The sequence below is a fragment of the Hordeum vulgare genome, chromosome 1H (genome assembly GCF_904849725.1).
Source record: "Hordeum vulgare subsp. vulgare chromosome 1H, MorexV3_pseudomolecules_assembly, whole genome shotgun sequence".
Taxonomy (NCBI): Eukaryota; Viridiplantae; Streptophyta; class Magnoliopsida; order Poales; family Poaceae; genus Hordeum; species Hordeum vulgare.
Genome location: NC_058518.1, coordinates 106329841 through 106401929, shown reverse-complemented (window position 1 = coordinate 106401929; position 72089 = coordinate 106329841). Strand labels below are relative to the sequence as shown.

At 46.0% G+C, this 72089-nt stretch overlaps 3 protein-coding genes across 3 annotated transcripts; 1 reads left to right on the top strand and 2 right to left on the bottom strand.

Moving 5' to 3' along the window:
- Positions 1-24714: 24714 nt before the first annotated feature.
- LOC123426454 (zinc transporter 6) lies at positions 24715-27838 on the top strand. Its single transcript, XM_045110300.1, has 2 exons — positions 24715-25776; positions 27367-27838. The coding sequence occupies exons 1-2, from the start codon at positions 24883-24885 to the stop codon at positions 27679-27681; spliced, it is 1209 nt and encodes a 402-aa protein (XP_044966235.1). The 5' UTR covers positions 24715-24882; the 3' UTR covers positions 27682-27838.
- A 2484-nt stretch (positions 27839-30322) lies between these two features.
- On the bottom strand, positions 30323-31529 carry LOC123426444 (RING-H2 finger protein ATL63-like). Its single transcript, XM_045110292.1, has one exon. It carries the CDS (start codon positions 31024-31026, stop codon positions 30445-30447), a length of 582 nt encoding a protein of 193 aa, XP_044966227.1. The 5' UTR covers positions 31027-31529; the 3' UTR covers positions 30323-30444.
- An 87-nt stretch (positions 31530-31616) lies between these two features.
- Positions 31617-41468, bottom strand: LOC123426438 (6-phosphofructo-2-kinase/fructose-2,6-bisphosphatase). The gene is made up of 23 exons (XM_045110280.1): positions 41203-41468; positions 41053-41116; positions 40421-40719; positions 39612-39827; positions 38677-38889; positions 37551-37643; positions 36687-36785; positions 36554-36583; positions 35964-36017; positions 34850-34903; positions 34700-34777; positions 34389-34480; positions 34247-34304; positions 34057-34131; positions 33763-33810; positions 33458-33555; positions 33154-33229; positions 32941-33003; positions 32771-32862; positions 32419-32487; positions 32232-32295; positions 32097-32162; positions 31617-31994 (listed from the first exon to the last, which is right to left on the bottom strand). The coding sequence occupies exons 1-23, from the start codon at positions 41443-41445 to the stop codon at positions 31917-31919; spliced, it is 2322 nt and encodes a 773-aa protein (XP_044966215.1). The 5' UTR covers positions 41446-41468; the 3' UTR covers positions 31617-31916.
- Between the last annotated feature and the right edge of the window lie 30621 nt (positions 41469-72089).

The window sequence follows — 72089 nt, the reverse complement described above, 5'->3', positions numbered from 1 at the left end:
GTAGGTGACAGTGCTGAAGGCGACTATGCTAAAGACAGCAAAGAGAGAGAGGAGGACTCGAAAGAGAGTGAGGAGGAGGTCTCGTCTCCATCCCGTGTTGAGCCCGGATCTAAGCAACGCCATGATCCAGCAGTTGCGCCAAGTAAAACTTTGGCATCGAGTAGTGGAAGCACCAAGCGGGTCAGGGGAGCGTCCAGCAAGTCGGCGGAAAAGTCCGCGAAGCAACCAAAGCCTCGGAAGGCTCTGCCTCGAATGAGGATCCCCGTACCAGCTGCCTCGACGTAAGTGTTCATATTTTTCGTTTGATCCGAGTGAACTTTCCTTGTTGATGTTGACCAAATGGAATTTGTTTGTCAGAGCTACAACTTCTATGACGTCGGTGCCAGAAGGAGATGAGGACCACATGGACGTGGATACCATCGACATGGCTACCTCCTAACAAAGTGCGATCAGGTTTTCACTCCGCTCTGTATTTTTTTGTGTATAATCCTCCGATTGGAAGTTTTGATATTATTGTTTGCCAGCTACAGATGTCATCCATTCGGACGACAATGATCAGCAACGGTTGGCTGCTGAGTTGGCTCAGATCATGTCCGAGACGCCTGTGATGAATGCTCCTCCTGTCAGTTCAGTCATTATTACCACAACATCGACTGGACCATAGTTGGAAGCTCCAGTTGCATCTGTCGTGGCTCCGACTCCTCTGATGCCTGCATGCACAATGCGCCAAGTCCCGGAGGACCAAACTGGTGCCGCTAAGGAGGCCATGAGACAGATGGACCTGATGATGCAGCAGGCTAAAGGGACCTACGAAGCCATCAAGTCGGTGTACGACAGCAGCTCAGTGCTTTGAGCCAACATCCGAGTAAGTGCACGGTAAGTTCATTTCCACTTGAATCTTGACCTTGCACCCACTGGGAGTTTAATAGTGTCGCACGATTTTTTGTTTCTGGTCTAGTGGGGTCATGTTGAGTGAACCCACTGGGTGTAGTCCCCGAGACCGCTGTCGAGTGCTTGCATCAGCAGGGTTCTGATCGAAAGAAATACTTTCCTCTTTGTTTTTTAACTTGGCCGGGATAGACCTGGTCGAATGTTATAGAATCCAGTGGGGTCATGCTGAGTAAACCCACTGGGCGTAGTCCCCAAGACCACTCTTGAGTGCTTGTATCGGCAGGGGTCTGATCAGTAGACACATTTTTTTCTTTATCTGACTTGGCCAGGACAGATCTGGTCGAGTGTTTTTGTATCCAGTGGGGGCACTCTAAGTGCACCCACTGGGTGTGGTCCCCAAGACTATTGTCGATGGTTTACGAAGGGCAATAGTCTTAAGAATTCGAATGTATGGTCCTTTTTGAATCGGCCAGGACGGACCAGGTCGAGTGTTATAGAATCCAGTGGGGTCATGCTAAGTGAACCCACTGGGTCTAGTCCCCGAGACCGTTGTCGAGTGCTTGCATCGGCAGGGGTCTGATCAGAAGACACACTTTTCTATAACGTAGCAAGAAGAGCAAGAACACGGAGCCACGAGGGCCTCACAAGCCTGCCAGGCGCGGCCAGGGGGCGCGCCTCCTGGGCTTGTGGGCTCCTGGCTCCGTCCCTCCAGGTAATTCTTGCGCCAGTATTTTTTATATATTCCACAAAAAAACCTTGTAAGTTTCCAGGTCATTCCGAGAACTTTTATTTCTTGCAAAAACAACACCATGGCAATTCTGCTAAAAACAGCATCACTCCGGGTTAGTTCCATTCAAATCATGCAAATTAGAGTCCAAAACAAGGGCAAAAGAGTTTGGAAAAGTAGATACGATGGAGACGTATCACTCGGCCAGGACAGACTTGGTCGAGTATTTTGTCTTCGAGTATGTTGAGTATCACTTGAACCATGCTTTTCCACTCGGAAGTGAAAGAATATTAGCATCGACTGACCTTTTTCTTTGATGTTTTCAGAAAACCTGCGAGATTGGAACCGAATACACCAACTTAGAGGCGGAGATGAATCAGCTCCACGTGAATCTGGAGGTTGCCACCAACGACTTGAACGCCTTGAATAAGGTTGTTGAGGATAAGGATAAGGCTCTTGCAGAGGCCAAGGAGAAACTACTGGCAGTCAGCAAGTTAGAGGAGGAGAATGCCAAACTCAAGAGGGAGCAAAGTGACTCGGCCAAACAGCTCGAGCGGATGGCCAAAAGGGGAAACGCTCAGGAGAAGTATGTTGGGGACTTTGCAGTCAAGATGCTTGGCACACTCACTGGTATGTGATTCTCGTCGAGTGAATTTCTTCGTACATTACTGACTGTCTCAGGGGTGACTTTGCAATTTTTCTTTCACACAGAATTATGCCAAGACTTGGCGAAGGAAACTTAAGAGGTGAAGCCACATCTGGACCCTATCAATGCGCCTATCTCGGATGTTGTGTCCTTGAATATGTTCCACCTCAACTCTCGCCTCCTGAAGGTGCATGGTTATGCCGCAAGACTGAGAACTATTGTGGGTAAGATCGACAAAGAGTTGTGGCCTGAAGACGCTCTCCAGATTGATCTGGAAGCGATGATGGCCTGTTTGGATCAAAACCCCACCAGGGTGCAGGCATGGAAGAAATCAACTACTCGTTGTGGAGCCGACGTAGCTCTTTCGTTGGTCAGAGTCCATTGCAAGGAAGCCCGAGAAGACAAACTGAAAACACTCCAGGTGGCCAATACAAAGAAGCTCGCTTTGAGGACTTTATGGAGACCTTCATCGACACGGCTACTCGCCTCACTGACAGGATTGACCTTGACACCTTTGTTGAGCCAGCAAGTCCGGGTGAGCCATGAAGAGGAATCTCAACAGCCGTAAAAACTTTTATTCACCTCGGTATGCCGAGTGATCATGTATCCGTTAAAACTTCGTTCGGGTGTTCAACCCGAGTACCTTCGTTCGCACAGATAACCTTGATCTATGCTGAATATATTTAAGTTTATCCATATTTTACTGGATTTGTTTGATTTTTGAATGTTCTTGATATATTAGAAGTCCCACACTTCAGCAAAGTCTGGTTCGCAGTTAAGTGTCTGAGTGAAAAGATTTCTCTTCACTAGGCTGGGGGTCAACTTAGGCAAAGACTAATTCGCTGCTAAGTCCTCAAGTGAAGGGGTTGCTCGTCACTCGGAATATATTTTGTACTTAGGCTAACCGTGTTAGCGCTAAGCCCCTCAGAGTCGATTTGTACTTAGGCTGAGCGTGTTAGCGGCTAAGCCCCCCGAGTGAGAGGATTGCTCGTCACTCGAAGTATGTTTAGTACTTAGGCGAAAACTGGTTCGCAGCTAAGCCCCCGAGTGAGAGGGTTGCTCGTCACTCGGAGTCGCTTTGCACTTAGGCTAAGCGAGTTAGCGGCTAGGCCCCTGAGTGAGAGGATTGCTCGTCATTCGGGGTATGTTTAGTACTTAGGAGAAAACTGGTTCGCAGCCAAGTCCCCAAGTGAGAGGATTGCTCGTCACTCGGAGTCGATTTGTACTTAGGCTAAGTGAGTTAGCGGCTAAGCCCCCCGATTGAGAGGATTTGTCGTCACTCGGAGTATGTTCAGTACTTAGGCGAGAACTGGTTCGCAGCCAAGTCCCCGAGTGAGAGGATTGCTCGTCACTCGGACTCTATTTGTACTTAGACTAAGCGTGTTAGTGGCTAAGCCCCTGAGTGAACGGGTTGCTCGTCACTCGGAGTCTGTTTAGTACTTAGGCAAAAACTGGTTCACGGCTAAGCCCCCTGAGTGAGAGGGTTGCTCGCCACTCGGAGCCGGTTTGTACTTAGGCTAAGCGTGTTAGCGGCTAAGCCCCCGATTGAGAAGATTGCTCATCACTCGGAGTAGGTTTAGTACTTAGGTGAAAACTGGTTCGCACCTAAGCCCCCGAGTCAGGGGATTGCTCATCACTCGGAGTACGTTTAGTACTTAGACAAAAACTTGTTCGCAGCTAAGCCCCCGAGTGAGAGGGTTGCTCGTCACTCGAAGTCGATTTGTACTTAGGCTAAGCGTGTTAGGGGCTAAGCACCCGAGTGAGAGGATTGCTCATCACTCGGAGTATGTTTAGTACTTAGGCGAAAACTGGTTCGCAGCTAAGTCCCCCTAGTGAGAGGGTTGCTCGTCACTCGGAGTAGGTTTCTCGACCGGAGTCGACAGAAATTGTAGGAATCATGACTTTGAAAAATATATTGTTCAGAACAAACTCTCTTTGTTACATCAGACCAATCGGCAATCAAGCATAAAAACGTTTGAGTAAATCTGCATTCCACGCGCGCGGCTCGTCGATCCTCTTCTGGAGATTGTAGAGATGGTAGGCTCCCCTGTTCAACACCTTGGTGACGACGAAAGGTCCTTCCCATGTAGGGTTTAGCTTGTGAGGTCGTTGTTGATCCACTCGGATTACGAGATCACCTTCGTGGAAAGCCCGACTCCTAACATGCCTTGAATGAAAGCGCCGCAGATCCTGTTGGTATTTCGTCGACCGAATCAAGGCCATCTCGCGCTCTTCCTCTAGGAGATCCACTCCATCTTGTCGGGCATGCTCGGCTTCAGCTTCTGAGTAGAGATCCACTCGAGGAGAATTATGGAGCAAGTCGCTCGGTAGAACAGCTTCAGCTCCATACACCAAGAAGAATGGTGTGCGTCCAGTCGACCGGTTTGGGGTTGTCCTCAAGCCCCACAGAACAAAAGGCAGTTTGGTTACCCAAGCTCCCATGGCATCCTCCAAGTCTCACATGAGTCGAGGCTTCAATCCTTGGAGGAAAAGTCCATTCGCTCGCTCAGCTTAACCATTGGTTTGGGGATGAGCAACAGATGCATAATCCACTCAAGTGCCTTGATCAAAGCAAAAAACGCCTGAACTCATCCGAGTCGATGTTGGATCCGTTGTCCGTGATGATGTTGTGTGGAACTTCATATCAGAATGTTATTTCTTTCATGAACTTGATGATAGTGCCTGAGTCCATCTTCTTGATAGGTTTGGCTTCAATCCATTTGGTAAACTTGTCGACTACAATGAGCAAATGTGTAAACCCACTCTGACCTGTTCGGAAAGGACCGACCATATCTAAGCCCCAGATAGCGAACGTCCAGATGGGAGGGATAGTCTTCAAAGCATATGCAGGCTAGTGAGACAAGTTGGAGTAGAACTGGTAGCCTTCACAATGATCAACGGTATCTCTGGCCATCTCATCGGCGCACGGCCAGAAGATCCCAGCTCGGTATGCTTTGGCAATGATGGTCCGAGAGGAGGCACGATGGACACAGGTCCCCGAGTGGATTTCCTCCAGAATCAGTTGTCCCTCCTCAGGGGAGATGCACTGTTGAGCCAATAACACTCTCTCAGTAGAGTTGATCACCCATCACTGTAAAGGCCTTTGATCTACGGACAATCTGTCAAGCTTCATCTTCGTCTTCTGGCAATTCTCGCCTCAAAATGTATGCAACGTACGGCACTGTCTAGTCGGGCGTGATTACCAGAATTTCCATGATTAAATCTATGACTGTCGGAACATCGACCTCATTCGGATTGGAAGTTCTTATAGGTTGTGAGGGCTCTTCAGTGAAAGGATCTTCCTGCACTGAAGGGGTGTGTAAGTGTTCCAGAAACACATTGTTGGGCACAGGCTTCCGAGTGGAGCCGATCTTAGCCAACTCATCAGCTGCTTGGTTTTTTAGTCGGGGTACATGATAGAGTTCCTAGCCCTCAAACTTCTTCTCTAGCTTCCTTACCGCATGGAAATATCCAGTCATGGCGGGGTTTCTAACATCCCATTCCTTCATCACCTGATTGAGCACCAAATCTGAGTCGTCGTATACCATCAGGCGCTCGACGCCGAGTGAGATGGCCATACGCAACCCGTAGAGGAGTGCTTCATACTCAGCCTCGCTGTTGGAGGAATCGAAGTGAATTTGGGGAACATAATTGAGCTTGTCGCCTTTTGGGGATATCAGTACCACGCCAGCACCAGAACATTTAGCATTTTGGAGCCGTCGAAGAACATGGTCCAATGCGCCAAGTGAATCTGGGCTGGTTGTTGCTGTTCTACCCACTCGGCCATGAAATCGGCAAGAGCTTGGGACTTGATAGCTTTCTTAGCTTCGAACTTGGTGTCACAATATAATAGCTCCATAGCCCACTTTGCCACTCGACCAGTTGTGTCCCGATTGTGAAGGATTTCGGACAACGGAGCATCGCTGACGACTGATACCGAGTGGTCTTGAAAGTAATGCGCCACCTTCTTCGCTGATAAATATATTCCGTAAAGGAGATTCTGGTAATGGGGATACCTTTGCTTGGAAGGGGTCAATACTTCAGAAATGTAATAGACTGGGTGTTGAACTTTGTAAGTTTTGCCCCCCTCTTCTCGCTCGACAATCAGGACTATCTTGATGACTTGATTCATAGATGCGATGTATAACAGGAGAGGTTCTTTGTTGTGCGGAGCAGCAAACACCGGCTGGGTGTAAAGCAGTGTTTTGAGCTCGACAAATGCAGCTTTTGCCTCGGGAGTCCACTTGAATGTGTCAGACTTCTTCATAAGTCGGCATAGAGGTAGAGCTTTCTCTCCGAGGCAAGATATAAACCTTCTTAGTGCTGCCAAGCACCCGGTAAGCTTCTGGACGTCGTGCACACGCTCGGGGCTTTTCATTCGGATGTCGGAAACGAGAAAACCGAGTAACTTGCCGCCAGGAACGCCGAAAGTGCACTTAGCTGGATTCAGCTTGATATTGTACCTCCTCAGGTTGGCAAATGTTTAGCCAAGTCAGTCAGCAGGTCGGAACCTTTTCTAGACTTGACAACGATATCTTCCATGTAGGCTTCAACATTCCGACTGATTTGATTGAGCAGCCACTTCTGGATCATACGCATGAATGTAGCGCTAGCATTCTTCAAACCAAAAGGCATGGTGATGTAACAAAAACACCCGAAAGGGGTGATGAAGGCCGTTTTTATTTCGTCTGGACCAAACACACGGATCTAATGGTAGCCAGAATAAGCATCCACAAAAGATAAATGCTCACATCCCGTGGTCGAGTCAACAATCTGATCGATGCGAGGGAGCGGGAAGTGATCCTTCAGGCAGGCCCGATTATTATGTTTGAAATCTATACACATGTGGAGTGACTTGTCCTTCTTGGGGACCATGACAACATTCGCGAGCCACTCGGAGTGGTAGACCTCACGAATGAACTTCGCCTCCAAGAGGCAAGCCACCTCCTTGTCGATTGCTTTTCATTTTTCCGTTGCCGGATGACGTAAGTGCTCCTTGATAGGTTTAGCCTTTGGGTCGACTCTCAGTCGGTGCTCAGCCAGCTCCTGAGGTACACCAAGCTTGTATGCGGGCTTCCATGCGAAGATGTCCCAGATCTCACGAAGGAACTGGATGAGCTCGGCTTCCTATTTAGCATCGAGCGTTGTTGATATGTTGGTCGGGGCAGCATTGGGGTCCGTCGGGTGGCTGCTCACTTTCTTCACGTCTCCCGTCGACTGAAAAGAGGACTCAGAAGTGGACTTCTTAGAGCGCATCAGGTCGGCAGGGTCGTCGGTCTTCCTGTACTCATCCAGCTCGACCATTGCCCTCTGTTGATCAACGATTTTGGAGCCCTGCTGCAGGCACTCCTCTCCTCTCTGTCGATCTCCAATGACTGTGATAACTCTCTTTGGCCGAGGCATCTTCATCTTCAAGTACACGTAACAAGGTCGGGCCATGAAACGTGCAAAGGCAGGGCGCCCAAGGATAGCATGGTAAGCACTCTGAAAGTCCACCACTTCAAACGTGAGCTTCTCCTTGCGAAAAATTTTGTTTGAGCCGAAAACGATGTCCAACGTGATCTAGCCAAGTGACTTGGCCTTATTTCCAGGAATGACTCCATGGAACTGCATGTTGCTCCCACTGAGTCAGGACATCGGAATGCCCATTCCCTTGAGAGTATCCGCGTATAAGATGTTCAGGCCACTCCCTCCATCCATCAGCACCTTGCGAAGCCAAACGCCTCCATCAACCGTGTCAACCACCAGAGCCTGCCGACTAGGAGTGGCCACATGGGCGAGGGTGATCTGACTGATCAAACGTGATAGCAGTCTGTCACCACTTGAGGTATGTGGGGGTGGAGGGTGCCGCCATGTTGACTTCTCGGTTGACAACTTTCACTCGACTCTTGCTCTCTACGTCAGCAAAAATCATCAATGTGGCTTGGATCTCTGAGAAACCATCCTTCCCCTCTTCATCTTCCTTTTCTGGATCTTTTTCACTCGACTGATCATCCTTGAATGACTACATCAGCAATGTGCACTGTCGAGTGGTGTGTTTTGGCAATATCACATTGCCCTCGTCGTCTGTCTTCGTGTGGATTGCACACGGTAGGTCCAGGACATCAGGTCCCGACTGCTTCTTTGATCTTTGAGGGAAACTACCCCTTGGCCTTCCCCTTGAACTTTCCTGCCGCCAGAGCGGTTGCCTTTGCTTGAGCAGTGCCTTCAACCTTCCGCTTCTACTTCCGATTGGAATTATTGCCGCCGGCATCATTGTCAACTGCTTTTCCTTTAACGCTACGGAGGCGGTCTTCCTCTTTGTCGTTTGCGTAACGGGCTGCTATCTCCATCATCTTGCTCAGGGACATGTCGCCTGTCCAACCGAGTTTCAGATACAACTCCCTGTACCTGACACCTGCCTTGAATGCGTAGACTGCGTGATGCTCAGATACATTTTCCACCGTGTGGTGGAGGTAGTCCAGCTCTGGATGTAATCGCACAAAGTCTCACTCGGCTTCTGTATGCAGTGCTGCAACTCAGACAAACTGGCGGGGCGCTTGCAGGTGCCCTCGAAGGTTTTGATAAACACTCAGGCGAAATCTTCCCAACAGTACATGCTTGCGGGAGCCAACTTATTCAGCCATGCACGGGCTGAACCATCTAACATCAAGGGCAAAAGCTTCATTGCGACATTGTCGTTGCTGCCTCCAATCTGCACTTCGACTCGGTAATCGTCCAGACATGTTTCAGGCTTAGACTCTCCAGTGAACTTGCTTATTCCAGCCGCCAACCTGAAGTTGTGGGGAATATCAGCGGAGCGAATTGCTTGGCTGAAACACTCGGGGCCGGAAATGACAGTGCTACTTCCACTCGGACGATCTTTGTCGTAGCCGTATCTGTGGGCTCGGCCTCTATAAACTCGCTTTTGGGTGAGATAATCCCTTGCGTTGTGCTTGGATCGCGTTCATCACCGTCCGAGCGCCTTTCATCGTAGTGTCGGGGAACGTACGATCCACTCCGCACAGGAGAGCGCGTTCGGTGGCGATTGTCACAATGGTACCGGGGGGAGCGGATTCCGCCCCTAGTCTCTATACCAATCCTCTCGATGATCTTCGCCTCTGCGATGCTGAGGGGATCCTGGACTGTAGACTGGTCGAACTGTTTCTGCTCGGGGAGAATTGCTATGCAATCTGTTCAATGACTGGGAGACAACCGAATTTTGTTGTTGCGCCGCTTGCAGCAAAGCACGAATCTGCCCCAAACCTCTACCTGTCACCGAGTTTGTTGGCTGGATCGAATCTGCTATCTTTGTGGCTGCAGCTACATTTGGGACGGGCGTGCGGAATACCTCAACATTATTCTGAGGTCTGTCTGGAAAAGATGTTGCTGACGCCGACTGGAAGTCGGAGGGCGCTGGCGGATGTGATCACCCGACGCTCCTCCAGCCTTGCGCTTGCCGCAACTGAATCTGGGCGGGCTCTCCTGTGAGCCAGCCATGAAAACTTGTGCCACAGGATTGCAGCTCTCGCACTCGGAAGGAACGTCAGATTGGTTTGACGCCGAGTCAGAGGTGCCGCGAAGAGAAGCAGCGGGCTCGATGGCTGCAATGTGTGGTGATGACGCTTGACGAGCTATCGCGTGGCGCATCCAGCACTGAAGCCGCGAGTGACCGAATCGCTTGTGGCGACGAACAGCGGGGAGTGCGATCGACAGCAGAGTTGATAGTTGATGAAGAAGAACTCCATAGGAACATGCACGGAAGTGCGTCTCGCCATGTATCGGGAGCTACTCGACATCCAGAGGCACCTCCTGAAGCCATGCCGAATCATCAACGACGAAGACGAGTGCGCCAAAACAGATCTCCTGACCCAAGCACAGATCGTCGCCGGAAGACATGGTGAAAACGAGGAAATGCAAACTTCCCGGAAGTCGCCTAGACGCCGACCCCAAGGTGGGCGCCAACTGTCGTGAGTATAAGCCTGACAGTAGATGTGTAGGGTACGAAAGGAGAGGGCAAAATCCTAGCTATGGCAAGCTTGTATGAGTTCAGGCCCCTCTGCGTGGAGGTAAGAGCCCTACGTCTCGGTGCTCTTGGAGCTTAGTGTCGAGTGGAAATATGAATGTTACAAGGGTGTGAACCCTTGTGCCAGAGGGGAGAGGTGTCTTATATAGAATGTGCTGCCCCTCATCAATGCCCGGCAACCAAGGGTTCGATAAGTGGGGTTTAAAGGCATACGTTGCTAATAACGTACGTAATAAATGGTGTTTACTACACCAGCAGAACGCTTGCCTTTCGGCCTCCCTGGAGTGGCTTCTGATCTTCTGCGTCGACTGGCTTCGGGTCTCTCCGAGTGGAAGTTAACCGTCGAGTGAATGAGGAATCCTCCGAGTGATTCTATACCGAGTGGATTAGATGTTGTTGTCATCCAGCCGAAATGTTCCTTGTAGTCCTCAAGCCAATAATAAGGTGCCCTTGGGTAGGACATATAGGTCAGGCTTATGACCCTACCCTAGGTCTATATCCCCGTCACCCGGTTCGCCGCCAAGTACGTTGGCACGACGGGCGAGACGACCTTCAGAGGAGTAGAAGGTCCTTCAACCTCGGTCTTCTTCTTGTTGGCCTTCTCCTTCTCCTCGGTGGCCAGCTCAGTATTCCTGCATGGACAGAAACTCATCAGAGCCACGCGTCGCCTCTGGGCCGAACGGCTCAATGGGTCCTGCATCGTTTCGTCCCTAACAGGCGGAACATGCATGCCGCGGGCCCAGGGGCTACTATCGGCGCAGTGGGAACCAGGGTACCATGGTCCATCTGCCTCCGGCCTAGGAGGCGACATTTGGGCCGGCCCGTGAAATATGACCCTGTCGAGGTCCATCTACCACTCTCAACGAAGCCGCCTCGTGAGGGGAAAGCCTCCCGAGGCCCCTCGCTGCCAGACCAAGCCCTACCAAGGCCACCACGCACCAGATCGCCTCGCGAGGCTGCCTCATGAAGTAGGTCATACGACGCCAGCCGCGGGGCTCTACGCCCATCACGTGGATGAGGTCCCACTATCACAATAAGGATGGCGGGGCATGACCAAGCCCAGTTTCCATTCTGGTGATAAGCGAGCAACGGCATGTGCCTTCCCCAAAGCAAGTCCCCAAGCATTTCCTCTTTGGTTCAAGGAGATTAGCATGGATCGACACGCCAGGATGAAGGTCATCACCAAGCCCACAAGTATGTCACGAAGACCACTTTGTTAGGCAAAGACCGTCTTTAGTCATGATTAGCATGTGCTCATGCCCCCCTTTGAATGGACGCCTTGTGGCCACTCTTTCCAGCTCATACTTTGGGGGAAGAGGACCGAGGCACTACAAAGGGGGGCGGACCACTTCCATGTACAAGGATTGAGCCATTCTCTCCCCCCACAACCCTACCTTGAGCACAACTCTTCATTACAGAGCAATCCAACATAGGTAGGAGTAGGTTTTTACACTACACGGTGGCCCGAACCTAGGTATCTCGCATGTCCTTGTAGTTCCTGTTGAGAAGGAGTGAGATCACTGCCGGTCTCGCCGTGTTTACTATCATGCTACAAGTTTCCAGGCCAAGTCCCACAGTGTTCGAATCCTAGTTCTTGTGAGAGTTCCTCAGATGCAGATCCCGAACTCCGACACACGTGCCACAAGAAAAGACCATTCTTGTTATAAATTTATGATTTACTTCCTCTGTAAATAAATACTTGCTTCTTTCCAAAATAAATGCCTTAGGCTTAGTATAAATTTGTACTAGAACTAGTATAAAGTTGAGACACTTATTTTGGGAAGGAGGAAGTATAAGATAAGACTTGGGAGCACTACATAGGAACCTTTTTTTTTGAAAGCGTACAACCTAAAGCATACGATTACTTGCATTCGTCTGAGTAGGAAAACAGTACATACATACATATAAGTTCGAATGAACGCAAGGATACAACGGTGTCATCGTTGCCACCTAGTTACATGAAAGACTCTCACTAAATGAAAATTACAGAATAGTCCCACGAATCAATTGTCTTCCTCACGACCTCCCAACGTCCAAATCCTCTGTTGAAGCCAACTCCATAGAAGAAAAACAATGATGGCAAGGTCGAACCGTGGAGCTAGAACAGCCCCTAGCCATAAGGCGTTGATGAGCCGCAACATCCACGGGCCCATGAAGCTAGATCTAAATCTGAATCTTCCACCAATCGGAGGCAAAATCCCTTGTGGACTTGCTCCCTGAGCTTCTTCCATCCTGGAACTCACCGACGCACCAAGAGGCAGCCAAATCCATCTTCCTCTAGCCACATACCTCGCCATGTAGCTTGCCGCGACCACCGCACACAGCCAAAGTGTCGGACGACCACCACGCCAAAAGCTCCACGTGCTCCTCATTAGCGCCCAAACGATCACCTCCGCAGCGGGGCTGAAGCAGGGAGAACTTATTAGAGCATTTCCAACAGACGGGTGCAGGTGCGGCGCGCAAAAACAGAATTACAGCGTGCAAGGGTTTTTTTTTGCTCGAGTAGGCAATTGCTTTAACGGACGTTGCAAATTTTAGTGCATCGTTATAGCGCTTCAGCAGGCGCACTAAAAGTACAGCACGCCGGTCATATTTCAACTATAATTCATCATTGATAAAAACTACCCCTCGTCGTTAGTTCATAGATAAAAATATAGTTCATAAATAATAAAAACGATAAAAACTACTCCTTTTCGTCTTCTTCCGACTCACTAGTGTCCGACTCCTTCATTGTGATGAAGGCGTCAGCCCACCGTTCATCGTCGGGGTCCCAAGTTGACGCTTCTTTGAGCTCGATGTTGAAGAGCGCGGCCTACTTCCGCATACGCCTGTCCTCGTGATAGGCAGCTCGCTCTGCCCTCCTTTGGACGAAGAATGCATGCTCGTCGAGGATATCGTGCGGGAAATGTTGGCGCCACGTCGTTGATACGTCTCCAACGTATCTATAATTTTTTATTGTTCCATGTTGTTATATTATCATTCTTGGATGTTTTGCAATCATTTTATAGCAACTTTATGTCATTTTTTGAGACTAACCTACTAATATAGTGTCGAGTGTCAGTTGTTGTTTTTTTTTTTGCTTGTTTTTTACTTTGCAGAAAACCAATATTAAACGGAGTCCAAATGTCACGAAACTTTTTGGAGATTTTTTCTATCCAGAAGACATCCAGAGGACCAAGGAAGCCAACTAAAGGAGGCCAGGCTGCCCACTAGGCACCAGGGCGCGCCTGCCCCCTTGGCGCGACCTAGTACCTAGTGAGCACCTCGAGGCCCATCTTGGCGTAATTCCAACGCCAAACATTCCTATAAATAGAGAAACCTCTAGAAATAACCCTAGATCATAAGTTCCGCCGTCACAATCCTCTATAGCCACGAAAACCAATCGAGAGCCTGTTCTGGTACCCTACCAGAGGGGGAGATCATCTCTGGTAGCCATCTTCATCATCCTAGCGGAGGCCATGACGAGGAGGGAGTAGTCCACCCTCTAGGCTAAGGCTTTGTACCAGTAGCTATATGGTTAATCTCTCTCTCATGCTCTTGAGATGTCATGATTTTGATATATCACGGGCCTTTTAATATAGTTGGATTATATGGTGTTTGTCACATGCTATTGTTGTGATGAATTGAATCTTTCATTTTAAGATCTTGTTTTTTGGATTAAATATTCAGGTTTGAGAGCACATGTTGTATGTCTTGCATGCGGATACCCGTAGTGACATTGGAGTATTCAAGTGATTCACTTGATATATGTTGTGGCGTCAACTTGCGGATTCTGGTGACCTTGGGGATCTATGCATAGGGGTTGATTGCATGTTTTCATACTATGTTCTCCAATAGAAATCTTGGGGTGCTCCTTGAAATTCTTTGTGTTGGATTGAATATGAAGAATCTGAAATTGTTTGATGCATGTCGTATAATTAGCCCATAGATACTCGAGGTTACATTAGAGTATCTAGGTGACATTAGGGTTGATTGATATGTATCAATGGTGTTATTTTAGTACGAACTCTTGGATAGATCGATCAGAAAGGATAACTTGTTATTTTAGTACGAACTCTTTTAAAGATTGATCAGAAAAAATAACTTTTAGGTGGTTTCGTACCCTACAAACAATTTCTTCTTATACTCTCCACTAGATAGGAACTTTGGAGTGATTCTTCATCGTATGTTCAGGGATTGTTATGTGGTCCAATTATATTAGAATTGTTGAGAGATTGCACAAGTGAAAGTACGGACCCTAGGCCTCCTTTTCAAGCATTGGAAACCCGTTTGAGCTCACTTTTGTTACTCGTTGCCTTTCTATTTTTTATTGTTACTATTACAAAAATCAATATCTACTATCATTACTACACTTGTGTTACCATCTCTCTTTGAACTAGTGCACCTATACAAATTACCATTTTATTTGGTATTTTTGGGACACAAGAGACTTTTTATTATTTGGTTGGAGGGTTGTTTGAGATATACCATCTTCATCCTAGGCCTCCCACGGATTGATAAACCTTAGGTCATCCACTTGTGGGAAATTTGCTACTATCCTACAAAACTCTGCGCTTGGAGGCCCAACACGAGTCTACAAGAACAAGTTGTGTAGTAGACATCAAGCTCTTTTCTTGCGTCGTTGCCACGGAGGTGGGTGCTTGAAGGTATATCTTTAGATCTTGCAATTGAATCTTTTAGTTTCTTGTTTTATAACTAGTTTGAATTATAAAAAGAAAATTACAAAAAATGGAATTGAGGTGGTCTTATATTGTTCATCTTTATCATGTCTTCCTTGAAAACGATGAAAAGGAAAATTATGCTTAATTGCTAGAGGAAGAATTGATGAAAATGCTTAATGTGAATTACTTGAATGATGAGCATGATATTAATATTGTTAGTATGAATTATCCGAATATCCATGATGCTAATGATATGCAAATTCACAATCTTGGGGATGCTATGTTGGAGGAAGATGATATTTTTAGTCCCCCAAGTTTTGATGAGCAAATTTATTATGATGAAAGCATGCCTCCTATTTATTATGATTATATTTACGAAAGTGGGTTTTTAAGTGTGTTAACTCTGGGTACTAATGATCCCACTATTTTGGAGGTTGTTGAATCATTTCATAATGATAAAAGTGGATTTGGAGAGGTCATGACTTTTTAGTGATGAGTCCACTATTTTGGAAGAGGTTTCAATTGCCTATGACAACAAAGTTCCTATCTATGATGATTATTGCGATGAAATGTTTGCTATAAAGAGTAATAAACACCATGAAACTTGTTATCATGATTTAATTTTCACATGGATTATATCAATCAAGTATCTCATGATAGTTATTTTGTTGAGTTTGCTCCCACTACTATGATTGATAAGAATTTTGCTTGTGTGGGTAGTAACAAAAATTATATGCTTGTGCATCATGAAAATAATGATATATGTGATAGTTATATTGTTTAATTCCTTCATGATTCTACTGAAAATTATTATAAGGGAGGAACATATGCTTGTAGGAACTAATGTCAAGTTTCCTCCCTTGTAGGAACTTGTTTTGCCTTTCAATGCTAGTTGATTCTTGTTCCCATAAATTATTTTCTCACAAAATCCCTATGCATAGGAAGTGGGTTAGACTTAAAGGTGTTTTTCATATGCTTCATGATGCTCCCATTGTGTTTCAAATCATTACTTTTATGCGAGCATCATTGAAATCATCATGCCTAGCTAAAAGGCATTAAAGATAAGTGCTGGTTGGGAGACAACCCAACACTTTTACTTTCTATTTTTGTGCGTTAACATGATTAAGCTAATGTATTGATCATGTTTTATAGCTTTTATTCCAATAAAGTGCCAAGTAAAGCCTTTGGGATAGTGTGGATACTTGTTTGTTTGATTCTGTGCAAAAACATAAACATTTGCGTCCAGTGCAGAATTTATCTAATTTTACTAGAGCGTAAAAAAATCTGAAATTTTTACACAGTTTTGGTATAAAAAATTTATGTGTTTTCCTAATGTTTAAGATTTTTTAGAGCAAGGGAAGTAAGGATTGCATGCAGGCCTTCACAAACTGTTCTGTTTTTGACAGATTCTGTTTTTCATGCATGGTTTGCTTGTTTTAGTGTTTCCATAGCTTGTATTGAGTGATATAAATTGTGGGAATGATATAATACAGTAGACATCATGTGATAAAAATTATGAATCTTTTCTTGGCATTACCTAAGGGAATTATCTATATTTATCATACTAACCCATCTCATGAAGTTCCGTTAAGTTTTGTGTGATTGAAGTTTGCAAGTTTTGGGTGAGATACCTATATGAGGAGAATACGGAGCAGAAAGAACCTAAGCTTGGGGGTTACCAAGGCAACACCAAGGTAATATCCAAGGAAGACTCAAGCGTATAAGCTTGGGGATGCCCCGGAAGGCATCCCCTCTTTCCTCTCCAACATTATCAATACATCTTACTTGGAGCTATATTTTTAGTTGTCACATGATATGTGTTTTGCTTGGAGCGTCATTTTATTTTGTTTTTCTATGCTAGATTTTATTTTTAGTCTTGTTTTTCAATAAAAAGTTTCAATAATTGCCATGAGAATGCTTGAATTGCATCTGTGATGTGTGCTGTACAAAAATAGAAAGTTTTTCTTTAGTATTTGAATTATAATATTTTACTGGAATGTGGAAAGTTGCTCAAAAATTTACATAGTCATTTCATACAAAAAATTTATGACTTAATAAAAAAATTCAGAATTTTTAGATATACATAAGTGCACATTTTAAATATATTTCTATAGACTGATCTGTTTGGACAAATTGTTGTCATAGTTTTGTTATCTACTTATCCTATAGTTTTCATAGCCTATATTTGTACATATAAATTGTGGAAATGATAGTATACAGTACCTAATGTTTGAAAATTATTATGCAACTTGTCTTGGCAGTACATAAAGAGTTGATTTAATTTTATGTGTACTAACCTATCTCATGAGTTCTTTTCAAGTTTTGTGTCGATGAAGTTTTTGAGACTTAGGTGAAACCATGATATGAGAGGAATTAAGTGTGGAAATGTGCCCTAGAGGCAATAATAAAGTGGTTATTATTATATTCACAGTTCATGATAATTGTCTATTATTCATGCTATAAGTGTGTTAACCGGAAACCGTAATACATGTGTGAATACATATATTACAATGTGTACCTAGTGAGCCTCTAGTTGGCTAGCTCGTTGATCAATGGATGATCATGATTTCCTGATCATGGACATTAGATGTCATTGATAACGCTATCACATCATTAGGAGAATGATGTGATGGACAATACCCAATCCTAAGCATAGCACTAGATCGTGTTGTTCGTATGCTAAAGCTTTTCTAATGTCAAGTATCTTTTCCTTAGACCGTGAGATTGTGCAACTCCCGGATACCGTAGGAGTGCTTTGGGTGTATCAAATGTCACAACGTAACTGGGTGACCATAAAGGTGCACTACGGGTATCTCCGAAAGTGTCTGTTGGGTTGGCACGAATCGAGGCCGGGATTTGTCACTCCGTGTGAACGGAGAGGTATCTCTGGGCCCACTCGATAGAACATCATCATAATGAGTTCAGTGTGACTAAGGAGTTAGACACATGATGATGTGCTATGGAACGAGTAAAGAGACTTCCCGGTAACGAGATTGAACAAGGTATGGGGATACCGACGATCGAATCTCGGGCAAGTATCATACCGATAGACAAAGGGAATTGCATACGGGGTTGATTGAATCCTTGACATCGTGGTTCATCCGATGAGATCATCGTGGAACATGTGGGAACCAACATGGATATCCAGACCCCGATGTTGGTTATTGATCGGAGAGTGTCTCGATCATGTCTACATGCTTCCCGAACCCGTAGGGTCTACACACTTAAGGTTCGATGACGCTAGGGTTATATGGGAATAGTGTACGAGGTTACCGAAGGTTGTTCGGAGTCCTGGATGAGATCTCGGATGTCATGAGGAGCTCCGGAATGGTCCGGAGGTGAAGATTGATATATAGGATGAGGGGTTTTGGACGCCCGAGATGTTTCGGGCGTCACCGGTAACGTACCGGGACCACCGAAAGGGTTCTGGGGGTCCACCGGGAGGGGCCATGAGCCCCAAATGCTAGCATGGGCCAAAATGTGGAAGGGAACCAGTCCAGAGTGGGCTGGTGCGCCTCCCACCAAGGCCCAACGCGCGGCAAGGGAGGAAGGGGCAAACCCTAGCGCAGGAGGGGGCCCAAGGCCAATCTGGGGTGCCACCCCTCCTCTCCCTTGCCCTGGCCGCTGCCCCTGCCCTAGATGGGGCTGCCGCACCCCTTGGGGGTGGGAACCCTAAGGGTTGGCGCCCCCTCCCTCTCCCCTATATATATTGGAGGGTTTGGCCTTTTGAGACACAAAAATCTCTCTCTCGATGCAACCCTGCTCCTCCTCTTCCTCCTCTTCCGCCGTGCTTGGGGAAGTCGTGTCAAAATACCTCGTAGCTCCACCGTCACCACGCCGTCGCGCTGCCGGAGCTCTCCCTCAACCTCTCCCTCTTACTTGCTGGATCAAGGCGTGGGAGGCGTCCCCGGGCTATACGTGTGTTGAACGCGAAGGTGTCGTGATTCGACACATAGGTCGGAACCGACCGCGATCTGAATCACTGTGATTACGACTCCATCGACCGCGTTCTAGTAATGCTTCCGCTTAGCGATCTTCAAAGGTATGAAGATGCTCTACAACATCTCTCGTTGCTGGTTTCTCCATAGATAGATCCTTGTATGGCGTAGGAATTTTTTTGGAATTACTACTATCCCCAACATTAAGGAGACACAAAATCTCAACCTTGGGTATTCCCAAGTCACGCCAAGTAAATATTTCAAGAAGTATCAAGCATCTAAGCTTAGGGATGCTACGCATCCCACCTTTCTTCATCAACAACTATCGGTTAGCCTATGTTGAGCCTAAATTTTTATTTGTCCACATGATATGTGCTATTCTTGGAGTGTCTTTTGATTTTATTTGCTGCTTGAAATAAAATATCAGATCTGAAAATCTTTATTGAGAGAGAGTCCTCAAATATCTACTTAATTCTTTGACTACTCATTGATCTTCACTTATATCTTTTGAGAGTAGTTTGATTGAATTGATCTAGTACTTCACTTATATATTTTTGAGAATGGTGGTGCTGTTATTTTGAAGAAATGTGCTCTCATGCTTCACTTAAATTATTTTGATAGTTAGTAGAAACTTTGAGGAAATCCTCTCTTTCTTCACTTATATTATTTTGAGAGTTGAAAATTTTAAAGAAACTTGTGCTCTCGTTCTTCACTTATATTTGTTTGTGAGCTTGTTATTAGCAATGGCAATTTACTTTGAATGAAATTGGTCCCAAAGTGATAGATATCTAGGGGAGATATAATAAAAACTTTCATGAAAATCATTGGATGTTAAACTTGGTTATTTGCAATAGTTTTCCGATATGAAGATAGTGATATGTGAGTTGTGTTGATGAGTAATTATGCTTTAGTAAGAATATTGGTGTTAAGATTTGTCATTCTCTATGCATGCACACGAAGTCAATAATTATGCTATGAAACTACATCCTACTTGTGTTGCATTATTCGGTGTTAGTTATGTTTAATGTTCGCTTATGATGGTTTTCGTTCTTTGGTTGGGCGCGTCTCAATCTATTTGGTAGCCTTCACTTGTACTAAGCGGGAATGCTACTTGTGCATCCAAATCCTAATCCCAAAGTTGTGCCAAATGAGTCCACCATACCTACCTATATGCGGTATTTCAGTGTTGTTTTAAGTAAATTTGTATGTGCCAACTCTAATATTCAAAATAAACTTCTGTTTATGTGCCTGTATCGCTCATGAAGCGGCGAGGGGTGGCTGGTATCTTCCATGTTAAATAAGTTATTCTCAAGATGAGTGTTTATTCACTTGTGTTGCATGGGAGTATGGAGGTAATAGGGATGCCCAGTCCCAAAATGCAAAGAAAATTATTTTACGTTGTCAAATAGTAAATTCCTTGGAAAGTGTCGTTATGGAGGTACCCGTGGATGCGTCTAGCCGTGGAGTGTGAAAGAATGGTGGAAAAAGGAATAAACTTTATTTTTAGTTTGGGAACCGTCTATGATTTTGTTTAGCATGAAAGATATTGAAAGCTCTTAGTCGTTTTCCTTGACAGGAAAAGCATGCCTCCCAAAATAATTGTATCTCTCAATTTAAGCTTTGAGCTCTCGCACCTCTACAAATCTCTGCTTCCCTCTGCAAAGGGCCTATATATTTGCTTGTATGCATATTTTTTCAGTCTCCATCTTCTCTTATATAGCACCAACTACGGAACACTATTATCATGCTTGAGCATTGGATGTAGCTAATATTTGGGTGGTGAATGGATCAATGATTGAGCATGATGGATGAGGGATAGTGTTCTTTAGCATTGATATTTTGAAAGACTTGGTTGCTTGTTGATATGCTTGAATATTAAAGTTTTCATGTCAAATTATAGACTATTGTGTTGAATCATCTACATGTCCATATGTCCATGCTATAAAGAAAAGAATGTGATGAACATGTTAGGAAGCATTCCACTTCAAAAATTCTGTTTTTATCATTTACCTACTCGAGGATGGGAAGGAATTAAGCTTGGGGATGTTGATACGTCTCCAACGTATCTATAACTTTTTATCATTCCATGTTGTTATATTTATCATTCTTGGATGTTTTACAATTATTTTATAGCAACTTTCTATCATTTTTTGGGACTAACCTATTGACATAGTGCCTAGTTCTAGTTGTTGTTTTTTCCTTGTTTTTTACTTCATAGAAAATCAATATCAAACGGATTCCAAATTTCATGAAACTTTTTGGAGATTTTTTTCTGCCCAGAAGACATCCAGAGGACCAAGGAAGCCAACCAGAGGAGGTCAAGGCTGCCCACTGGGCACTAGGGCGCGCCTGCCCCCCCCCCCCCTGGCACGACCTGGTACCTACTGAGCACCTCGCGTCCCATCTTGGTGTGATTGCAACGCCAACAATTACTATAAATGGAGAAACCTCCATAAATAACCCTAGATCATAAGTTCCACCGCCGTAAGCCTCTGTGGCCATGAAAAACCAATCGGGAGCCCGTTCCGGCACCCTGTCGGAGGGGGATATCATCTCCAGTGGCCATCTTCATCATCCCGACGGAGGCCATGACAAGGAGGGAGTAGTCCACCCTCGGGGTTGAGGGTTTGTACCAGTAGCTATGTGTTTAATCTCTCTTTCTCCGGTGTTCTTGAGATGTCATGATCTTGATATATCATGGGCCTTGTTAATATAGTTGGATCATATGGTATTTATCCGATGCTATTGTTGTGATGAATTGAATCTTTCACTTTAAGATCTCATTATATTGGATTGAATATTCGGGTTTGAGAGCACATGATGTATGTCTTGCATGCAGACACCTGTATTGACATTAGGGTATTCAAGTGATTCACTTGATATATGTTATGGCATCAATTTGCGGATTCCCGTGACCTTGGGGATCTATACATCGGGGTTGATTACACGTTTTCATACTATGTTCTCTGATAGAAATCTTGGGGTGCTCCTTGAAGTTCTTTGTGTTGGATTGAATATGAAGAATCTGAAATTGTTTGATGCATGTCGTATAATTAGCCCACTGATACTTGAGGTGACATTAGAGTATCTAGGTGACATTAGGGTTGATTGATTTGTATCAATGGTATTATTTTTAGTACGAATTGTTGGATAGATCGAATAAAAAGGATAGCTTGTTATTTTAGTACAAACTCTTGGAAAGATTGATCGGAAAGAATAACTTTGCGGTGGTTTTGTACCCTACAAACAATTTCTTCTTATGTTCTCCACTAGATAGGAACTTTGAAGTGATTCTTCATCGCATGTTGAATGATTATTATGTGATCCAACTTATATTAGCATTGTTGAGAGATTGCACTAACGAAAGTACGGACCCTAGGCCTCATTTTCAAGCATTGGAATACCGTTTGTGCTCACTTCTTTTACTCATTACCTTGCTATTTTTATTGTTACTATTGCAAAAATCAATATCTACTATCATTACTACACTTGTATCACCATCTCTTCGCCGAACTAATGCACCTTACCATTGTATTTGGTGTGTTAGGGATACAAGAGACTTTTTATTATTTGGTTGCAGGGTTGTTTGAGAGAGACCATCTTCATCCTATGCGTCCCACGAATTGATAAACATTAGGTCATCAACTTGAGGAAAATTTGCTACTGTCCTACAAAACTTTGCGCTTGGAGGCCCAACACGAGTCTACAAGAACAAGTTGTGTAGTAGACATCAGCCGCCATGGCATGCTCGTCCATCTCAGCGATGCCGACGCGGCGCTCCCGCCTCCGGTTCTGGCAACGATCCTCTTCGGTGACAAGCCACGAGGGAGGCGCAAGCGGCTGCACCCACTCCCGCGTCGCACCTTGGGGAAATCCATCCCCCTACAAGGCAGCAAGGCGCCACACTGTCGCGTCGTACGCGCGGGCAGCGTCTTCGGGTTTGTCGAACGTGCTGAGGCCGAGGCACATCTCGCTCAAGCGTATCTCAACGGAGAAGGTGTCGGAGGGGCGCGCGCGGACGCCGTGGTAGCCCGAGCTTCCCCGACGGCATGATGGCACGACGACGGCAAGGCGAGAAGGAAGAGCGGCGGAGAGGGCGCGTGGCGAGGCACAACAATGGAGAGGGCGCGTGGAGTGGCGTTGTATTTATAGCACGCGCGTCGACACATGCCAAAACTACCGCGCGCGTCCCTTTTTTTGTGCGCCGTGCACATGCTCACGCGCTAAAATCAGTATTTTTCACGTGCATGCTTTATTTGGCGCGTCTTTTGGAGATGCTCTTGGTCCTGTTTGAAACCATAATAGATTATGATAATCTATATTATGAAGATAGATTATATAATCAGGTTTGTCAAAATAATCTAGGTTGACATGTTTGAAGATCAGATTATATAAATTGTAATCACGATTTTTACGTTGCATAATGACATGTTTGTCCTGCGCGCTCAAGAGAAAAAAGGAGGAGGGTGGCGGTGGCAGAAATTAGTAATTATCTCCAACTTTACAAGGATAATGGGTCACTATCAATCCATAATCTGATTTATGTCGGGTAGATTAGATTGTGAGTTTTTAATAATCTGTCAATCCAGTTTTATAATCTACAACATAATCATTCATAAGCCCTTTTTGGAACCAAAATAGATTATGATAATCTAGATTACGAAGGTATATTATATAATCAGGTTTATAAAAATAATCTAGATGAGCATGTTTGGAGGCTAGATTATATAACATATAATCCTGTTTTTTACATTGCATAATGACATGTCTGTCGTGTGTGTGAGAAAAAAGGAGGAGGGTGACGGTGGCAGAAATTAATAATTACCTTCAACTTTACAAGTATAATGGGTCATTAGCAATCTATAAACTGGTTTTATGTGGGGTGGAGTAGATTGTAAGTTTTTAATAATCTGTTCATCTAGTTTTTATAATCTAGTATTACCTTCGTCCTAAAATTATTGTCTAAGATTTATCTAGATACAAATGTATCAAATACTAAAACATGACTAGATACATCCATATTTAAAGGAATTTAAGACAACAATTTTGGGACGGGGTACAACATAATCTATTATGTTTGAATACAGTGTAGATTATAAAAACTGGATTATCATAATTTAACTGGTTTTAAATATGGGAAAACCTTTCCCTCAGCCGGCTGATCCGTGCTAGACATCGGTCGGACGCGCTGTCGTTCGATCGAGTCGATCGAATGGCTGCCTGGGCTATCTCTTTGTCCCACGTCCTCCCTATGTGACACAAAGACGAATGCAAAAAATTCTGCAACAAGCAAATTGTTTCTGAAACTCGACCGTTGTTTTAGGAATTAACGAGTGCAAAATTTATTCCTCGTAACAAAGCGAAAGTTTCTGCAACTCGGCCATCGTTTCAGGAATGAAAGTTTCTCCAACTCGGCCGTTGTTTCAGGAATTATAGAATGCCCGGCTGGCCGTTGTTTCAGGAATTATAGGATGCCCGGCTGGAGCGGATCGGAAGGTTGCGCGCGTAGATCGGGACAACTGCGCGTACATTGGACGGACCTCCAGGTGGCGGATGTTTACTAAACATCCACCGGTAGATGCGTAGCAGCCCCCTTTAAATATAACCTATTTGAAGACATTATAGATTATATATAAAACTAAATTATCATAATCTGAGAGGTTTGAAAGGGACTATCTTTTTTACTACCGATGATGTGCAAAGATTGCCCTAAGGCTGGTCTTTCGTGACAAAGATGGTGCAACGACAATACATGAGCAAGGCCCACTGACCAGTCAGCGTCCGTCTACGAAACCGTTCTTTACTCTCTCATAAATAAGTTTCCACAAACAAAACCTCATCGCGCACGGCCTCCCCGCGGGCCCACCTCGCGTTGAAACCTCGCTCGTTTCTCTTAACCACTCATCAAGTCTCACAAGTCCTCGCTTCCGTCTCCTACCGCCCGCCGACGGAACCCCGTCGCCGTCGCTGGCGTGCGCGGGCGCGATACTTCGCCGAGCACCTCGCGCGCCGCCATGTCCGGCAGGGGGTGCCTCCCGGCGGGCGAGCTCGCCGCGCTGTCCAGGGTCTGCCGCGACGGGGCCGCAGCGGCGCGGCTCAAGACGGGCTCCCTGCTCGCAATCCTCATAGCCAGCGCCGTCGGCGTCTGCCTCCCCGTCGCGCTCACCAGGGCCTTCCGCGGACGGGACGGGTACGCGCGGGGCCTGCTCCTCGTCAAGTGCTACGCGGCCGGGGTCATCCTCTCCACTTCCCTCGTCCACGTCCTCCCGGACGCCTACGCGGCGCTCGCCGACTGCGCCGTCGCGTCGCGCAGACCCTGGAGGGACTTCCCCTTCGCGGGGCTCCTCTGCCTCGTCGGCGCGCTGCTCGCGCTCCTCGTCGACCTCTCCGCCTCGTCGCACCTCGAAGCGCACGGCCTCCACCAGCAGCCGCAGCAGCAGGAGGGCCAGCCCTACGCCCCAATCCCCACCACCAAGAAGGCCCCCGTCTTCGAGCTCACCGGAGAAATGAGCCCTAGGAAACGCGCTTTCCTGGACGAGAGTGACCGCGACGACCCGGCGCCGCGCGACGACAAGAATGGCGGCGACCCGGACCGGGACGACGTGGCGCTCTTCGGGCCAAAGAAAGGCGGCCGGTTGCCCCGCAGCGATGAGCCCCTGGCCCCTATTGTCGGCTGCCATGGCGCTGGGCATGAGGTGGTGGAGGTCGGGGAGGGGGAGGAGGAGGAGGCGAGGAAGAAGCAGAAGATGGTGTCCAAGGTGCTGGAGATTGGGATAGTGTTCCACTCGGTCATCATCGGGGTGACCTTGGGGATGTCGCAGGACGTCTGTGCCATCCGGCCGCTCGTCGTCGCGCTCTCCTTCCACCAGGTCTTCGAGGGGATGGGCCTCGGCGGCTGCATCGCACAGGTCAGAGTCCAACATATGCCGCTCAATTTGGTGTGATGTTTCTGTGCAATTGGAGAATTCATCATCGAATTGTTATGCTATTAAGAGAAATTCGTCATTGAAAAGTTAATGTAGTTAGTACTCCCTCTCCTCACTATTATAAGACGTTCTAGCTTTTTTTTTCTGATTCTGATGTATTTAGACGCGCATTAGTGTGTTTATTATTCACTCGCTTCGGTCCATATGTAGTACTCCCTCCGTCCCGAAATAAGTGTCTCAACCTTAAGAGTACAATTTTGTATTAAAGCTAGTATAAAGTTAAGACAGTTATTTTGGGACGGAGGGAGTACATATTGAAATATCTAAAACATCTTATATTTATGAACGGAGGAAGTACTGTTTTGTTAATATTGTGACTTTCAGTGTGAGTTTTGTGCTGCATATTTGCAATGGTGTGAATTAGGAAGTTGGCAGCTGATTTAAAAAAAAAAATCATGTCAGTGTTGTCTTTCCTGTTGACTGATTTTCTTAAGAAAGACGAGCCTATCATGGATCTGTGGTCATACTTTATAGATTGAGTATAATAACCTATGTTGATGTCTAATACAGTATTAAGCTAATGCTTTGCACATACAAACGAGAAATGACAAGGGTTTGTTCCGTCGTATGTTGATTTAGAAGTTTGTTTTTCTCTGTCTTTGGGTAAGCCTGTCATGCCATTGTTTTAGTTCAGAGATGGAATGTTTAGCATATACTCCGAACCACTTTGTCAGCAAAGTAATACTTATATTTGAATATGATTTGTTAAGCTCCTCATGTTACCCTGAACCCTCTAGGTAACTTTGGAGGTGATTATTTGTGGAAGAATCCCTGTTGTACAGCGAGCCCTTTTTTTTCTCACAGTTACATTTACCTTAGCAGTCTTGAGGCCTCAACTTTTTGTGTCATCTATACTCTTGGAGGCCTAACTGTTATTTTAGACATTTCTTCCCATTGAAGTCTGTTCGTCCATGTCCACTCCATTTTGTCTTTCCACATTTGCACTAGATGAGGCTGATGTGTTACACACACAGGAGAAGGGGCAGAAAAATAGCACTTGGTAGGTCTTTAAAGTACTTTTTAATTTGGTGGCATCGCGCTGGAGAGCAATTCCACAAAACACTTTGACATGCTAAGGAAAAAAAATCTGAAAATAAATAAAGGAAAGAGGTTTCAAGACGTGCCCAAATGGTAGAACGGCCAATCGATTGAAACTGCAATCTCCATTTTTAGCAAAGGCACCAGTGCATTTCTTGTTCTTTTCTCTGAGGTCTGAGCCGGCAAAGCATTGCCATAATATACCAAACAGAGTCACCACCTGCAGCATTCATTTTGTATATATGTGTGTTAAATAGTCATAACTTTAGATGGCACTACCCCCGTGGAACAATTTCCAGCTGTAGACCTTACCACTTTCTGTATATGTGTATTCAATTATAATCATCCATACTTGCCATATGACGGTCTGCTTTAGAAGTTCACCTCTGAAATTGTAACAGCATATAAACACCAGCTAGAGGGGTTTTGTGGGGTTCATTGATGACTGAACGTGTGCTTGTCCATTTCTCACAGGCTGGTTTCGGAATGGCAACAGTGGGTTACATGTGCATAATGTTCTCAGTGACAACACCATTGGGAATACTTCTTGGGATGGCTGTCTTCCATATGACTGGTTATGACGATAGCAGTCCAAACGCCCTAATAATTGAAGGCCTTCTTGGTTCACTCTCTGCCGGAATCCTTGTCTACATGGCGCTAGTCGACCTCATTTCTCTTGACTTCTTCCACAACAAGATGATGTCGTCATCTCTGAAACTGAAGAAGGCCTCTTATATTGCATTGGTGCTTGGATCTGCTTCTATGTCGATATTAGCTCTCTGGGCATAGGTCATAGCAAAATGTGTAGAGGGATCATTCTCAGATTCCAACATCTGGCATAGGTTTTGTGAAGTTCATTGATGACTGAACATGTACTTCCCCTATGTATATCTGAAATGACACGTTATGGGGAATTGGAAATGGAAATTGACCAATGCTTCCATTACTTTGCTGCTTACTCCCTCCGTTCCAAAATATAAGACCTTTTAGAGATTACATTAAAAGACTACATACAAAGCAAAATGAGTGAATCTCTACTCTAAAATATGTCTATATACATCCGTATGTAGTTCATAATGCAACCTCTAAAAGGTCTTATATTTAGGAACGGAGGGAGTATTACTTATGCCTGTTATACACTAATGTGGATAACCAACACCCTGATTTACCTTTCAGTTGATACCGTACGCTGTAATAGACTGAACTTTTCTTAAAGATGAAACCGACTACGCTGTTTATGTTGTTGCCAAATTTGGAATTCATGTTCAGAAGGAAGGCTCATCCTTGTGTGTAGAGTTAGTAAGTTCCTTGTATGGCTGCAAGCCTGCAATTGCAAATTTTGCCGCACTTAATTAAGAATGTTCATCATCAAGTCTCTGCCCAACAATTGCTCTCTGGGCTACAGGCTGACATTTTACCACCAGTAAGTATGCCCACCATGATTTATTTATTTTGAACTATCCCACCATTGTTCGTTTTGTTCTGCATTTAGTTTCAAGAGAAAAATACTAATAGTTCCCCTAGCGCCATATTACCATCTACAGGCAAGGTGATAATTTACCATTACCTGTGACAGCGGTTCCGGACAAGGTGGTGGATGCTTTGCTTTAACGTGGCAAGTATGCTGCCCTTCATACTTTACAATTATATCTGTGTAATTTTTTTTATACTCTATATTCCATTAGATCTTGGAGCCATTGATTTTAGTTTCTCAAACCTGTCCGAATTCAGATTACATGATAAATTGTTCAACCTAGGTCAATTGTTTGCAAACTTGAAAGCTCCTCTCCATTATGCTGGCTTCGAGATCCATTGCCTAGCCATGTAAGTTGTTAAATTGCATTGCAGGAATTCTAAGCTGTTGTAAGTGTCCAAGCCGCGATGAGAAATGATCATTAAATTGATTGCTAATGCTCCTTAGTTTAAGATTCAGATACATAAAGGGAAACCTGGTTGATGAAGTTTCCCTTGGAAAGGTTGAGATGGCTGAGGCATCGGACACAGGAAGTAAAGGCTAACTCATGATCAAAATAGGCAAGTGGTAGCATCCTGGTAGCTACTCCTGATAATTAGTTAGTACTCCCACCGTTCCAAAATAAGTGTCTTAAGCTTAGTATAAATTTATACTAGAGCTAGTACAAAGTTGAGACAGTTATTTTGGGATAGAGGGAGTACTACTTAGTACCGGTAGTAACAGTAGTACTACCTCCGTCACGGTTTAGAAGGCACGGTTAAGTTTGCGTGCATTTCCACAACACACAAGGTTTAAGGCGCATTACATTTACTCCTAGCAGCTAATTAGTACTCCGTTGTACTACTTCTATATGCATGCTTAGTGTGAATGCTATTTTTCAACTTATTTTACAGCCAATCAATAACCACCTAGGTTCTAGAGAATTTACATGCACGCCTTCTGAACCGTGATGGAGGGAGTAGAACATGTTTGCTTGGGGCTCTTCTGATAATTAAGTGCAACCTCTTTATGCTTACTGCTTTGGGACCTCATGTAAGGAAAGGTAGTTTGGGTGATGATAAGGAGTAGTAAGTTGCTAACATCAAGAGAAAAGGACAGCACATTCAGTGAATAGCGGTTCGGTTTAGAAAGTAGAAACTGCTCATAGATAATAAGCCTTTTCTTGTACTTCTTTTTTCATGTAAAAAGTAGCGAATGCCAGATTTGTGGAACTGAAGAATTGAAGGTTTGGAGCAATGAAGGTTATAAAAGGGGGAAAAGGGAGATTTTCAGAGAAAAAATAATAATCGAAAGGTAGTTGTGGAAGCATAAGGAAGCAGCTCCCTTCATATGGACATATACTGGCCGTGTTGGGCCTGCTTCTGCAACTGCAGAGTTATCAGGCACTCAAATTGAGAAGGAAAAAAAATCATATAATTCTGTGTACCACTCATAGCCAATTGATGTAATCTTCAAGCTGGGCTAGGCAAATCGATCTGAAGATTTAGTTGCTCTTAACTCTGTTATTAACATAGTATAAGAAAGAGAAAAAACATAAAGAGTTGAGGGCTACAATCTTAGACGTACGTTCCATGCAGTAAAGGTTTTCAGTCCAGGGATGTTTGGATTTTTCACATCTTAATTGGGTGCTTTTGTAGGTAGATGGTGCGTTGTGTTGCGTTTATCTTAATATATCAGAGGTTTTCTTTAATTTTTTTACATTTTAACTGAACTTTTCACAATTGTTTTCACATAATGAAGTTCGAGAAGCCAGTAAGTTTATTCAGGAATGAACCAGGAACACTGCATTTTCTTCAGGATCATCTGAGTGTGGTTCCGCGCACGCGGTTTTACTGGGAGATTTTATTCGATTTGTACTGTTTCTATAATTTACAGCATGTAATCCTCAGAGCTTAGATGGAATAAACAATACTTCCTTTATATCTAAATAATTATAGTTGGATAAAACTAGACTAATGATCTTCAATTATAATTATTTAGGTAGAGGGAGTAACTTTAACAAGACAAAACAGAAAGACCAGAAACACCGTGCCAGCCGCCTATAGTTTACCCATGTAGACTGTACTCGGCGGCTCTAGCTAGCTCAGCGTGGCCACTCGGTCCACCGGCGCCTCCCCATCCTCATCCGTCCTCACCGCCGACCTGCAGACCGGGCACGTGGAGCTCAGCCGGAGCCACGCGTCGATGCACCCGACGTGGAACGCATGGCTGCACGCCGGGAGCATCCTCCCCAGCTCGCCGTCCTCCAGCTCCCCGAGGCACACCGCACAATGCTCGGCGATGGCGGCCGCTGCCACCTTGGCAGAAGTAGACTCCCACACGAGCACCGGCAGCGCGCCGAGCTCCTTGGCGCCCAGCCCCGCGGGCTCCGGCGCGCACGCGGCGTCGACGGTGATCACCTCGAGCTCGTAGCCGTCCGGCGGCCGCTGCACCGCCAGCGCCAAAGCCAGCGCGTGAGCGTTGCTCCCCGCGGTGGCGGTGGAGGTGGCGGCGGCACGTCGCTGCAGGAAGCACCGGGCGTAGAGGTGGAGCGCGGCGACGAAGGCGATCGCCGCGGAGAGCGCGGTCACCGCGGCCAGGAGGACGTTGGCATTGTAGGGAGGCGCAAACGGCGACATGGCTGGAAGCTGGTGCGCACGGTGCAGTGTGCAATCATGCATATGGCAGTCCAGTGACCAGCGACTGAAACATGTATATATACGTATATGTGATGAAGGCAGCGGGTAACGAGCGTCTCGATTTCTTCCCACAGATTGCAGATTTTGTTTTATTATTGTGTTAGTGCCTCTCAATCTTTAACGAACTCGTGTCTGCCCTGCGTTTCGTTGCCAGCATACCCCACATGTCATCGACGTACCAGCTACGACGTCAAATGCCGCCTTTTGCTCGCCACATAAACTATGGCTTGCCTACATACCTTTTTGCACAAAAACTATTGGCAACTTGTGGCGACCGGCCAGCCAGGCATACGTCCGTCGGTCCGGCCCCTACAGCCTTCGTAGATGCCGCATGAAATCGTGGGAGGTTTTGGCACACTGCTGCGCGCCGTGCCACCGAGTTTCTGGAGCAAGAAACAGAAATCGTGTCCTCACATGGATACGGGAAGAACAGCACAGGAGGTCCACAGCTCGGTGGGGGCAGGTCTCATGATGATGGCCCGAGAGTCCAAGTGAGCAGTGATCGTGCATTTCCTTCGCTGACATCAGCCACAGGGAAACCAAAGGAGGACAAGGAACAATCCTTTGACTTGTTACTTCCAAGATGAATCTGCATTTTCCTTATCATTACCAGCAGTTACATCTTCTGGTACAGTGATTTTTTTACAGTTCCTTATTAGCAGTTTATGTTTCTTTACAATGACCAATAGGTGTTTTCGGTCGAATATTTTACACCGGAGGGGTTAGTTTTTACTTTCACGCCGTCCGGAGAGGAGAGATGAATAGCTGGTTACTGTACTGAGTTAACTGTATATATGCTGTCTGTATGGTTGTATCTGCAACAGCGAACCCGGAGCTTGCTGTTGTGCTGAGCCTACCTGTACCTCAGATTCTCAGTCCATGAGCTTGTACCTCTTCTCCTCGACGCCGGTGACGCCCATTTGTATCTCGATTATGGTATGGAGTGGCATCTAGGGTACATTAGAAATGTGTTCAATTGGTTTAGCAATGCTTCCGCAAGTTTTCAAATACAGCATTGATGCAACAAGAGAAGATCGAAAATGCCATGTTACCTCCATGTCTGGAACTTCCCTTAAAGGCCTGTCGGCAAAATACGAGTACAACGCTCGCAGTACGGCCTATAAAATACAGACATTTTAAGATCGGTGCTCCTGCGCAAGAGAGTTTCATCACCAGTAGCAATTTACCTGGTGGGATATAACGACCACTGGTGCTCGCTGCCGTTCGAGCTCGATGATAACAGGTTCCAACCTGAGGATTGTCGCATGTTGGTTAAGGTGGAGGTAATAACAGAACTAATTTTCCCCAGCTTTATGCATTGTAAAGTCTAGTAATGCTACACGGCATTCAGAATAATTCAGCAGATTTTTTAACCTCTGAATCACATCAAGGTAAGACTCTCCACGCGGGTATCGATAACGCAGCTTGTCCTTCTTGCGTGACCTGGTTGCAAGTTGCAGCACCCATTAGAAAACCATCATAAACATGTTAAGGCCAAAATATTGTGGAAGAAATAATGCAATATACAGGTCCACTCAATTTAGCAACTCAGATATGTCTGAATGTCTAATGTAACTTCTACATTCTAGCATGGCATGATTAATAGGGAAAACAATGTAGCTTTCCAGCATGGTAATTAACAAAATGGCATGGCATTGTACATAAACTACCAATAAGATATTCCAGAACACTTGTTGAAAAATTACAGAGAAATGTTACTACATACTCATATTCCTCAGGCATAATTTTCTTTATCTCTTCATACGTCATCCCATCACATACACCAGAGTTGATCTCATCAAGAGCACGCCATTGTATCTATAAGGTTGAACCTATGTCAGTATATATAGGTAGCAACAGGTCTGTAAGAGAACTCACAAACTTTCAAGGAACTACCTTTGGGAATCCAACAATTGGAGTTGCTGTCAAAATTGTTCTCTGTAGAGTGCTAGTCCAAATCTAAACAACAGAACAACCAAAAAATAAAGCATCTTGCTCTGTTAGCTCACTTGATAGGATCACAGACATCATCTATTTCTTAAGTAAAATACTGACAACAGTAAGTTGCCCTTGTAAAATACTGTAACTAAATTTAAGGGGATTACTTACAGTTGCAGTTTTCTCATTTTTGAGGCGCTTTTCAATAAAGTTGGCTAGTTTCTTTGAGTAAAGCTCTCCATCTTCACTGCATAATTATCAGGCAGGTTGAAGTGGTCTTCGTTAGGCGAATACAATAGGCTAATTCCCATAAGAAAATGATTCTGTCCGTGCTTTCTTGACAAATAAAATAATAAAAAATTCTAACGCAAAATTTCCATATATGCTACCACTTGCCCGTTACTTCAATAACTAAAAAATGGTGACTTGAGCATATAAAAGTATCATGTGAAGGTATCAGATTAGAGAAGCAAACCTTAGCACCGTGTCACCACCAACTCTTCCTCTAACATTGTGTAAACTCTCACCATGCCTGGTAAGCAAAATAGGCCGAGGCGCAAGATGAGAATTCACCTGCAGTTGCATATTAAGGATGGATATGTCACAAATTAAAGTGCACTAATGACACTTCGGTGTTAACCCAATAACAAACACTCCTCCAAATAAACTTTGAAGCAACCACAAAATATGAGCATTTCCATAACGGGAAGATATTATACTTGCTTCCAAAACGGCAGTTGACTATTTATAGTGTAAGAAACTAAGCATAGAAGTACATACCAAGAAAAAGACAATACGCCCAGGGAGATAGCCACTGATATTGTTGACCTGGTACAAGGTGGCAAAAGGTTAGAAATTCAAAGAAACAGGTACCAAACAAATTTAGAATGCCAGATTTCAAAAGTTAAAAGCCCACGACGACAAAACTCAACCAAAATGCTCGGTTTTGTGTAAAGGAACTAGTTTTCCCAGTTATAAAGAGGACCCAGCCCTAGAACACTTCAAGGTATAACTGGAAACCTAGCCACCCTTTTTACAGGAATAGGAGATAGCCAGTAGTATCATCTTTGTTACCTGTAACTGGCCACCCTCCCCTTTTACCATATCAATCATTTTGATATATGAGCCTTCCTGCACTGGCTCGTAGACCTGCAAGAGGAATACTGCTTGATTCAATACAAAATAGTAGTTCAGAGAGCTCAAGAACTTTACTTGACAGCACATGCAGTACTAGAACAGAATATCACTCGCAGAGCATTGAGACCTTTTCATAATTTGTCAAACGTTCAAGGAAGTCCTGCAATCCAGCTTCATAATCCGGCCTACAAAATTTTACACAGAAATAAGGTTATGCATATTATATTTGTAGTACAGGACGAATTTTTGAGGGATTGTCGGTTTCTAACTGGTCAGCATAATCAGGGCTTTGCTGGATTTTCAGGCGTACATTCCTTTCGATTATGTTTCGATCATTACATATTGTCTCCAGAAATATTATCTGCAGAAAGTGCATCCAGTTAGCAAGCATTGTCCAAGATGACAAACGACATAAATGTACCCAATGCACAAAAGCACATTAATTAGACTTGACCCACAAACTGTCAGTGGTGTGATTATATGTTAACATTCATCCACATGAATCAACTTTAGCTCAAGATAATCACGGAAGAAAGGTGAAAGAACCGAGTCTACTGTAAATCCAAATGTTACGAATTACCTTGCAGTTCCCTTCAGCCATCTTCATTAGCATATATCTTCTTTTCCTTGTGCTGTTTGTTGCATCAAATATACCAACCTACACACAGCAGGAGCTGGTCAGAAGAAACATTACATTGTTAGAAGACTATGCAGCATAAAGTCAGCTTACCTGACCTCCTCCGTGCATCCAGTCTATCATGTCTTCCATTGCTAAAGCAGCTACCTGGAAACATTTCAGACAGAAAGATAAATGCGGGAACTTGCTTATACAAAATTTGATGTTAATATTCATCTTGTAGTGATGGTCAGCCAATCAAATTTTACATCTGAAGTAGTATGCTAAATTGAATTATTATGGCCTTAATGGAACTTTCATGAGAAGCATTGAATAATCCAAGCCAAAGAACATAGCATGAGTTTAAGGTGGCAGAGTAATCTTAGTATCAAATCCTAATATGTTAATGGGAAAATGTGAGTATAATATGACAATATTGCAGGGTCAAGATGTGCCAAATACTCCTGTTCATAAATAAATTTTGGTCGAGCAATCAACAACAACAACAACAAAGCCTTTAGTCCCAAACAAGTTGGGGTAGGCTAGAGGTGAAACCCATAAGATCTCGCGACCAACTCATGGTTCTGGCACATGGATAGCAAGCTTCCACGCACCCCTGTCCATGGCTAGTTCTCTGGTGATGCTCCAGTCCTTCAAATCTCTCTTTACTGACTCCTCCCATGTCAGATTCGGTCTACCGCGACCTCTTCTGACATTATCAGCACGCTTTAGCCGCTATGTACTGGAGCTTCTGGAGGCCTGCGCTGAATATGCCCAAACCATCTCAGACGATGTTGGACAAGCTTCTCATCAATCGGCGCTACCCCAACTCTATCTCGTATGTCATCATTCCGGACTCGGTCCTTCCTTGTGTGGCCACACATCCATCTCAACATGCGCATCTCCGCCACACCTAACTGTTGCACATGTCGCCTTTTAGTCGGCCAACACTCAGCGCCATACAACATTGCGGGTCGAACCGCCGTCCTATAGAACTTCCTTTTAACTTTTGTGGCACATCTTGACTAAATTATTCAAAACTACCATGGTAACATTTAGTAGTTATCTAAATATGTGTATAAAACAAGTTATTAAATGAGGGTATAAAATGAAAATTGTGAGGCATTCGTGTTCAAAACATAGAATGATGTATTTGTGAATACGAAGAGTTATATAGAATTTACAGTTCTAGTACTTAAAAACAAATTGTAGAACAAAGCCTGCTGACCTCATTACGTGCCTCGATCCCCTCTTGGTTATCAGGACGAAAAAAATCTGCAGACTGAACCGATGAAACTACAAAATTGTCAGATTTCTCTGCAGTAAAGAACTGTAATTTTACTAACATAGACTCAAATAATTGCATTGAAAAAACATGACATAAAGACATGCATGTGACATGAACAAGCAGTATCACAACAAGAATCAGAGCCAAAGATATATTCATATGTACAGTAACAATGTAGATAGAAGTATGAACAAAATAAGGAACTTGCTCAGCCAATGTGCGAAAGAATTTAATAAATGCCTAGCTGGTGACATTCAATGTTTACTAAGAAGACTGATGGACCTATATACACAATACGAAAAAGATGTTAAAAGTTATTTTCTTTATACTAGTGAACAATGAAACAGCATGATAACAAGATAGGTGTGATAACAATCATTACTAAAACACCAACAGATCAGCGATGTATAAAGGCAAAATATGGATAGAGTAACTGAAAATAAAATACGGTGTCATGCAAAGAATATAAATGCCGTATACTTAAACAGAAAAGTGTGAAGATAATTGTATCAAATGACAGATATCAGTACCTGATTCGCTCCATGCTTCAGGCGGCGGTACTACACATACAGTTTCAACAGAGAGAGAGTTCAGTTCATTTTCCATAATCCAAGAATATGTACCGGTTGTACACGATAATTATGTGAACTAGAATATAATCACCTTTCCAACGTTGAAATGTTTTGTTTCATGACCTAGCCAACGAAGGTACCTTGTAAGCTTAACTGCGGTGAAGGTTTTCCCACGAGCTGGTAGGCCAACCTAATTATGAGTAAAAAAAATCAAAAGGAGACCCTCCCGAAGAAGCATAGGAAACTATATATGAGTATGCTCCAGCACAATAGTGAATCTTAATACATGATGCCAATTATGCTCAGCAGCAGGCAAATCATACTCCGTCAAGAGGCATCAAAATTGCTGTTGTAACATACGGACATTATGTCAATCCCTTTTAAAAGAAATTGCACTAGTCCAAAAAAATCAAGGAAAATCTCACATGCGAATGGCTCAGTTTCCAGATTTCAAGTTTCCTGAAAATCACAACTGATTTGTGAGCAGTGGAAAAATAACAAACCCAAGCACTTTTTCAAAACCTGAATATGCCATTCCAGCTCCCCAGTTCTGTTTTTTCACCCAGAACACAAATGAACATTTTTTTACAAAAACTTGCAGGTACATGACTTGTTACCTGTAATATCTGCGCACAGGATTTTTTTCATTTTCTTTATAACCTTTTGCCTCGATTTTTGTATTTTGTGAAAAAAGGAATCATGTGATCCCAAGAGCCAAAAATCTGTGTCCACATTACGTTTTCCTGATTAGACAGTATAATAAAAAGATTAAACTGTATAGCACAGAATAATTATAAATTTATTTTATCCATGGAATTAATTATTTGTTAGTAAGCATCTAGGTGTTACGTTAGTAAGGCATCTAGATGTTATAGAAGGAAATGGTAGGTGCTATGTAGTAACAACGCAACAGTCAAATATTTATCTTGTGATGGTATCTGGTGATCATAGTTACCAGAACGATAGCCAGTTTCCGGTCCTCCTTCGATCCGTGCAACCTATCAGCTACAGCTGCAGCTGCAACAGCTCCGGCTGCTTCTGGCATGGCCTTCAAATGTGTCAACGATAAGAAAGAATCAGGTATAAACTTTATCAAGTAATCTGGTAAAATATTTGTTCAACTACATCAAACCAAATAAATGAAGAAATGGACATAATAGAGGTAATTGTACTAGCAATATCTGAACCTTTCACGCGGGTACAATTGAGTACATCAACTACAAAATGCCACTAATCCATAAACTTGGCCTGCAGTATCATTTTGGCCCAAATCACGCTAGCTTGTGCTAACAAAGCATACATGACATGCCACGCTGGTGCACGAGAGCCATTTCTATCTTTGAATTGCATCAGATGGTCTTTCTCCTCTATCTCACTCTCCTCTCTTTCGAAATTTAGGCCCAAAATTGCGACAACGACAGCGGCCACTCAGGGTGACGGCAACAGCGACTGAGGGGCTTAATCAACGACGACACCGTTTGTCGCTCCTGGCTCCCCCTCTGACCCATCTCCGCTCCCCTGGTGGCGTACTCGCATCAGTAATTTGTACTAAGATGGGCTTGATCGATGAAGGACTATGGGTTAAGGTCACCTCAGTGATGTATTACAAGTTTACGACTAACATGTGCGGGTAAAAATCTATGATTTGCTCAGTTTCGGTTAATTTAGAGTTTTAGACCGCGCCAAAAATCGTCAGTGCACCACATGCACATCCTTTGGCAACCATGTGGACACAGTTAGCCTGAGCTAGCACCATTTGACCAAAATGAACACCCGAGCCAAGTTTCTGAACTAGTTGGTTACATTTTGCAAGTTCATGTACTAAAATGAACCCACACGACAAGTTCATGTACTGCCAGTGCAATTACCTCATCATAATTTATTCAAGCTCGCACACACCTGTTTAACAATCTTAACTGGGCCTACATATGTTTCTAGTTGTTCATTTGGGCACTTACTACACGATTTGCTCAAGACTGATTCCGGCAAAAAGCTATTTACCATTAGGATCGACGATTTTCCTTATCATTTCAGTTTTCTTTTGTTACCTCATACTGGTTGAGGATACGAACAATACTGACCTTTGTTGATCCAAAATTAAGGCCAGATGCCAGGGAACATGCACTAAATGATTTTCCAAGCTTAGGAGAAACAACACCCCTGTCAACGTAAAGCCCTTGTGGCTTGTCCTTCTTTTGCAGTTGTATTAAGGTACCAACTGATTTTGACTCTACCATTCCAGAAACTTGTAACTTCTTAGAATTAGAAGAATCTGCTACTGAAGCCTCAGTATCCTACAAAAGGACCAAAACAATGTGGCATGGCTCTTTTAGAAAACTAATTCTGGTTTGGAGAAATGCATGATATATTTTTACTGTGCATAACTTGGCAATGCTGATATAACAAAACAAAATACGTTTTCACTCCAAAAGTCTAAAAACATGTAGTAATGGATATCAAAAAATTATATTTTAATGCGCATAACTTGGCAATGCTGATATAACAAAACAAAATACGTTTTCACTCCAAAAGTCCAAAAACATGTAGTAATGGATGTCAAATAAATATATTTTAATGCACATAACTTGGCAATGCTGATATAGCAAAACAAAATATGTTTTCACTCCAAAAGTCCAAAAACATGTGACTGATATCAAATAAATATATTTTACTGCGCATAACTTGGCAATGCTGATATCACAAAACAAAATACGTTTTCACTCCAGAAGTCCAAAAACATGAATGGATATCAAATAAATGCAAAGTAACAAAATGAAATGATAACTGGTTAACCACACTAGCTCGATATTAGTTGGAGGGTCAATTTCAGGGAACATGAAGTTGATTATACTGGTGAAAAAAATAGCAATTGAGAAGTGATATATCAACAAAAAGTAGATGCACGAGACCCTTTTCTTCAAGTACATCAGACCCTTTTCTTCAAGTACACAATATAATTAATAGTTATAGTATAAGCAACATGTTAGCATACCAACTTTTCCAGATTAGATCTTACCTTATTATGGTAACTGTCATCTTTAAAATCTGCAGCAGCACTTCTTGGACTCTGAATGCCATCACTAAGAAGCATATCATTTGTCCATGGTGCTTCAGGTTGATCTAAGGATGCTGGGGTTGCAGCAAGGTTTGCTGCATATTCAGTTGGTGGTGCAGTTGGCGCTGGAACAACATAATGCTCTAAGTCAAGCTCCAAACTAGAACCAGATCCATCCTGCAGAATGGCATGAAACCACAATACTAATTAGCTTGCTATCAGCATTGAAGTGGAAAAATCATGCAACTGTTAAAATGAGAAAATGATAACAATGTATTGATTTTGCTAGTATAGAGATTATCTTAAGCAATAGTACAGATAAGGTAGCACCAAGAACAATGTGAAAAGGGAAGGAAATATGAAAAAAAAATCAGTTCCCATTCCTGTCCTTTTTGGATTTGTCATGCGAGCTGATTGTTGGTTTTTGCGCTGTGGATGCTTTTTCATGTTGTTGTTCCGCTATCTGATGATAGTGGAACCCGATCCATGTTTGGATCGTATGGAAAAAAAGAAAGACATGTTATGCGCAAGAGCATTCCAGATTTCAGAACATGGCCAGTTGCATCGTAAAGATTGAACTTCAAATGAAGAAGTCAAAATCATTCAAAGTTGTTACCCTTTTTGTCTGCATGTTTGACTTCAGAGATACTTAGGATACCAATATACCAATTATTTGAGCAGAAGGACGTTACAGCAAAATGCAAGCCTATTAGTGAAGTATAAGCATTGCAAAACCGAAGTCAGGTGCCCATTTTGACTCCTGTTCTCACCTCGGTCGCATGAGTGGGTGCTTCATTTATACTGATATCAGGAATTCCTCGGACCTTGGAAGGCTGGAAATTTTCCTTGTATACCCTCCAGCTCGCGGCAAGATCAAGCGGAGACACGATGTCGGCCTTGTTGAAAACCCTGAACTCAAGCAACTCATCGTCTCCATTAAGCCTGAAGTTTGCAAGCCTCACATCACCCTCGAGCATGCCCCCGGTGAGAAGCCGCGTCGGCCCTTCCTCAATTATGCACGGGGTCTCCGAATCCTTGGGCTTGAGCAAGAATTTGAAGTCAAGTGTTTCTGCAGTAAATTCCCCAGATCAGAATTGTTAGGAACAGTGCGCATGTGCAGTAGTTTGCAACAGAGTCTGCGAAAGTGAATCATACAACATTTGAGCCAAACGAACTCGTGGAACAGAGTAGTATACGAAAACACGAAATCCTGAAGGTTTTCAGTTTACTGAAAGGCAACTTGAGAGCACAGCAACTAGGCAGTTCAGTTCAGTTTTCCCAAGTTCAGTCTACCAGACAAGATCACAAAGCCCATTTCATTACCAGAATCAAACCGATAAAACAGGAAAGTGCGGCACAGGCGCGGGTAGGTAGGCAGGTAGTAGGTGTGGAGCGTACTTACCATGGTCCGGCGGCACGACGAAGCTGAGCTCCCACATGGACGCCAGCTCCCTCTCCATCGCGAGCTGTGAAACCAGGACCGAATCAATGTAAAGCGGAACTGTCAAGCACGGGAGCAGGAGTGATCAGGAGCTGGTGGCGGGGTCCGTACGGCGCGGGCGGGCTCCCAGGAGCCGATGATGGGCTCGGAGCCGTAGACGTGCGGCACGAGGTCGCCGATGATCCGCGCGTTCTCCATCTTGAGCGACACGTAGAGCTGCGCGCCGCCGTGCCACGACCCCGTCACGGCGCCGCCGCCCTCGTCCCCGCCCATTCCGTCCCCGCCGCCGCCGGCGAGCGCCGCCGAGCCGAGGCCCCCGACGCCGTCCATCCCCTTGGAGCCCGACGTGCCCATGGCTGCGGAGCGTGTTGCGTGAGGCTGAGGCGTGCGACGGTGGTGGTTTTATGAATTTAATGGAGCAGGGGGGTTTGGCCCGGATTGGGGGGATTCGGGAGAGCGATGGGAGTGGTGGTGGTGCGGGTGCGGAGTCCGAGGCCTCGGAGCTCGCAGTCGCAGGATAGAATGTGGGGGCCACCTGGCAGCGGCCGCCGCCCCGTTCCTGTGGACGTGGCGGGGCGTCGACGGCGCGCGGCGCGGCCGCTCAGCGTTTGCGAGCCGGAGAACGCGGTAAAAGCCTATTTTAAACCCTAAATTGGTAAAGGTGAGGCCAACTCGAGCACGTGGACGTCCGTTTTGCCAAAATTTTGTTCGTTTGGACATATGATGGGATCATGTCCTGATCATTTCTGGGATGCGGTGGTGGTGCGTCCAACACGCGAACGCATCCTTGGACGCATCATGTCCTTATTTTCAAACACAAGCATTCGAATAGCCACGACCCATTTCATGCAAGCGGCCGTAGATCACGCCGGCAACACAGTCAGCCTACACGTCTTCATCGACAACACAACCAGCGGCTGGCAACACAGCCGGTCTCCAAAAGAATAGATTTTTTGCCGGCAACACAGCCAGCGGCCGGTTCACCATGCTAGCCTAAAAAAGAACGACCACGGCCGATCACGCCCTAGTTCAGGCCATCGACGTCAAACATCTTTTTATGTCGGGTCTCGAATCAGCTCATGGTCTTCTCGCTCATCTTGCTCAAGTCCACGCTCATGATCGCCAGCGCCACCTCATTTGCTTTGGTTGCGGCATTGGCGGCCTCGATGTCAAGCTGCATCTGTTTGGCCGCGGCATTGGCGGTCTCGATGTCGAGCTGCCTCTGCCTGGTCGCCTCTTCGATGTCGAGTTGCCTCTGCCTGGCCGCCTCCTTCATGTCGATCTTCCTTTTCTTGGTCGCCTCCTTCATCTCAAGCTTCTTTCTTCGCAGCTTCATGTATTGCTTCATTTGCTCCTCCTTGGCTTGTCGCTTCTTCTCGTCCCTCGTTTTCTTTTGAGACATCATGCCATGCAAAGTCTCATGCAAAGCATACGATGCCGCATCACGCTTGTCGTCCACCTTGGAGTTGGTCTTGTCCCTTGACATCTTCAACGCCTCACCATCTCCACCTCCAGCCAAGGCGGTAGCCTTCTTGCCTCTCTTCCTTTGAAGCTCACGGTATTGATCCTTAAACTTAGGGCAATTGTTGATGATTTGCCAACAATGCGTTAGAGTGAATGGCTTATCGTTGTGTCGGGCCTTGAAAGCTTCCAAAGATTGAAATGCCTACATGATCAACACCAATTGGACATGCAAACACAATTTATCGTAGAGGAGGCCGAGGCACGGCCGTAGCAAAGGAAAGAGAAGAGGCCATACCATGTCCTCGATGCCAAGACCACTCACGGGACGTGCTTCAACGCTCTCAAGTGCGGCGCATATTTGTTGCATTCTTCTTGGATGAACAACCACCTCTTTTGAATCGAGTTGATGTTACGATCGCTCGTAAATTGGTATGGATGAAGCAACTTTCTTTCATGGAATGTTTTGTGAACTCTTGTCTAAAAAACAATTCCCTTTTGTTGCGCACTGACTCTAGGATCTTGGCCAATCTCCTTCCAACTTTCGCAAATCAACTTGTTCTCATCTTGTGTGTATGATCCCGTACGAATGCTCTTCTTTCTCATTTGAGCTTCCACTCTTTGGTTGAGCTCGTCGATGAACAATGGCTCGCCCGCAATATTAACACCGTCCTCTTCTTCTTCATCACCTTCACAATATATGTCATCTTCTTCATGCCAAGGGTCACCATGGTCGGCCTCAAAGTCTTCATCGGCCATGTACTCGTCGCGACCATCTTGACTCTGGGTCTCCTCCAGATCTAAGGTCCCGCCCTACCCACCCGTCTGAAAGGCCTCGCCACGGCCCTCGAAGATAACATTCTGTTGGGAAACGTCGCATGGGAAACAAAAAATTTCCTACGCGCACGAAGACCTATCATGGTGATGTCCATCTACGAGAGGGGATGAGCGATCTACGCACCCTTGTAGACCGTACAGCAGAAGCGTTAGAGAACGCGGTTGATGTAGTGGAACGTCCTCACGTCCCTCGATCCGCCCCGCGAACAATCCCGCGATCAGTCCCACGATCTAGTACCGAACGGACGGCACCTCCGCGTTCAGCACACGTACAGCCCGACGATGATCTCGGCCTTCTTGATCCAGCAAGAGAGACGGAGAGGTAGAAGAGTTCTCCGGCAGCGTGACGGCGCTCCGGAGGTTGGTGATGACCTTGTCTCAGCAGGGCTCCGCCCGAGCTCCGCAGAAACGCGATCTAGAGGAAAAACTATGGAGGTATGTGGTCGGGCTGCCGTGAGAAAGTCGTCTCAAATCAGCCCTAATTGCTCCATATATATAGGAGGAGGGAGGGGGGCCCCTTGGGGTCCAAGGACCCCCAAGGAGTCGGCCGAGCCAAGGGGGAGGACTCTCCCCCCCCCCCCAAACCGAGTTGGACTAGGTTTGGTGGGAGGGAGTCCTCCTCCCTTCCCACCTCCCCCCCTTTTTTTTCTTTTCCTTTGATTTCTTATCCTTGGCGCATAGGCCCCTTTGGGGCTGTCCCACCAGCCCACTAAGGGCTGGTGTGTCTCCCCAAAGCGTATGGGCTTCCCCGGGGTGGGTTGCCCCCCCGGTGAACTCCCGGAACCCATTCGTCATTCCCGGTACATTCCCGGTAACTCCGAAAACCTTCCGGTAATCAAATGAGGTCATCCTATATATCAATCTTCGTTTCCGGACCATTCCGGAAACCCTCGTGACGTCCGTGATCTCATCCGGGACTCCGAACAACATTCTGTAACCAACCATATAACTCAAATACGCATAAAACAACGTCGAACCTTAAGTGTGCAGACCCTGCGGGTTCGAGAACTATGTAGACATGACCCGAGAGACTCCTCGGTCAATATCCAATAGCGGGACCTGGATGCCCATATTGGATCCTACATATTCTACGAAGATCTTATCGTTTGAACCTCAGTGCCAAGGATTCGTATAATCCCGTACGTCATTCCCTTTGTCCTTCGGTATGTTACTTGCTCGAGATTCGATCGTCAGTATCCGCATACCTATTTCAGTCTCGTTTACCGGCAAGTCTCTTTACTCGTTCCGTAATACAAGATCCCGCAACTTACACTAAGTTACATTGCTTGCAAGGCTTGTGTGTGATGTTGTATTACCGAGTGGGCCCCGAGATACCTCTCCGTCACACGGAGTGACAAATCCCAGTCTTGATCCATACTAACTCAACTAACACCTTCGGAGATACCTGTAGAGCACCTTTATAGTCACCCAGTTACGTTGCGACGTTTGATACACACAAAGCATTCCTCCGGTGTCAGTGAGTTATATGATCTCATGGTCATAGGAATAAACACTTGACACGCAGAAAACAGTAGCAACAAAATGACACGATCAACATGCTACGTCTATTAGTTTGGGTCTAGTCCATCACGTGATTCTCCCAATGACGTGATCCAGTTATCAAGCAACAACACCTTGTTCATAATCAAAAGACACTGACTATCATTGATCAACTGGCTAGCCAACTAGAGGCATGCTAGGGACGGTGTTTTGTCTATGTATCCACACATGTAAATGAGTCTTCATTCAATACAATTATAGCATGGATAATAAACTATTATCTTGATACAGGAATTATAATAATAACTATACATTTATTATTGCCTCTAGGGCATAACTCCAACAGTCTCCCACTTGCACTAGAGTCAATAATCTAGCCCTCACATCACCATGTGAATTACATTGTAATAAATCTAACACCCATACAGTTCTGGTGTCGATCATGTTTTGGTCGTGGAAGAGGTTTAGTCAGCGGGTCTGCTACATTCAGATCCGTGTGCACTTTGCATATATTTACGTCCTCTTCCTCGACGTAGTCGCGGATGAGGTTGAAGCGTCGTTTGATGTGTCTGGTCTTCTTGTGAAACCGTGGTTCCTTTGCTAAAGCAATGGCACCAGTGTTGTCACAGAACAAGGTTATTGGATCCAGTGCACTTGGCACCACTCCAAGATTCGTCATGAACTGCTTCATCCAGACACCCTCCTTAGCCGCCTCCGAGGCAGCCATGTACTCTGCTTCACATGTAGAATCTGCTACGACGCTTTGCTTGGAACTGCACCAGCTTACTGCACCCCCATTAAGAATAAATATGTATCCGGTTTGCGACTTAGAGTCGTCCGGATCTGTGTCAAAGCTTGCATCGACGTAACCTTTTACGGCAAGCTCTTCGTCACCTCCATACACGAGAAACATCTCCTTAGTCCTTTTCAGGTACTTCAGGATATTCTTGACCGCTGTCTAGTGATCCACTCCTGGATTACTCTGGAACCTACCTGCCATACTTATGACCAGGCTAACATCCGGTCTAGTGCACAGCATTGCATACATGATAGAACCTATGGCTGAAGCATAGGGGACGGAGCGCATATGCTCTCTATCTTCATCAGTTGCTGGGCACTGAGTCTTACTCAATCTCGAACCTTGTAAAACTGGCAAGAACCCTTTCTTGGACTGTTCCATTTTGAACCTCTTCAAAACTTTATCAAGGTATGTGCTTTGTGAAAGTCCTATCAGGCGTTTTGATCTATCCCTATAGATCTTAATGCCTAGAATGTAAGCAGCTTCTCCTAGGTCCTTCATAGAGAAACTTTTATTCAAGTAACCTTTTATGCTCTCCAAAAGCTCTACGTTCCAACAATAATATGTCATCCACATATAATATTAGAAACGCCACAGAGCTCCCACTCACTTTCTTGTAAATACAAGATTCTCCAACCACTTGTATAAACCCAAATACTTTGATCACCTCATCAAAGCGTTTGTTCCAACTCCGAGATGCTTGCACCAGTCCATAAATGGATCGCTGGAGCTTGCACACCTTGTCAGCATTTTTAGGATCGACAAAACCTTCGGGTTGCATCATATACAACTCTTCCTTAAGGAAACCGTTAAGGAACGCCGTTTTGACATCCATCTGTCAGATTTCATAATCGAAAAATGCAGCTATTGCTAACATGATTCTGACGGACTTAAGCATCGCTACGGGTGAGAAAGTCTCATCGTAGTCAACTCTTGGAACTTGTGAAAAACCCTTTGCCACAAGTCGAGCTTTATAAATGGTCACATTACCGTCAGCGTCCGTCTTCTTCTTAAAGATCCATTTGTTCTGAATAGCCTTGCGGCCCTCAGGCAGTATCTCCAAAGTCCATACTTTGTTTTCATACATGGATCCTATCTCGGATTTCATGGCTTTTAGCCATTTGTTGGTATCTGGGCCCACCATTACTTCTTCATAATTTGCAGGTTCATTGTTGTCTAACAACATGATTGATAAGACGGGATTACCGTACCACTCTGGAGCAGCGCGTGATCTCGTCGACCTGCGTGGTTCAACAGAAACTTGAACTGGAGTTTCATGATCATCATCATTAACTTTCTCCTCAACCGGCGTCGCAACGACAGAGGTTTCCCCTTGCCCTGCGCCACCACCCAGAGGGATGAGAGGTTTGACAACCTCGTCAAGTTCTATCTTCCTCCCACTCAATTCTCTCGAGAGAAACTCCTTCTCGAGAAAAGCTCCGTTTTTAGCAACAAACACTTTGCCCTCGGACTTGAGATAGAAGGTGTACCCAACTGTCTCCTTTGGGTAACCTATGAAGACGCATTTTTCCGCTTTGGGTTCCAGCTTTTCAGGCTGAAGCTTTTTGACATAAGCATCACATCCCCAAACTTTAAGAAACGACAACTTTGGCCTTTTGCCATACCACATTCATATGGTGTCGTCTCAACGGATTTTGATGGTGCCCTATTTAAAGTGAATGCAGCTGTTTCTAATGCATAACCCCAAAACGATAACGGCAAATCAGTAAGAGACATCATAGATCGCACCATCTCTAACAAAGTACGATTACGACGTTCGGACACACCATTACGCTGTGGTGTTCCAGGCGGTGTTAACTGTGAAACAATTCCACATTGTCTTAAGTGAGCACCAAACTCGAAACTCAGATATTCACCCCCACGATCAGACCGTAGGAACTTGATCTTCTTGTTACGATGATTTTCCACTTCACTCTGAAATTGCTTGAACTTTTCAAATGTTTCAGACTTGTGCTTCATCAAGTAGACATAACCATATCTACTTAAATAGTCAGTGAAGGTGAGAAAATAACGATATCCACCGCGTGCCTCTACGCTCATTGGTCCACACACATCGGTATGTATGATTTCCAACAAGTCACTTGCACGCTCCATTGTTCCGGAGAACGGAGTTTTAGTCATCTTGCCCATGAGGCATGGTTCGCACGTGTCAAGTGAATCAAAGTCAAGTGACTCCAAAAGTCCATCAGCATGGAGTTTCTTCATGCGCTTTACACCAATATGACCTAAACGGCAGTGCCACAAAAATATGGCGCTATCATTGTTTACTCTAACTCTTTTGGTCTCAATGTTATGTACATGCGTATCGCTATCAAGATTCAATATGAACAATCCTCTCACATTCGATGCATGACCATAAAAGATGTTACTCATAGAAATAGAACAACCATTATTCTCAGACTTAAAAGAGTAACCGTCTCGCAATAAACAAGATCCAGATATAATGTTCATGCTCAACGCAGGCACTAAATAACAATGATTTAAGTTCATCACTAATCCCGATGGTAGCTGAAGTGACACTGTGCCGACGGCGATTGCATCAACCTTGGAACCGTTTCCTACGCGCATCGTCACTTCGTCTTTCGCGAGCCTTCGTCTATTCCGCAGTTCCTGCTTCGAGTTGCAAATATGAGCAACAGAACCGGTATCGAATACCCAGGCACTACTACGAGAGCCGGTTAAGTACACATCAATAACATGTATATCAAATATACCTGATTTTTCTTTGCCCGCCTTCTTATCTGCCAGATACTTGGGGCAATTGCGCTTCCAGTGACCCATACCCTTGCAATAGAAGCACTCTGTTTCAGGCTTAGGTCCAGCCTTGGGTTTCTTCGGCGGATTGGCAACAGGCTTGCCGCTCTTCTTCGAATTGCCCTTCTTGCCTTTGCCGTTTCTCTTGAAACTAGTGGTCTTGCTCACCATCAACACTTGATGTTCTTTACGGAGTTCAGATTCTACGACTTTCAGCATCGCAAACAACTCGCCGGGAGACTTGTTCATCCCTTGCATGTTGTAGTTCAACACAATGCCTTTATTGCTTGGCGGCAGTGATTGAAGGATTCTGTCAGTGATAGCTTCTTGCGGGAGTTCAATCCCCAGTTCAGCTAGACGGTTTGAGTACCCAGACATTTTGAGCACATGTTCACTGACAGACGAGTTTTCCTCCATCTTGCAAGCATAGAATTTATCGGAGGTCTCATACCTCTCGATCCGGGCGTTCTTCTGAAAGATAAACTCCAACTCCTGGAACATCTCAAATGCTCCATGACGCTCAAAGCGACGTTGAAGTCCCGGTTCTAAGCCATACAAGATTGCACATTGAACTATTGAGTAGTCCTCCTTACGTGCTAACCAAGCGTTCTTAACATCCTGATCAGCCGTAGCGGGTGGTTCATCTCCTAGCGCAGCATTAAGGACATAATCCTTCTTCCCAGCTTGTAAGATTAGCTTAAGATTACGAGCCCAGTCTACAAAGTTGCTTCCATCATATTTCAACTTAGCTTTCTCTAGGAACGTATTAAAATTCAGGATGACTGTTGCGTGAGCCATGATCTACAACACAAATATATTCAAAGTGGACTTAGACTATGTTCAAGATAATTAGAGTTCAACTTTAATCAAATTATATGCTAAACTCCCACTCAAAAAGTACATCTCTCTAGTCATTTGAGTGGTTCATGATCCACTTACACTATCCCAAGTCCGATCATCACGTGAGTCGAGAGTAGTTTCAGTGGTAAGCATCCCTATGCTAATCATATCAACTATATGATTCATGATCGACCTTTCGGTCTCATGTGTTCCGAGGCCATGTCTACACATGCTAGGCTCGTCAAGCTTAACCCGAGTGTTCCGCGTGCGCAACTGTTTTGCACCCGTTGTATGTGAACGTTGAGTCTATCACACCCGATCATCACGTGGTGTCTCGAAACGACGAACTGTAGCAACGGTGCACAGTCGGGGAGAACACAATTTCGTCTTGAAATTTTAGTGAGAGATCACCTTATAATGCTACCGTCGTTCTAAGCAAAATAAGGTGCATAAAAGGATTAACATCACATGCAATTCATAAGTGACATGATATGGCCATCATCACGTGCTTCTTGATCTCCATCACCAAAGCACTGGCACGATCTTCTTGTCACCGGCGCCACACCATGATCATCCATCAACGTGTTGCCATCGGGGTTGTCGTGCTACTTATGCTATTACTACTAAAGCTACATCCTAGCAAAATAGTAAACGCATCTGCAAGCACAAACGTTAGTATAAAGACAACCCTATGGCTCATGCCGGTTGTCGTACCATCGACGTGCAAGTCGATATTTCTATTACAACATGATCATCTCATACATCCAATATATTCACATCACAACGTTGGCCATATCACATCACAATCATACCCTGCAAAAACAAGTTAGACGTCCTCTAATTTTGTTGTTGCATGTTTTACGTGGTGACCAAGGGTATCTAGTAGGATCGCATCTTACTTACGCAAACACCATAACGGAGATATATGAGTTGCTATTTAACCTCATCCAAGGACCTGCTCGGTCAAATCCGATTCAACTAAAGTTGGAGAAACCGTCACTTGCCAGTCATCTTTGAGCAAAGGGGGTTACTCGTAACGATGAAACCAGTCTCTCGTAAGCGTACGAGTAATGTCGGTCCAAGCCGCTTCAATCCAACAATACCGCGGAATCAAGAAAAGACTAAGGAGGGCAGCACACCGCCCACAAAAACTTTTGTGTTCTACTCGAGAAGACATCTACGCATGAACCTAGCTCATGATGCCACTGTGGGAAACGTCGCATGGGAAACAAAAAATTTCCTACGCGCACGAAGACCTATCATGGTGATGTCCATCTACGAGAGGGGATGAGCGATCTACGTACCCTTGTAGACCGTACAGCAGAAGTGTTAGAGAACGCGGTTGATGTAGTGGAACGTCCTCACGTCCCTCGATCCGCCCCGCGAACAATCCCGCGATCAGTCCCACGATCTAGTACCGAACGGACGACACCTCCGCGTTCAGCACACGTACAGCTCGACGATGATCTCGGCCTTCTTGATCCAGCAAGAGAGACGGAGAGGTAGAAGAGTTCTCCGGCAGCGTGACGGCGCTCCGGAGGTTGGTGATGACCTTGTCTCAGCAGAGCTCCGCCCGAGCTCCGCAGAAATGCGATCTAGAGGGAAAAAAATGGAGGTATGTGGTCGGGCTGCCGTGAGAAAGTCGTCTCAAATCAGCCCTAATTGCTCCATATATATAGGAGGAGGGAGGGGGGCCTTGCCTTGGGGTCCAAGGACCCCCAAGGAGTCGGCCGAGCCAAGGGGGAGGACTCTCCCCCCCCCAAACCGAGTTGGACTAGGTTTGGTGGGAGGGAGTCCTCCTCCCTTCCCACCTCCTCCCCCTTTTTTTTTTCTTTTCCTTTGATTTCTTATCCTTGGCGCATAGGCCCCTTTGGGGCTGTCCCACCAGCCCACTAAGGGCTGGTGTGTCTCCCCAAAGCCTATGGGCTTCCCCGGGGTGGGTTGCCCCCCCGGTGAACTCCCGGAACCCATTCGTCATTCCCGGTACATTCCCGGTAACTCCGAAAACCTTCCGATAATCAAATGAGGTCATCCTATATATCAATCTTCGTTTCCGGACCATTCCGGAAACCCTCGTGACGTCCGTGATCTCATCCGGGACTCCGAACAACATTCGGTAACCAACCATATAACTCAAATACGCATAAAACAACGTCGAACCTTAAGTGTGCAGACCCTGTGGGTTCGAGAACTATGTAGACATGACCCGAGAGACTCCTCGGTCAATATCCAATAGCGGGACCTGGATGCCCATATTGGATCCTACATATTCTACGAAGATCTTATCGTTTGAACCTCAGTGCCAAGGATTCGTATAATCCCGTACGTCATTCCCTTTGTCCTTCGGTATGTTACTTGCTCGAGATTCGATCGTCAGTATCCGCATACCTATTTCAGTCTCGTTTACTGGCAAGTCTCTTTACTCGTTCCGTAATACAAGATCCCGCAACTTACACTAAGTTACATTGCTTGCAAGGCTTGTGTGTGATGTTGTATTACCGAGTGGGCCCCGAGATACCTCTCCGTCACACGGAGTGACAAATCCCAGTCTTGATCCATACTAACTCAACTAACACCTTCGGAGATACCTGTAGAGCACCTTTATAGTCACCCAGTTACGTTGCGACGTTTGATACACACAAAGCATTCCTCCGGTGTCAGTGAGTTATATGATCTCATGGTCATAGGAATAAACACTTGACACGCAGAAAACAGTAGCAACAAAATGACACGATCAACATGCTACGTCTATTAGTTTGGGTCTAGTCCATCACGTGATTCTCCCAATGACGTGATCCAGTTATCAAGCAACAACACCTTGTTCATAATCAAAAGACACTGACTATCATTGATCAACTGGCTAGCCAACTAGAGGCATGCTAGGGACGGTGTTTTGTCTATGTATCCACACATGTAAATGAGTCTTCATTCAATACAATTATATCATGGATAATAAACTATTATCTTGATACAGGAATTATAATAATAACTATACATTTATTATTGCCTCTAGGGCATAATTCCAACACATTCTCCATGAACTGGCCGTAGAAAGGGTCCTCGACCGTTGGTGTCGGTGTTGGCATTTCGCCGAACAGGACGCGGGGCGACAGCATGGTGGCCGTAGACGGCAGTTCTTGCTTCCTTTGCATCTCGACGGACGGGTGGCAACCGCTGCAGGACCCCGGGGTGACGTTGAGGTCGATGACGGACGAGGGGCGCGGCGTGGACGACGCGACCACGCTGACTTCCGTGACCCCGACAAACGGGTCTGGGCTTGGCACCATGGCGGAGGGAAACTGGGCGACAATGGCGTGGTCGAGGACGTCGGGGAGGGGCACTCTGGAGGCCAGACGACCAACGAGCCGGTGCTTGCCGGCCGACGGGCGCATCCGTGAAGTTCGTTGGACGACACAACCCCATCATGAGGAGGGCGTGTGATTTGCTAACGATGTCCTCCTTCTATTGAGCATTGGCCTTCTATCGCGCGACCTCCATCGTAGTGAGCTCGATGGCCTACGCGGCTGCGGCGTCCTTCCTCTTCGCCTTCGCCCGTCGGTTATGCCTCTTGGTCGATTCTGTGTCCAGCTCTGCGATCTCCTTTGGCGTGAGTTTCGATCACGGCTTCTTCGTACCCTGGGACCCCTTCTTCTTCTTCGCCTTGGTGGCTGGGACGACGGTCGGGTCGCCGGAATTCGGTCGGGGATCGTCCATGGCGGGAGAGGGTGGCGGGCGAGACGTGGGAAGGTTTTGGGGGAAATGAAATGGAATGGGGCGTGGGGGCGGGAAGGCCGCGCTGCTTTGTGCCACCGACGGTCGAACCAGGGGAAGACACGTGCGTGTGTCTTGCCCGTCCGCACGGCGTCCGTGCACTGTTCGTTTCACCTTAAAACCGGACCAAGTTTGTGTTGGAAATATGCCCTAGAGGCAATGATAAATAATTATTATTATATTTCATGTTTAAAGATAATCGTTTATTATCCATGCAATAATTATATTGAATGAAAACATAGATACATGTGAGCATACATAGACAAAAAAATGTCCCTAGCAAACCTCTAGTTGGCTAGCCAGTTGATGAATGATAGTCAAGGTTTTCTGACTATGTGCAAGTGTTGTCACTTGATAACTGGATCACAACATTAGGAGAATCATGTGACGGACTAGACCCAAACTATGAACGTAGCATATTGATTGTGGCGCTCCGCCTGATTACCACTGTAGCCAGATGGTCGTCGCGCATACCAGCACAGGAAATCACCCTGGCATGCACGTTTACAACAGGTATGAGGAACATAGGCATTTCTATTAATGAATATAAGAGTTTTACAAGATTATCCACAAGGGTGATGGCAGCGGAAAAGCTCTATCTAAGGCAGCATGGTCTTGATGCAGCTCCAATCCAGAGGGATCTCACTCGGTTACACTCCTAGCCCGCGAACAATGTGTCTCCTCGCGTACGACGGATCCTTATGTGAACCTGGCCACGTTAAAAGCCGATGAGTACTTTTGAATGTACTCGCAAGCAAACAAAAACTAACATATACACTGAGCAAAGCAATCTATGGCATTCAAGCATGCATTTGTTATTAGAGCAATATTAATCATCATGACATAGCATACCTATCTAGCAAGGTTAATTATCAAGGTATACACACGGTTATCTAGCAAGATAACTTCTAAAGTAAATGCAATATGGTAAAGCATATTAGGTAAATGATTTGTACTCTGACTATTCTCATGATCCAGTCTGAATCTGATCCAATCCAACTCTTGTGGTCATCGACCACTCATCTCATAGTGTGACAGCCCGATGCCGACGTTCCAGAAGATTCCCTTTCCTTTCCGTTTTCGTCGTGTGTCTGTTTATGTTGTCGCATCATCATCGCATCATTCGGATCATCTGCATTGCATCGGCATCTCCGTTGCCGCCAGTTTTCAAAACTTGCATCCGTTAGTAGTTGCCGGTTCTCGTCGTTGTCCGTTCTGAGCCCGACCGCACTCGCACGCGCCCGCGGCACCGTCGAAACCCTGTTTTAAAAGTGTGCGTAAAATTTTCTCTGACCGAGGTGAAACTTGGCACGCGGTCGTGATTAGTTATAGCTAGGCCGCCTGTCAAATTTCGTCGCGACCGGAGTTCGTCTGGTACCCGAACGGTCGTCCGTAGCGGCACCGTCTTCGGTCTACCGTCGGACGTTTGTCGGTGATTTAAAAATTGTTGCCACGCTGCCCGTTTCCCCTCTCGTCTCCGGATATCCCCTCTACATGGCCACGTACCCATTCCCGCGTGCAGAATCGTCCGAATCCGACCGTACGGTTGGATCCGAAACGCGATTCCGGTTAACTGAGCCCCTCTTTTCTCTATAAATACCCCCTCCATCATATATTTTTAGACAGCCCCCTCCCCTACCTCGTTTCCCGTGCCAAACCTACCCTAGCCACCACTGCCCTCTCTCTCTCCTCCCACCAGCCATCGGGCCCGCCGAGCCCGCAACCCGCCTGTCGAGCCCATCGCGCCGCCGCCTCTCTCTCCATGCGCCCGAGCTCCTCTCTCCCTGCCCCAAGCGCCCCTAGCCGGAGGTCGCCGCCGCCCCTCGCCGGTCGCTGCCTCCCCTGCCCTCGCAGGAGCCACCACTGGCCGGAGCGCCGCCCACCATCGCCGGCGAGCCGCCGGAAGCGCAGCCCCTCGTCCCGCGCCTTGCCACCAGAACCGCGGCCGCCTCCCGTCGTCGCCCGCACTGCTGCCTCCATCTCCCGCCGCCTTGCTGCCTCCCCCCCCGTCGCCGGCACTGCGCCGCCACCTCGAGCCAGGGCGCCTGCAACCCCTCCGGCCGAGAACCGCCACCGGCGCGCTGGATCGGGAGAGCCTGCAGGTCCTGCTCGCCCCCGCGTTCACCAGCAGCGCTCCCCCTCCGCGCTGGGTCGCGCCCCCAGGCCCAGCTGGCCTCGTTGGCCCGCCTCGCCTCCACCGCCCCCTGCGTTGACCATCAGCGCTCCCCCTCCGCGCTGGGTCGCGCCCCCAGGCCCAGTTGGCCTCGTTGGCCCGCTTCGCCTCCACCGCTCCCAAGTCGGCCTGCCTTCCCCTCCAGCTCCAGATCCGCCGGCCCGAGGCCCAAGGTGAGGGCCACTTTCCTGACCGACACCTCATGCGTGATTTAGTTATCCAGCGCTGCCCAGTTTCGGCCCGGTAGAAAAGATTAGGCCCGTTAGTTATTTTTTTAGGATTTCGAATTTATTTATTTCCAGGTTTTGTTAGATATTAAAACGCTCGTAGATTCTTAACCGTAAATCGGATCGAGACGTGTAATATATGGTTTTTGTGTAGTTTTTCGCGTAGTATCCGTTTTTGCTACTTGCATAAATGTTTGATGTGGTTTGACCCACTGTTTGCCTAGAAATGCGTGCTGTCCCTATAGGATGTAGTCCGTATTAATTTCTCGTGCGTGTCCGGATTGCCCGTAAGCCGTATTAGAAATGCCCATGTTTTAGGAACTATTTTTCCATGTATTTTAGAGTAGACGTTGGTATTTTTACGTGTAGGGATTTGCCGCTAGTTTAGTTTCCCGTATATAGGTGGTTATCTCGCATTTTATGTGTGGCAATATTCTGTTGCGCAACCCCACATATTTTATATGTTTTTGGGGTAGAAAAATCCATATGATTTTTCTGTGTAATTAGTTTTATCTTTTGAGCAAGATAGTTCACGCGATATTTTGCCGTGATGCCCTTTTGTTTATTTCGTAGGATTTATTCCGTGCTTCGTTTGATGGAGTTGTCAACTAGAGAGTTGATCTTGGATGTTTTGTCTAGCCCCTGGTATTTTTATTTGCAATAGAAATGCATGTTTAGGTGTGTTTTGATTGCTCTCAAGTTGCTAGAAATGGTGCTGATTTGGTGGAGCTGAAATATTTCTAAGTCTGGAATCTGTTATATTTTGTTGTTGTCTTGTCTTGCTTGTATCTTGTGATGTGTAGCTCTTCTGAGGTTAGTCCAATGGAGTTAGTTGTAGCCCTTGTGTTTCTCTAGCATGCTGTGAAGTTTCATGCCATTTGGAGTCCTGTAGCTTATGTTTTTGCTGCTGTCAATATTGCTTCAGATCGAAAACTGCACTTTCATGAGGTGTTAGTTTCACTAAGTCTGAAATAGTGTGTGGGAAGCCATTTTGTGACTTCTTTTCCTAGTGATCCATGATGCCATGCTAGTTGTTGTTAGTTGTTTGTAGTAGTGCTTCTTGCCCTCTTTCGTGTCATGCCTTGCTTGAGTTTATCGGAGTTGTGTAGCCGTAGTTGTGGGGCGTAGAAAATGCTATGTGGCTGATTTTGGCAGTTTGTAGAGATTTCTTGTTTTGCTCGTAGTTGTTGAACCGTAGCTCCGATTTGATCGTGTCCTACATGAAACTTGCTTAGAATCTCGTGTAGTTTCATTTTCTCTTGTTGGTTGTATGATTTGAAGAGCTTGTAGCCGTCGTTGCACACATATTGCATTCATGCCATCATGTCTTGCCGTGACTTGTTTGCATTCAGCCTGTCCATGCATCATATGTGTTGTGCATCGTGTGGTGAATATCATGTGTTGATGCTTGTTCCAGTTTTCCCCATCTCGATAGAGTTCCGCAAGCGTGTCGGATGTGAGGACCCGTTCGACTACGTCGGTTCGTCTGCTTCACGGAGGCATTCTTCTTCCAAGCGGGATCTCAAGCAAGATGATCATTTCCCCAAATATCATTACTATCATTGCCATGCTAGTTTACCGTTTCTACCGATTATGTCTCGTTGCCTACCACATGTTAAATATCAGCCTCTTAACAATGCCATGAAAACCTTCAACCTGTTCAACCTAGCAAACCACTGATTGGCTATGTTACTGCTCGCTTACCCTGTTGTTAGCGTTGCTAGTTGCAGGTGCAGATGCTTCCATGTGAAAACATGGGTTCCTTGTTATATCACCTTATTTAAATGCTATTTAATTTAAAGCACCTATATACTTGGTAAAAGGTGGAAGACTCGACCTTTCTAGCCTGGTGTTTTGTTCCACCTTTGCCCCCATAGGTTCCGGCTACCGGTGTTATGTTCCATAAATGAGCGCTCCTAACATGATCGGGGTTGTTATGGGGACCCCCTTGATAATTCGTTTTAGATTAAAGCTGGACTGGCAAGGCCCAACATTGGTACTACATTTTCCTAATAACCTAATAAACTTGCATAGGGACTTTCCGGACCCCGAGGATAATTTAATTAACCCCCCGGGCCAGTGCTCCGCATGAGTGTTGGTCCACCCACCTAGCAGTCGGCGGTGCCACCTCGGGGCAACTCGAGGTTTGGCTACCGTCCACTTTGCATAGACGGTGTGTCCTAAGAACGAGATACGCGGCTCCTATCGGGTTCGTCGACACACTGGGTGGCCTTGCTGGATTAGTTTTACCTTTGACGAGATATCTTGTGCATCGGGATTCCGGTGATGCTTTGGGTAATCTCAGAGTTGAGGTTTTACACTAGGGAATCCGACGAGATCGCGAGCTTCGTGATCGAGGATTTCTATGCGGCTTGTGGTAATTTATGGACTAGTTGGAGCACCCCTGCAGGGTCAAATCTTTTCGGAAAGCCGTGCCCGCGGTTATGTGGCAACGTGGAAACTTTGTTTAACACTGGTTCTAGATAACTTGAAGTTAACTTAATTAAAACTTGCCAACTGTGTGCGTAACCGTGACTGTCTCTTTTATGAGTTCCTTCTCCGATCGAGGACACGGTGGGGTTATGTCTGACGTAGGTAGGTGTTCAGGATCATTCATTTGATCATCAGTAGACACGTCCATTATGCGTAGATCTTCCTTCTCTTATTTCTTGTACTCGTAAGTTTAGCCACCAAATATATGCTTAGCCGCTGCTACAACCTCACCACTTAACCATACCTCACCCATTAAGCTTTGCTAGTCTTGATACCTTTGGAAATGAGATTGCTGAGTCCCCTGTGGCTCAATGATTACTACAACACCAGTTGCAGGTGCATGTAAAGGTTACTCGACGTGAGCGCGTTGATTGTTGATTTGGAGTCGCTTCTTCTTCTTCTTCTTTATGGATCGAGGATGGGTTCCAGGCCGGCAGCCTGGGATAGCAAGGATGGACGTCGTTCTTCTTTTGTCGTTTGTTTTCGTCCGTAGTCGGACCCTGCTTTTACTCTTGATGATTATGTACTGTACTGATGTGACTCTGATGTAGCTTGTGGCGAGTGTAAGCCAATTCTATTATGTATCTCTTCTTTTCAGTACATGTACTTGTAACGATATCCATTCTTGCGACACGACGAGATGCGCTTCTATCCCTGACGAGGCCTTCGTGCCAAATTGAGGATAGGGTCGCATCTTGGGCGTGACACATAGCCATCTCATGGCTAACATGTCATATACCGGACATCTTCCGATGTTTGCACAAGACGATTTCTTCCATCATTATCATCTCTCTTACGGTTGATCACCTACTGAGGTCTGGTCGGGTTGTCCAATACCATGGACTTGGCTATTCGAATAGATTTGACACTCTCCACATGTTGCACACTTTACCCACACTATAGAGCACTGACCACGTGATCCCATTCGGGTGGACCAGCATTACTCCAACGAGACTTTCCTGACCCTTGACTCTTTCATCATACTCCCGGCAACCACTCTCCCCGGAGTCTTGCTCTGGGTGGCCCTGTGTCCTCATGACACCTGCCACCGTCGTGGCCAAACTGAACTGTCCCACCTAGGGACGGGCCCAACTCAACTCAACTGGGCTCACAGGATTATCACCGCCCACTTGATCAGGGTAGCACGCATGCATAATCCTCCCTCTTTGGGAGTACCGGTGAAAGGTCACGCGATCAGCCCAAGTCACGGCCGTCCCATATCGGCAAATGTGGTTGCACGGATAAGCCCGGACAGGTGACTCGAGATCAACCCATTAGGTTTGGTTTAAACAACATATTTATCAAGCATGGTTGTTGTCAGCAATGACTTAACATAATGATGATTCTGCATGAAATAACAACGGTAGAAACACCTTAACCTATCTCTATATTATGAGTCATTAATAAGATAGTATGTAAATGACAGGTTATTACTTTACCAGCTCTAACTATAAATTAGACCCTCGGAACCCTCGCATAAGACCGGCAAATAAATCGGTAGCCACTAGAACGGTCTTTACAACACAGATCTGGGACGTTACCGGAATAAATCAACCCCGGCCCAAGACGGCTGGAAAGCAGCACAAAGCATGAGGCGGTGTTGATAAAAATAATGTAGCAGTTCCCTAAGACGGCCGAAGAACAGCTCAGAGCATAGGTTCACTACCACGGAAAGAAATTCAACAACTGCCCGCGACGGCCGAAAAGCAGCTCAGAACACGAGCTAGCTGTCGACGAGAGAGTTATAAAGTCGACATCCACCCCGGACGACCAAAAGCACCTCAGACTCGGGCATGGTGCCGTCATTGAAGAAAATGCGAGCAAGGGTTCGTCAGATTTACGTACCACACATTACTATACATACAATCGTAAGCATATTAATTGAACATGCAGGAACAACACAGAGCAAGCTTTAGGGCATATGTCAGGTGGTCGGCTTGCCCGGGGTCGAAGAATACTCCCGGAAGAGGTGCGTAGAGTGCGCAGAAAGGATCGCCAGATACCGCTCTCTCTTGAAGGGCGCTGATTGGAAACAAGGACAGAAGAGTCATTTTCACAGTGTAACCACCTTGTGAAAATGCTACCAACATGACGGGCTCGATGATACGAGGACGTGAGTGTTGGTTTCACCTTGATAGGAGTCACAATAAAAAAGATACGGACGAAAGAAGATCACAGACCAATCTGCAAAAATATCTTCTCCAACAGGTCCCCGGGCTAAAAAATAGAAAAAGTATTGCTGGAAATGCGCTTCTGCTTAAATGAAAACGTATTTACGAGAATACGCTTCCACTTAACAGCTGGACCAGGTCTTCTCTCACCGACAGGTGGGGTCGGGGCCCACCTTTTGGGTCCCCTCTCTCTCTCCTCAGGCGACGCACGGGCCCCACTTTATCCACTCCTCTCTCTCTCTGTTTGTGTGTGTGTTACATGCGGGCCCCGCCCCAGCTCCTCTCTCTCTCTCCTGCTTCTTCTCCAACCTCTCGACAGGGCCACGGGGAAGATCTGGCGCCGGTCCTCGCTGCCGCTACGCTACTCCGGGAGGCCGGCCGATGGGCGCAGGAGAACCACCGCACCTCGCCGCACTCGAGGGTGGCGGCGGGGTCACCGGAGATGGACCACAGCGCCACCGCCACGGGCCGGTGCGCAGCGGGCGAGGAGTTGAAGTGGGCGGCGCCGGCAGGGCCTTTCCTAGCGGGGTCGATGATCACGCAAGATCCAGAGGGGTCTCAGGCAGGGGCTAGGCAGGGAGGAAGGGGCCGAGGTGCTCTAACTTGAGCCGGAGCCGAATGCGACAATGGCGGCCAGAGAGCTCCTCGAGCTCGAGTGGTAGGGGCTTGGGGAGCTCTAGGCTTGCTAACGAGGAGGGGAGCTTGGATTGCTCCTTAAATAGCCCCAGGGGAAGCTTCTGGGCATCTCTCGCTGGCGTCTGAAGATCCTGAAGGATCGGCATTGCTCCAGTGGCCGGCAGAGGTGTCCATGGCGAGGAGCAGAGGGGGGGGGGGGAGGACCGCACGATCATGGGCTAGCTACTAGACATGGAGGGGACGCGAGAGGCAGAGGGAGTGGACGGGGCCGGGCCCAAATGCACAGAGCTTGCATAAGGCGCGCTCTGCCGGTGATCACCACGTGCACAACCTGATTTGACACCTCATGCGTGTCCAACCATGTCCAACAGCACCCTCGCTGCTCGAGGAGATAAGAATGGAAGCTGGAATGAGCTGGGAGGCACTGGGAAGAAGGAACTTGCCAAAACAGATCCTGATATGAAGGTGTTTGTGGTTGTTTCTGGGGAAATGAGTGGATAATTGGAGTTGGATCTTTTTCAAAATGAAATAGGATGGGAAGAACTATAAGCTTGCAAAATTTTAAGTCTTCTGGACCCTGTTTGCATACACTTCCTTCACAAACCACAAAATGGTCCAGAAACTAGAATTTGAAGCTGGGCTCAAATGGCTAAATGAATTTGGCTCAAACTTGGAGAAAGTTGATGATTTGATCAAATGAAGATACTGCAGAAGTTTCAGATCAATTGTTAATTCCTAGAGGATACTTCCTTCAGAGAGCTTCCAAATGGGCTGAAACTTAGGAAAATTGCTGGAAAACGATGTGAGAGGGATTGAGCTGATTTTTGGTATTCACTAGTGGTTTAACAATGTAAACCATTATGAAAAATTTCAGCTCAAGGAGATCAAGGAATAAAGCACTCCCTTTGCAAATTTCCCAACTGGACAGAATTTGCAATTTGATGTTGTGCTCAAAATTTGAACTGGGAACTTAGGATTTTGATGGAAATGATGAAGATATGGATAGGAGAAGCTCCACAAATTATTTGGGGGTTTTCCTGGCTACCAAAATGGTAGTTCCTTTAGAAAGTGCCCAAAATGCTATATTGGCATTAAATAGGAAAATGCCATTTTCCCTTATTCTATCAACAACAACAACAACAACAACCAAGCCTTTCAGTCCCAAACAAGTTGGGGTAGTCTAGAGTTGAAACCCATAAGATCTCAAAGCCAAGTCATGGCTCTGGAACGTGGATAGCTAACTTCCACGCACCCCTGTCCATGGCTAAGTCTTTGTCGATATTCCAAACCTTTAGGTCTCTCTTAACGGACTCCTCCCATGTCAAGTTTGGTCTACCACGACCCCTCTTAACATTCTCAGCATGCTTTATCCGTCCGCTATGCACCGGCGCTTCCGGTGGCCTCCGTTGAATATGTCCAAACCATCTGAGACGATGCTGGACTAGCTTCTCTTCAATTGGTGCTACCCCAAGTCTCTCTCGTATATCGTCATTCCGTACTCGATCCTTCCTTGTGTGGCCACATATCCATCTCAACATGCGCATCTCTGCTACACCTAACTATTGGATATGTCGTCTCTTGGTTGGCCAATACTCCGCGCCATACAACATCGCAGGTTGGATAGCTGTCCTATAAAACCTGCCTTTTAGCTTTTGTGGCACTCTCTTGTCACAGAGTACGCCAGAAGCTTGGCGCCACTTCATCCACCCAGCCTTGATTCGGTGGCCCACGTCTTCATCGATATCGCCATCCTTCTGCAACATGGACCCCAAATATCGAAACGTGTCTCTCTCCGGTACCACCTGCCCACCAAGGCTAACCTCTCCATCCTCGTGCCTAGTAGCACTAAAACTGCACCTCATGTATTCAGTTTTAGTTCTACTAAGCCTAAAACCTTTCGATTCTAGAGTCCGCCTCCATAACTCTAACTTTCTATTAACCCCCGTTCGGCTATCATCGACTAGCACCACATCATCCGCAAAGAGCATACACCATGGGATATCTCCTTGTATATCCCTTGTGACCTCATCCATCACCAAATCAAAAAGATAAGGGCTCAAAGCTGACCCTTGGTGTAGCCCTATTCTAATTGGAAAGTCATCGGTGTCGCCATCACTTGTTCGAACACTTGTCACAACATTATCATACATATCCTTGATGAGGGTAATGTACTTTATTGGGACTTTGTGTTTCTCCAAGGCCCATCACATGACATTCCGAGGTATCTTATCATAGGCCTTCTCCAAATCAATGAACACCATATGAAGGTCCTTCTTTTGGTCCTTGTACCTCTCCATCAGCTGTCGTACCAAGAAGATGGCTTCCATGGTAGACCTCCCACGCATGAAACCAAATTGGTTTTTGGTCACACTTGTCAACCTTCTTAAGCGGTGTTCAATGACTCTCTCCCATAGCTTCATAGTATGGCTCATCAGCTTCATTCCGCGGTAATTAGTACAACTTTGAACATCCCCCTTGTTCTTAAAGATTGGTACTAAAATACTCCGCCTCCATTCTTCGGGCATCTTGTTTGACCGAAAAATGAGGTTGAAAAGCTTAGTTAGCCATACTATCGCTATGTCTCCAAGGCCTCTCCACACCTCGATGGGGATACCATCAGGACCCATCGCCTTGCCTACTTTCATCCTTTTTAACGCCTCCTTAACCTCACACTCCTGGATACGTCGCACAAAGCACATGCTGGTATCATCAAAGGAGTCGTCTAGCTCAATGGTAGAGCTGTCAACCTCTCCATTGTAAAGGTTGTCAAAGTACTCCCGCCATCTACGCTTGATCGCCTCATCCTTCACAAGAAGCTGATCATCTCCGTCCTTGATGCATTTGACTTCGCCGACATCCCTCGTCTTCCTCTCCCTAATGTTGGCCATCTTATAGATGTCCCTTTCACCTTCCTTAGTGTTTAAACGTTGGTAGAGGTCCTCATACGCCCGACCTCTCGCTTCACTCACCGCCCGCTTTGCAGCCTTCTTCGCCACCTTATACTTCTCCATGTTAGCTGCACTCCCGTCCAGATATAGGCATCTGAAACAGTCCTTCTTCTCCCTAATAACCTTCTGGACCTCATCGTTCCACCACCAGGTGTCCTTAGCTTCCCTTCTACTTCCCTTGGTCACCCCAAACTCCTCTACAGCGACCTTCCGCAAGAAGGTCGCCATACTCATCCACATCAAGTTTGCATCGCCTCCTTCATCCCAAGGGCCCTCCTTAATGACCCTCTCCCTGAAAGCCTGGGATGCCTCCCCCTTGAGCTTCCACCACTTCGTTCGCGACTTTGGCGCGCTTATCCCGTTGGACACGAATCCTAAAGCGGAAGTCAGCAACCACAAGCTTATGTTGAGTGACAACACTCTCTCCAGGTATCGCTTTACAATCAACGCAAGCACGTCTCTCTTCTCTTCTAGAGAGGACAAAATCAATCTGGCTAGAGTGTAGACCACTACTGAACGTCACTTGATGATATTCTCTCTTCCTAAAGAGGGTGTTAGATACAACCATGTCGTAGGCTAGAGCGAAGCTCAGGACATCTTCTCCTTCTTGGTTCCTGATGCCATAGCCAAAGCCCCCATGTACCCTTTCAAAATCCGTGTTAGATGTACCCACGTGGCCATTGAGGTCTCCTCCTATGAAGAGCTTCTCACCAATAGGTACACTCCTAACCAAGTCCTCCATGCCTTCCCAGAACTCCCTCTTGGTGCTCTCATTGTGGCCTACTTGCGGGGCATACGCGATGATAACATTGAGGACTAAGTCCCCAACTACCAGCTTGACAAGGATCATCCGGTCCCCTTGCCTCTTAACATCCACAAATCCATCCCTAAGGCTCTTGTTGACAAAGATGCCTACTCCATTCTTGTTTGAAGTTGTCCCCGTGTACCACAACTTGAAGCTGGTATCCTCCACCTCCTTCACCTTTTGTCCCTTCCATTTGGTCTCTTGGACACATAGGACATCAACACGCCTCCTCACTGCCGTATCAACTAGCTCCCATAACTTACCCATCAGGGACCTTACGTTCCAGCTACCTAAGTGTATCCTCCTAGGCTTGGCTAACTTCCTTACCCTCCGCACTCGTTGAGTCAAATGCGAAGACCGTTGCTCATTTTCACTACACCGGGGCGTCGGTGCAGCGCGCCACTAAGGATGCGGCGACCCGACCCTTGCTCACTTATCACCGTATCCAGATCAAGATACGACGCGCCACCAAGGGGGTGACGGCCCGACCCTTGCCCATTTGACAACACACCCGGGTTCCGATGTGGCGCGTCGCTAAGAGGGTTACGCCCCAACGAGTTTCCTTTGGGTTTCATCTCCATAAGAGTGGATGGGTTTTTCACGTTGGCTCGCCACGCCTATCACAACCCTCCTCCTTTACCCGGGCTTGGGACCGGCTATGATGAGACAACATAGGCGGAGTTCAATATTTTATGGGAGCTCAATATGATCACAAAGAATATCTCTATGAGTTTTCATGAGCTTTGGAGATGGATAGCTATTTTCCTGGATTTAATTCCTTTAACTGGCAGAAAAAGGAATTAATTCTAAATCAAAAATATTGCAAATGACTTGGCAATAATTTTGCATATCCAGGGTTCAAAGATGAAGGATGATCATTGGGAAAAGGTTTGGGAGGCAACACGGCAAAAGAAATTGGGGTTCCTTTGAAACAGGAGAGATCAGGGTTTCCCTTCCGGCAATTCGGAAAGTAGGGTTTTGACGGCAAAACCCTGAGAAAAGGTCTTGGGTGGAATGGCTAAACTGGGGAGAATTTCGGGAAGGCAAGGCTAGATGACCATCTTCACATTCCCAGGGTGAAAGAAATCTGATAACCCGAGAAAAAGACGGGGGTCAAATCCCGCAAATGAAAAAAAAAATCAGGGAGCGAAAACCGGGGTGTTACAAGCCTAACCCCTTAAGAAAATCTCGTCCTCGAGATTTCTAGGCTTACCTCCCGGGGAAGAGGGGACTTACCTGTGTGCGACTTGGATCCATCGTTTGTCCTGCCTTCATTGATTCTCTGACTTTATAACTGCCTCTTCGGAGGTACCAAGTGTTGTATTTGCACATGGCTTTCTTGAATCCTTCTCTTTCTTGTCGGGTATACCCTTTATTCTTATAGTGGTCTTGCGGGGTAGGGTAGCGAGTACTGCCAACCAACATCGTGGTTCAGGGCCTGGAAGTATCTGCTTTGGGCTTTATTGTAATGCTTCGGATCCTAGATGTCACGGGTAATTCATCCTTTCCTGGTACCAGGCTCACGTACTCGCATGTCCTCGAGTGAATGGGAGTGGCTTCCTTTTTGCCATGTCAGAATGTTCAGTCTAGCTGTGTGTTTCGTATTGGTGTTTCTCGCTGCCTCAAGCATTTTGACCTTGTCCTTAGGTGATTCATGACTCAAGGAATCAACATGACTGAGCTATTGCTGCTATATCCTTGACTGAAACGTTAGGCATGATCACAAAATAATCATAGACAATATTCTCTTATGATGTCATGCTGTCTACGAGCTGTTGTTGTCGATGTGCTTTGAACCATTTGATCTTAATGTCTCGTTCAGACTTTGTTGTTCGTGGGGATGGCTCTGTCATATATATAGCGTCTGCAGTCCTTGCTGTGATCACTGAGATGTGCATAGTATCCCAATCACTTGGTGTATCTTTTAGGGCATAACTTCTTATGTGGGTTGATGGTCCATATTCATGAGGAGTGCAGCAAGCTCGTTTGTGGCCGCATATGCAGGAGTCTCACATGGGTTGGTAATGCCTCTTTGAATGCGAAACGATATCTTGTTGACCGTCACAGGGGTTGTTTGCCCACGACTTCTTTGGTCTTGAGGACTCCTTTGATGTACTTTTCATGTTACGCCAATACCATTCCTTGATTGTTTTCCCTGAGCGTTAGCTTGTTCTCACAACTTACTCTTGTGTATCTCGTAGGGGTTGTTGTGCTCATATTATTATTTTAAACACAGGGCTGACGTTTCTCTGAACACAGTCATTCCCAGGTACGAGTGGCTCGCATGAATTGGTCTGTTAAACATATGCAAATGTAGGATAGATCCTTCCATCACCACTGGGTTCTGAAGCGAATGTTTGTCCAGACTAGCTCATGCTCGTGACAAGTTTGTTGTAGGCACGATGGCGTGTTGAAGAAGACTGAATTCTTTATGCTCGAAGCTTCTGCTAGAGTAGCATGCTGAAGACGGCTGGTTATCATACCTCAAAATCTTTCCTTCATGTGGCTTGCTGCGGAAGGTCGGGTTCCTTACGCCAGAAGCTTTCCGTGGTAGCCTGCTATGGAAAATGGGAGTGTCGTATCCCATAAGAATCTTTAACCGAGTGGTGTACCGAGATAGTGTGGTACCATAAGCTCTTTTTGGTAGCTTGTGGGGGAAGGCTAGGTCACTTATTCCAGAAGCCTTTTCGCTATGATGTATCGTCGTATCTAGAGTCGGTTCTGGCTTCCTTTTGAATTATCCAAAATTTTACCCATAGTAGAGCCATAATTTGATACATGCTATACCTTGGCTGAAGATATTCCATACATCGCTTGTCCTTTCGCTGGTCTGGTTGTTGTTGTTGTAAAGGTTGCATGACTGGTGCACACCTCATGTGGACAAGTGATTCGGAAGGCCATATGTTCAAACCAGGTGTTGTCGATAATAAGCAATTGATGGATAATTCCATCTGGTTCAGCCGAGCATCCAAGCATGTTGGGTGCTTATTGATTCAGACAACCGTGAACTTATCCATATTCCTTGCAAACCTTGTTCACAGTGTCCAGAAAATTTTATATTTGCCTTTAAGATTTTCCTTGAAATTTGTACCAACGTACCGGAGTTTCATCGCTGCTTTTGGGTCACTTGCTTTCTTGAAATATGTCCTTGGTGAAGAATAAATGGCTCTTGAGTTTACTTAGAAAAGACTCAAGGTTTACCTTACTGACTGAAATAGTACGTGTATTCCGGACGGAATATTTTGTCCTTACGGATGTTCATTCTCGGTAGTTCATCTCACTATTTCCTTGGTATGATCAATTCTGAGGCCAAGCCTCTTAGGTATATTCGGGCCTGTTCTATTGCACACGATTCTGCTTCTGACCCATTCGTCATTCTTGACAGATCCGGTGGTAATGTTCTGAATATCAGGAAGTTGGCATGGCCTGACTTTGGTTGAAATGGGGATTATTGGGTATTATCTCGGTTGCATGCTGATTTTCTTAGACAACTCTTGCAGATGGATCCAGTCGGAGAAGAAAAATGAAACCGAAAAAAGAAACGAGAACCGCGAGAAACCAGAAAGCAAATAAGCTCAAGTGTTGCGGACCTTAAACATGGCCAAGGATCCACTAGTATAACTAATATAGCGCACTCGATGCATTTCTAAGGATTTAGAAGTGAAACCGCACCATGCTCCTGATAGCACTAGTGTCAAGCTCCTACTACTTCCTTAGGGAACATCACTCTCGACACAAGACTATAGCCAAAGTGGCTTAGTCAATGTTCCTAAGGTTGTCGAGGAGAGATAGAATTTATAAGCGTTTCCCAAAGGAAACTAGAGTGAGAACAGGAATATCATGGCTAGCAAGCAGGGGTAAGGACATCTGTTGACCTAGGGGTTTCAGGGCTCACGGGTCGTTGCCGGGTGCAAGCATTTCACACCGGAGGCAAGGGCCACGAGAGTTGGGGTCTGATGGAGCCGAAAACCTATGGGGTTGCCTTATGATCAATAGTAGCCATGCCAAGTGGCAAAGATGGTTGAAATCCATCTGGGCTTTCTACTAAACACAAGACAGTGAGGTCTAGCTAGGGTAACCTATAGTCAGCCTGGATGCTCTGATACCATTCGTTGTCGCCCTCCGCCTGATTACCACTGTAGCCAGACGGTCGCCGCGCATACCAGCCCAGGAAATCACCCTGGCATGCACGTTTACAACAGGTATCAGGAACATAGGCATTCCCATTAATGAATATAAGAGTTTTACAAGATGAGCCACAAGGGTGATGGCAACGGAAAAATCTCTATCTAAGGCAGCATGGTCTTGACGTAGCTCCAATCAACAGGGATCTAACTCGGTTACACTCCTAGCCTGCGAACACTCTGTCTCCTCGCGTATGACGGATCCTTATGTGAACCTGGCCACGTTAAAAGCCGTTGAGTACTTTTGAATGTACTCTCAAGCAAACCAAAACTAACATATACACTGAGCAAAGCAATCTATGGCATTCAAGCATGCATTTGTTATTAGAGCAATATTAATCATCATGACATAGCATACCTATCTAGCAAGGTTAATTGTCAAGGTATAACAGGGTTATCTAGCAAGATAACTTCTAAAGTAAATGTGATAAGGTCAAGCATATTAGGTAAATGATTTGTACTCCGACTATTCTCATGATCCAGTCCGAATCTGATCCAATCCAACTCATGTGGTCATCGACCACTAATCTCATAGCCATCTCATGGCTAACATGTCATATACGGGACATCTTCCGATGTCTGCACACGACGAGTTCTTCCATCATTATCATCGCTCTTACGGTTGATCACCTACTGAGGTCTGGTCGGGCTGTCCAATACCATGGACTCGGCTATTCGAATAGATTTGACACTCTGCAGAGATTGCACACTTTACCCACACTATGGAGCACTGACCTCGTGATCCCATTCGGGTGGTCCATCATTACTCCAACAAAACTTGCCTGACCCGTGACTCTTTCATCGTACTCCCGGCAACCACTCTCCCTGGAGTCTTGCCCTAGGTGGCCCTGTGTCCTCATGACACCTGCCACCGTCATGGCCAAACTGAACTGTCCCACTTAGGGACGGGCCCAACTCAACTCAATTGGGCTCATAGGATTATCACCGCCCACCTGATCAGGGTAGCACGCGTGCATAATCCTCCCTCTTTGGGAGTACCGGTAAAAGGTCACGCGACCAGCCCAAGTCATGGTCGTCCCATATTGTCAATTGTGGTTGCACGGATAAGCCCAGACAGGTGACTCGAGATCAACCCATTAGGTTTGGTTTAAACAACATATTTATCAAGCATGGTTGTTGTCAGCAATGACTTAACATAATGATGATTCTGCATGAAATAACAACGGTAGAAACACCTCAACTTATCTCTATATTATGAGTCATTAATAAGACAACATGTAAATGACAGGTTATTACTCTACAAGCTCTAACTATAAGTTAGACCCTCGGAACCCTCGCATAAAACCGACAAATAAATCGGTAGCCACCAGAACGGTCTTTACAACACAGATCTGGGACGTTACCGGAATAACTCAACCTCGGCTCAAGACAGCTGGAAAGCAGCACACAACATGAGGCGGTGTTGATAAAAAGAATGTAGCAGTTCCCTAAGACGGCCGAAAAACAGCTCGGAGCATAGGGTCACTACCACGCAAAGAAATTCAACAACTGCCCGCGATGGCCGAAAAGCAGCTCAAAACACGAGCTAGCTGTCGACGAGAGAGTTATAAAGTCAGCATCCACCCCGGAAGGCCGAAAGCAGCTCAAACTCGGGCGTTGTGCTGTCATTAAAGAAAATGCGAGCAAGGGTTCGTCAGAGTTACGTACCACACATTACTATACATACAATCGTAAGCATATTAATTGAACATGCAAGAACAACAAAGAGCAAGCTTTAGGGCATATGTTAGGTGGTCGGCTTGCGTGGGGTCGAAGAATACTCCCGGAAGAGGTGCGGAGAGTCCGTAGAAAGGACGCCGGATACCGCTCTCTCTCGAAGGGGGCTGATTGGAAACAAGGACAGAAGGGTCATTTTCACAGCGTAACCACCTTGTTAAAATGTTACCAACATGACGGGCTCGACGATACGAAGATGTGAGCGTTGGTTTCACCTCGATCGGAGTCACGGTTAAAAATATACGAACGAAAGAAGATAAGGGACCAATCTGCAAAAATATCTTCTCCAACAGGTCCGTGGCTGAAAAATAGAAAATGTATTGCTGGAAATGCGCTTCTGCCTAAATGAAAGCGTATTTACACGAATACGCTTCCACTTAACAGCTGGACCAGGTCTTCTCTCACCGACAGGTGGGGTCGGGGCCCCTCTCTCTCTCCTCAAGCGACGCACGGCCCCCACTTTATCCACTCCTCTCTCTCTCTCTTACATGCGGGCCCCGCCCTAGCTCCTCTCTCTCTCTCTCTCTCTCGTGCTTCTTCTTCAACCTCCTGACACGGCCACGGGGAAGATCTGGCGTCGGTCCTCACAGTCGCTACGCTACTCCGGGAGGCCGGCCGACAGGCGTAGGAGAACCACCGCACCTCGTCGCGCTCGAGGGTGGCCGCGGGGTCACCGGAGCTGGACCACAGCGCCACCGCCACGGGCCGGTGTGCGGGAGGCGAGGAGTTGCAGTGGGCGGCGCCGGTAGGGCCTTCCCTAGCGGGTCGGCGATCGCGCAAGATCCAGAGGGGTCTCAGGCAGGGGCTAGGTAGGGAGGAAGGGGTCAAGGTGCTCTAACTTGAGCCGGAGCCGAATGCGGCAATGGAGGCCATGGTGGGCAGAGAGGTCCTCGAGCTCGAGTGGGAGGGGCTTGGAGAGCTCTCGGCTTGCTAATGATGAGGGGAGCTCGGATTGCTCCTTAAATAGCCTCAGGGGAAGCTTCTGGCATCTCTCTCCGGCGTCCGAAGTTCCCGAAGTATTAGCATTGCTCGAGTGGTCGGCAGAGGTGTCCATGGCGAGGAACAGAGGGGGGGAGGACCGCACGATCACGGGCTGGCTACTGGACATGGAGGGGACGCGAGAGGCAGAGGGAGTGGACGAGGCCGGGGCCCAAATGCACATAGCTTGCATATGGCGCGCTCTACCGGTGATCACCACGTGCACAACCCGATTTGACACCTCATGCGTGTCCAATCATGTCCAACGACACTCTCACTGCTCGAGGAGATAAGAATGGAAGTTGGAATGAGCTGGGAGGCTGTGGGGAAGAAGGAACTTGCCAAAACAGATCCTGATATGAAGGTGTTCGTGGTTGTTTCTGGGGAAATGAGTGGATAATTGGAGTTGGATCTTTGTCAAAATGAAATAGGATAGGAAGAACTATAAGCTTATAAAATATTAAGTCTTCTGGACCCTGTTTGCATACACTTCCTTCACAAACCACAAAATGGTCTAGAGACTAGAATTTGAAGTTGGGATCAAATGGCTAAATGAAATTGTCTCAAACTTGGGTAAAGATGATGATTTGATAAAATGAAGATACTGGAGAAGTTTCAGCTCAATTGGAAATTCCTAGAGGGTAATTCCTTCATAGAGCTTCC

Coding starts and splice junctions, on each gene's coding strand:
- LOC123426454 (XM_045110300.1), top strand. CDS start 24,883: ATGTCCGGCAGGGGGTGCCTCCCGGCGGGCGAGCTCGCCGCGCTGTCC. Junction 25,777..27,366: donor TCGGCGGCTGCATCGCACAG/GTCAGAGTCCAA, acceptor CATTTCTCACAG/GCTGGTTTCGGAATGGCAAC.
- LOC123426444 (XM_045110292.1), bottom strand. CDS start 31,026: ATGCATGATTGCACACTGCACCGTGCGCACCAGCTTCCAGCCATGTCG.
- LOC123426438 (XM_045110280.1), bottom strand. CDS start 41,445: ATGGGCACGTCGGGCTCCAAGGGGATGGACGGCGTCGGGGGCCTCGGC. Junction 36,786..37,550: donor GGAAACTGGCTATCGTTCTG/GTAACTATGATC, acceptor ACTCATAATTAG/GTTGGCCTACCAGCTCGTGG. Junction 33,811..34,056: donor GGGAGGGTGGCCAGTTACAG/GTAACAAAGATG, acceptor ACCTTGTACCAG/GTCAACAATATCAGTGGCTA.